This window comes from Lonchura striata, chromosome 26, assembly GCF_050655825.1.
Source record: "Lonchura striata isolate lonStrDom1 chromosome 26, ASM5065582v1, whole genome shotgun sequence".
Taxonomy (NCBI): Eukaryota; Metazoa; Chordata; class Aves; order Passeriformes; family Estrildidae; genus Lonchura; species Lonchura striata.
In genome coordinates this window covers 886,594-957,109 of record NC_140728.1, presented here as the reverse complement: position 1 = coordinate 957,109, position 70,516 = coordinate 886,594, and the positions used below count along the sequence as shown (strand labels likewise).

At 49.7% G+C, this 70,516-nt stretch overlaps 2 protein-coding genes across 10 annotated transcripts in view; one reads left to right on the top strand and one right to left on the bottom strand.

Annotated features, from left to right (window-relative positions):
* Positions 1-24,806: 24,806 nt before the first annotated feature.
* On the bottom strand, positions 24,807-40,807 carry SLC16A1 (solute carrier family 16 member 1). 7 transcript variants are annotated; one of them, XM_085561046.1, is made up of 6 exons: positions 39,868-39,924; positions 38,904-39,070; positions 31,219-31,476; positions 28,019-28,162; positions 26,711-27,574; positions 24,807-26,310 (listed from the first exon to the last, which is right to left on the bottom strand). In XM_085561046.1, exons 3-6 carry the CDS (start codon positions 31,433-31,435, stop codon positions 26,054-26,056), a joined length of 1,482 nt encoding a protein of 493 aa, XP_085417172.1. In that variant the 5' UTR covers positions 31,436-31,476; positions 38,904-39,070; positions 39,868-39,924; the 3' UTR covers positions 24,807-26,053. The 7 variants fall into 7 exon arrangements, with proteins under 7 accessions (XP_085417172.1, XP_085417171.1, XP_085417173.1 ...); XM_085561045.1 differs by having other exon boundaries at positions 38,943-39,070; XM_085561047.1 differs by having other exon boundaries at positions 39,032-39,070.
* An 18,594-nt stretch (positions 40,808-59,401) lies between these two features.
* The window catches only part of LRIG2 (leucine rich repeats and immunoglobulin like domains 2), a 24,462-nt gene continuing 13,347 nt past the window's right edge, over positions 59,402-70,516 (top strand). The window contains exons 1-9 of one of the 3 annotated variants that reach the window (XM_085561039.1): positions 59,619-59,634; positions 62,364-62,452; positions 64,688-64,759; positions 65,242-65,316; positions 65,812-65,946; positions 66,476-66,619; positions 66,750-66,893; positions 67,633-67,776; positions 68,010-68,153. In XM_085561039.1, the coding sequence (XP_085417165.1) occupies positions 65,246-65,316; positions 65,812-65,946; positions 66,476-66,619; positions 66,750-66,893; positions 67,633-67,776; positions 68,010-68,153 (782 nt within the window). In that variant the 5' untranslated portion in view covers positions 59,619-59,634; positions 62,364-62,452; positions 64,688-64,759; positions 65,242-65,245. Of the gene's footprint in view, positions 59,635-62,363; positions 62,453-64,687; positions 64,760-65,241; positions 65,317-65,811; positions 65,947-66,475; positions 66,620-66,749; positions 66,894-67,632; positions 67,777-68,009; positions 68,154-70,516 lie in introns of those variants that run through there. The other 2 variants (XM_021539516.4, XM_085561040.1) reach the window with 2 other exon arrangements.

Genomic DNA, 70,516 nt, shown 5'->3' with positions numbered 1-70,516 from the left:
CTGACCACACATGTGAGCGACCCTAACAGGTAATGGGTATGGACAGGCTCAGTAAAATTATGTAGCTGGGAAATTACTGTGTGAGTCCCTGGGATGATGACAGTGAGTTTTCTCTGTCCCTCAAGCAGATGAGGGCATCACTAGACTTGTACAGGCTTTAATGCCAAGGCTTCCCAAAACTGGAGGCTTTCACACAGTCTGTGTGCCAGGTGTGCACAGCAGTGCCGGGTGAGCTCCATGCACCAAGGTGCCAGTTCCTACCTGGCTGTGGCTCTTGCCAAGAGATTTTGGTTTTATTTATACCCCACCAGCTCCTGGGGGCACCCCTCTGCCATCCCTGCTCTGCCAAGGGAGTGAGCTCCTCACAAGTGTGGTACAGGTCTGTTATCACAGGAATCAGCTCTTCAAAGGACAGTTTTCAGTTCCTTAAAACTTCTGTTGAAACAAGATATATCATTTGCATCTGAATCTGATCCTTTATAATGCAAATGTACAGAACTTCAAACACCAGCTGGCTGCCACTTCACAGGGCTGAACACTCTAACCTTGTTCTGGAAGTAACATGTTTACCCATAAGGATAAAAAATTTGGTCCATCAGGATACTTTTAACCACCAGTGCATTATGACCATTCCTATTTCCCTCTTGTGCTGCATGGAGCAGGGATGCTGTCCCCTTTCCCTGGAGGAAATGCTTATTCTAGACCTTTTCTGAAGAATGTCACCTTTAAGCCTTTAATTCTTCACCTTTGCTGTTATGTGTTGCCAGGGGAGGCAGCTGCATTGCCAAGCCATAAAGGATGTGTAACAACTGAGGTGACAATGCACATTCCTAAGCCTAAATCAGCAATGAAATAAATTGGTACAAAAGCCCCTTCCTGAGATTTTCTGAGGAGCCTCAGGCAAGCGTCAGGCAGCCTGAACAGCAAGGGAAGAGCAGTCACAGATTCACAAAGTGGATTGGGTTGGAAGGGACCTTAAAGCTCATCTTGTTCCAGCCCATGCCATGGGCAGTGACGCCTTCCACTAGACTAGACAGGTTGCTCCAAATTCTATCCAGCCTGGCCTTGAACACTTCCAGGGATGGGGCATAAACGCTGAATATGCAAACGTGCTCCAAACACGTTGGAGAATTCAGGAAAAAAGGAACAAAAAGGAAAAAAATCAGGAAAATAATCCTCAGTGTTGTAGTGAGAACAACAGCTCACAGGGCAGAAGACTCTAAGGGAACTCTTGCTGAATGGAGCACACACCAACCTGCAGGATCAGGTCCCAAAGCCCTGCCAGAATGGGAAATCCAGGTCAGGGGAGGTGTGAACCCTGTTGCACTAATGGTGCTGAGTTAGAGCAGCAAGCCCATGAGCCAAGGAGGAGACTGTTTGTTCCACTGTCTGCTTTGTGTCACATTTCTAGGGAAATTTTTTCCAGGAATTTACTTCTGGTTTTACAGGATGCCAGAAGCCACAAAGTCTGTCTGAAGCTCTACTTTTCCCTTTCCCTCACTCAAGGAGAACCAAGGGTTAGGAAAAGCCTAGCCAGGCACATTTACACTGAACTGCCCCCTGCAGATCCCAAACAAAAGCCGCAGAAATGCCATGAATAAATTTCTTCCTGTTTGGCTCAGCAGGGAGAGAGCTCTAGGTCTGCCTCTGCTGTGCTGTTATTTCATTTTCACCATGACTAGCCTAAAGACCCAATAATCACAGATAAGCCTGAGTGAACTCTTGTTAAAGCCACCGGGCAAATAACCAGCCCAGCCCAGGGACCCCACGGAGTCTGGGAATTGCTTCTAACACTCCACTGCCTCCAGCCACATAGGACAAGCAGCTTTTGATCCGCCAGCACTCAAAACCAAACTGTCCAATCGGAAATTTCCAACAGGCTCATTTATTTTAAACAGAATAATTTGCAGTTTGCTCAGAGTTTTTCAGCCAAGCTCTTCCTCTGCTTATTTTTTGAATTTTCTATTTAGATGGAAGACCTGCCTCCTCAGCTCAACAGCAGCTCTGTACTTACTGCTGCAGCTTTCTTGATAGGAAGAATATCCAAAAATCAGAAAAATATCCTAAATGCCTCCAAAGGGTTCTGGTGGATGTGTGACTGCCACACAAGAACAGAGGAGAATGAAGCTCTTGGAATTAAAAGGAAATTGTTTGGGCTTACACTTACACTTCCAGAAGTCTTTCAATAGTTCTTTTAATATGACACTTGAGGGGATGGTTTGTGCAAGGAGTATCAGACTTCTCAAAGAGAATCAGCTTAAAGCCACAGACAGCAGGGAAGAGGAGGGCAGAACATGCCAGGGCTGGGCAACTGGGAATGCCCTGCCACAGGGTCCTGGACCATTGCCTCATCTCTGGGCCTGAGACCCCTGGACCATGCAAGGGAAATGAATATGCAGTGAAGGCAACACCTCAGATAGCATTTCCCATCAAGCATTTGACCATTTCTAGGTTATTTAGGAAGAAATTCTTCTATTTGAGAGTGGTGAGGCCCTGGCACAGGGTGCCCAGAGAAGCCGTAGCAGCCCCATCCCTGGAAGCATCCAAGGCCAGTTTGGGTGGGGCTTAAAGCAGCCTGGGATAGTGGAAGGTGTCCCTGCCCATGGCAGGGGTGGGATGAGATGAGCTTCAGGTCATCCTTCCAACACAAGCCATTCTGTGATTCTGTGATTCCATGATTATTGCTTTTGTGTGGAGCAGAGACAGGAAGGTAGGGAGCAACCGGCTCTTCAAGAAGGGTTAGGAGCTTAGTCATGAATCAGTTATCCCTCTGACTGGCAGAGAAATACTGCACACCTTGGTGTTTTATTCCCTTTGATCTGGCTGCCATGGTGCTTGCTGCCCCTGTCAAGCTTCTTGCTCAGGTCTCTATCTTTAATGTAGGTTAACAATAACCTCCTCAGTCCTTTGATGCTCCCCAGGACACTGCTTTTACATTTTCCAGTAGCAGTGTGCTGGGCAGGAGTGGGGCCAAGGCACTCTCACTGGCACCCGTGGCCAAATCCTGGAGCCCAGTTTGGACCAGCTGATGTTATGCACACACAGCTGGGGCACTGGTGAGGGCAGTGAGGGGAAAAGAACCCCATTACTGCCTGCAAGTCTGGAGTTGTACCAAGTGCAGCTTTGAAATCCCCACATCCCACCCTGCTTTGCTGGAGGGAACACTCTTTCCCAAACACCTCCCTTGGTGAAGCCCTTGGCTCTCCTCCCTCCATCCCAAGGTTTGGCTGCTCTTCCCTAAAGCACATGAGAAAATCTCCAGCTCCCAGGAGCAGCTGCCACAGGGTGACAACCAGTAACGACCACCTTGCATGATCTACACAGAGCTGCACCCCAGAACCCTGAGAACGGGACCTTCATCATCCTTGAAAAATAAAACTCAGTTTTTTTGCTGGGATGCTCAAGGGTAGCAGGACCAGGAGACTTTATTTGACATTAAAATTGTTCACACTGTGGTTTGGGTTGGATGGGACCTTCAAGACCATCTTGTTCAAACCCTCTGCCTTAAAGCTCAGCTTGTTCAACCTTCCACTATCCCAGGTCGCTCCAAGCCTTGTCCAACCTGGCCTTGAACACTTCCCGGCATGGGGCAACCACAGCTGCTCCACCCTTTTCCAGGGTCTCTCCTCTCTCTGAGTAAAGAATTTCTTCCTAATATCCAATCTAAACCTGCCCTCTTTTAGTTTCCAGACTTTCTTGTCCTCTGTACTGATGCCTGCTCTTTTCCAGGGTCTTGCCAAACTTTTTGCAGTCTCAGGTGATGAGTTCCTTAATCTAAGATAATGGTGAGTGAAAAAAGCACCATGGGAATGGGCAGAGGGGCAGAAAGGGGGCTCTCACAGAAGCGGGGCAGGAGCTGCACTATCCCAGTGGGATGTGCTCCAGTGCTTTGGGCTCCAGGTGTTCTTTGGGCTCTGGTGCAATTCCTCTGAGAAAGACGAAAGCACAGGAGTCTAGTAGATGATATTCGACATGATAACTTCACAAAACTGACTTCCTCTCAGTGGAGAAATAGCACCCAAGGAGGAGAACGGCAGAGGGGAGAAGATTTTAAGTTATCAGAGAAAACTCGTTTGAAGAAAAGTGTAAGTTTCCCCTCCAAAGGGCTAAAAGCATATTATGTTCTAACCCGATTAAGACAGGGTTCCTTACAAATGAAGCAGGAAAGAGTTTTGAACTTTTGTACAGAGCATTATCAGCATATGCTGTACCATGGAGGGGGACAGAAGATCACAGGCTGGTTGGCTGGGGAGTACTTAGACAGGAATTTAATTCCTCTGAGGAGAAGTTTAAGGCATTTCTCCCAGATGAAGGTTCGTTATCTGGCTCCTTTGCTGCCCCCTCCAGAGCTGACTAATACTGCCAGGGCATGAGAATCATTGAATCATGGAATGGGTTGGGTGGAAGGGACCTTAAAGATCATCTTGTTCCACCCCTGCCATGGGCAGGGACAACTTCCACTCTCCCAGGCTGCTCCAAGCCCAATCCAGCCCAGCCTTGGACACTGCCAGGGATCCAGGGGCAGCCACAGCTGCTCTGGGCACCTGTGCCAGGCCTCATCTCTCTCACAGGAAGAATTTCTTCCTAATATCCAATCTAAATCTGCTCTCTCTCAGTTTAGTCATTCCCCCTTGTCCCATCAAAGTGCTCCATAGCCAGGCTCCTCCTGTGATTTATGGTTTAAAAAGGAAGAAAGAAGCATACTGGAATCACTACAAGGAGCCAGAAGGGTCTGGAAGATCTCTGGCTGAAGACCCTGTGCTGCCTGAGAGCTGCCTGTACAGCCCTGCCTGCTTGGGGACGGGTGTCTCACCCAGCACTTCTGGACAGGGTACAACCATCCCACTGGAGCCAGGTGTGCCTGTGCTTAATCCAGGTGTGAGGCTGGGTGTTGGAATCAGAACCTCCTGGTCCCTGCAGCCTGTGAAGGCACACATGTTCCCTTTATCATTTTAACCATTAAAAGTAGAGGTTTTCTTCAAATACAGTCTTATAAACTATTCCTTTTCATTTGCTCCATCCTTGAAGGTGAGTTTAATACCATTCATACATTTTCATTTATAAATTTGTCAGTAATAAGAGAGTTGGAACATGGGAGAAAGTAACTGCATAATTGCAGCTTACACGCTTGTCTTACTGAAAAACTGCTGGCTCAGGCATCGGCCATGCTGGGCATCATGCATGAAATTGCAAATGGAATTTAATTTGCCCTTGTATCCTGTAGGATCAGCTTAAAATGATTAATGCAGGAGAAATGTTGTCAAGATTTTATTCCTTACAATTCCAAGGACTGCAATGCAAAGCCATCATGTATAACATGACAATGTGTAATATGCAGCTTTCTGAACTGCTTTCCTGTGGCAGACAATCACATTTCTGCTCCCTAATTCCAGTGCTGAGGTAAGCAGGATTCATCCCATGCATGTTGTTGTGATCTGCTGGACAGGTGGAAATGTAATTTGTTTAAATTTAGGACATATAGAGCTGATGCCTGAAGCAGTTCTGGAGCAGGAGGTAGCGCAGCCTCTGGAGGCTGTTGGACCTCCAGGAGGGTGATGTGACCTGCTGCATCACCAACTGGGAACAGATCAAGCTCTGAAACAGGGAGAGTCCAAAAATGTTGAGTTTAGGTGTCTCAGTCCTCTCTGAGCTCAGCTGTCTCTCACCCTTGCCCTTCCCTCCAGTGGGTGCAGAAACAGGAGCTGGCCAAGCCCGGTGTCATCATCAGCACGAAAGCACTGCTGAAGTGAAGGAAGGTGAAGCAGGAAAAACAGTGGAAAACCCCACAGCTAAATTGAAAAGCATAGCCGAGGCAGAACTAAGACACTGGAGAAATGGCTCAATCTTAAAAATAGGCCTCTGAAGAGGCAGATGCTCTTCTCCCGAAACTTCTCTTTCCATGGCTGATGAGTAGCCAGTAAGAAAAACCCCTTCTGCTCCGTAGCCACTGGCTAATTGGCTTAACATAGTGAGACAAATTATTGGATTGTTCTCTTTGTAGTAGTGGGTTTGTGAGGAGGTTATGACTTAGAAATTGTTCTCATCAGAATTCTAATTGAGGAATGAAATATGGGTTGTGATTATGATACTGAAATGGATAGTCTGGTAATTATATTAATACAACAGAATTACCATAGATCCCATGTAAACTGCAGCTGGGAGCATTCCTGTCTCAGAGGAGTAGTCCCTCCTGCCTCTGAGTTAATCACTGCTTTGTTAGAATGAGAAATGGCTCTCCCAGTCCCCTGAGTCAGAGACAAACATCATTTTCCCTTGGCCTGAAATCCATTTTACCTTTTGATTTCTTGTTGGTTGATCCACACCAGCTCTTGAAACAAAAGCAACAAGAACCCTGCCCTTTCCCCCTGCATTTGTCATTGCATGGGTGATCTCAGGTCCTTGCTGATCCACAGGGATATGCAGTGGACTCCCTGAAGCTGCCAGTTAGGGAATACTCTTGCAGCAGGTTGTGCTGCTGTAATTACAGAAGCTGTTTGTCTAATTAAGTATTCAGAGCATGGCGTGGACAACTCAGCTCAGATCTCCAGCCCACACTTTGCTGCCTGTGCTGTGGTAAGGACAGAGCAGGGCTGAGACTGGCAGAGGAGCACCAACTGCTCACACTGACTTCCCCTATCTCCAGAGCAGACAGTTCATCCTAAAATCACATTTTTAGTGGAAGAACAGGGTGTGCATCAGGGAGCTGAAATGATGGCAATCGGATGGTTGCAGTGAAAGTCAGTATAAGTGTAAGATCATCAGGATGTTGGGCACCCACTGATGGCTCCAAGGCGCAGGCTCCACACTCTCCAACTCTGTTGACCCACCTGAGTGTGAGGCCCTGGCACAGGTGCCCAGAGCAGCTGTGGCTGCCCCTGGATCCCCAGAAGTTTCCAAGGCCAGGTTGGACAGGGCTTGGAGCAGCCTGGGATAGTGGAAGTTGTCCCTGCCCATAATAGGGGAACTGGAAGGAGATGAGCCTTAAGGTTGTTTCCAACCCAAACTATTCTGGGATTCTGTGATGATTTGGCAAGGTGGATGCCCTTGTCCAGCCTGCACCTGCCAATGTGAGCACATTTAAAAGACATCTCAGTCTGACAGGTTCCACTTTTGCATTAATTTTGAAAAGGGCTGCAAGTAGTAATTGTGCCTAACCCCCTTTGCAAACATTATGCCAGATTTCTGTAATTAATTATTGGCAAAGAGAAACACGGCAGGCTTGAAGAAGCCGACTGGGCCTCCTGGTAGGAGCACATGGACTAATACCTTATTGGTTTAGCTGCCAGTTAAAATCAGACAAATCAATGTGAATTTCATCGTATTACAACAATATTGATTCCCTATTAAACAGCAGACAAAGCAGGTTATGGCTTTAGGAAAGCTATTAGGAGTTAAAGAATGTTTTTTCTTGAGAATAAATGGGAAAGTAGTGTTTAATACTGGAGAGTCAAAGAAGGAGGAAGGTGTATGGGAGGTTAAGGGGAGTGAAGGTGCACAGTCAAGCCAAGAAATGGCATAAATGTTTCTTAAGAGAAACCAGTGCAGTAATGGACACCCCCTGGATGGGGATGAGGGAATATCGGGTTTGGCAGGGGGATGCTCCAGTCCCTTCCATCTCCATTGAGTGGGATCAATGCTCACATCCCAGGTACCAGCAAGGTACAAGTCACTCTGACACTCATTTCACCTTCCAGGCAGTTATCAGGGGAGAGCACCTGGGTCAGCACAGCAGAAAATCCCTGTAAAGTTTCATCATGGAGAAACCCTCCCACAGCCTGGAAGCCAGGCAGATGCCTTCATACCATGCTTTCTCCAAAGGGTTAAACCAACAGCAGCTGCAGGCCTGGGATTAAGATAAATAATTTTTAACTGAATCAATACTGATAACACAACTGAAGCTGGGAGCTTATTGACTCCTGGAGTCACTTTTAATGGCTCTTTACACAGTGAGCTCCACACTGTCTCTCACCCATATGAGTGCATGGCACAGACGGCAAATTCCCTGATGCCACAGAAACTTGTCTGCACCACAGGACAATAAAATGAGGAATTAGAAGAGGTAATTTCCACTCTTAATTTTCAATGACAAACTAAAAATCAATGCAAACTCCTGTAAAGGAGCAAGCAAAGTAAAAACGTTTTGATTCCTCAATCAAATATTTAAGTCTGTGTACACTAAATACAGTATATGCCAACAAAATTACCTTTTGGATACTATCAACTGAGTGACACAGTGGCAAGATGAAAGCTGGGATGTTGACACAGTCCCATCTGGATCAGCCCCAGGATGGGGTTATCGCCAGTGTGGAAAATGGGAGGTGAGCTGACACAGCAGAACCAAGAACAACTCCACTCAGAAAGGGAAAATTAGTTTTAACCTAGTGACATTTTCTGTGCAAGTAAATTTGGAGTCGGGTTAAGAATATGACTTGGACATGCCCCAGCTCTGCAGCCCCATGGCTGGCTCAAAACCACATGAATTATAAGAGGAAGGAGGGAGATTCCTGTGGGGTGAAGAGGGCAGAGCACCCCCTAGAGCTTTAGCTCAATCTACTCTGCAAGGAAGTGGACGAAGATTACCCGTAACAGGGATCACAGCCAAAAATTCTGTGTTACACTGAGCTGCAGCCCAGCACTATGCCAGAGCAGTCTGCACCAGCCCAAAGGACCTCAGATTGAAATAATCCAATTTAGGGAAACCAGAAGTATGAATCACAAAACACCAGCTACAGCTACAGCATCCAGGTAGGAATGAATGGGAGCAGTGTTCACGGGGTGATAAAACCAGCCTGGCAGGAGCTGGAATAGGATGCTGATAAAGCTGTCATCTTTATCAATTTACAAAAATGTGGCTATAAAAGCTGGGCTTCAAGGCAATATGGGCAGTCCTTGGGACGTAGCTTGAACTGAGCCTTCTCTGTACAGCCAGAACGCTGGGGGGTCAGAGGATGGTGCTGCTCTCCTTCCCTTGCTCCAGAAGCACAGGTTACAGTGCAAAGTGTTCCAGCAAAGGTGGGAGACTGGTGGGTGGCAGCAGCATTCGCAGCCTCACTGATTGTTGTCAAGCTGAAATTACTTTTGGTCACACCTCACCAGTCTCTGCTGCTGCACGTCACAATGAGACATCCCTGTACATGCAGTACTGGGGAACTTAACTTGGGTCACATCACATTTTCCCATAGTTTTACAAAGGTCTGCAGAGTTTCATCCAGCTCCTCAGAAGAGCATGTAGCAGTCCAGAGCCACCAGCTTCAGGAAGCAGTGCTGAGCTTCTTCCTTTCCATCAGGTGCTCTAGACCTGGCCTTTGGCAAACCATATCTTGGGTACAGCATTTCTCATTCTGTTTCCGTCTCCTGCTGTAATTTCTTACCAAATTCTTACCTTTCCCTCAGCCTCAGTCAGTTGTTTTACATACGGTGCGTGGTCCTGTACACAGGTTCTGTAAATGAACATGGTGACACTCCAGTGTAGATGAAAGAGAAAAATTGATATAGTTTCATTTCACTGTGGCACAATTCATTGGTGCCATCTGTCTTAGTCCTTTTTAAATGGCAGCCCTTCTTGAGATGATTGACAAGTGAATAGATTTTCTGTCACAAAGTTTTGAGGTCAATCAATCATTTATGTGTATTAATTACAAGGATCTTGAAGCTGCAGTGGGCAATTTTTTTACTTCAATGAGCTACACATACAGAGTTGCTTAAACTTATTTTTAAAGAGCTTATTTTTCACTGTTGGTCAAAACTCTGAGCTGACAGATTAAAAACAAAAAAGGTTGGCAGCTCCCAAAAGCAAACTGATTTCAGCAGACAGCACTGCTGGGCTATATCAGTCTGAGGGCACAGAAAGACACATCTTCCTCCAGGTAAGGAAAAAACCTAGTTGCTTAGGCAATTAAAGGTTTTATAACCCTTTCAGCAAGATAAGGGATATATAGAATCCTGGAATGCTTTGGGTGGGAAGGGTCCTTAAAACTCATCTCATTCCAACCCCCTGCCACTAGATCAGGTTGCTCCAAGCCCCCTTCAGCTTGGCCTTGAACACTTCCAGGAATACTATGGAAGAAATTAATCCAATCCCTGCCCAAATTCTGCCATTTCACACAGAAAATTAGTACATCTGGCTGACAGGATGCTGCACAAACTCCACGGGAAATAGCAATGTAATAATGTTGCCTCATATTGTATGAATTTGTACTGCAGCTCTGCACAGTTAAACAGATAATGTTTCTCACCCAGAGACACCTCCAGCTTTACAGCCAGAGCAAAGATTCTTTATACACATAATATTTTTTCTATACAGAGTTGCTGACAGATAAAATAGAAAATGCAGGAGATAAGGTAGATTGTGTATGTATAGCTATACATACATAAATTCTAGTTTGTGCATCAGTTTATCTTTATAAAGGATTTGAACTTCTGAGCACACAAAGGAACAACTTAAGCAGGTGTATGTTCCATGAATGTTGAAATTTTCCTGAATTTCATACAGCAAAATTCTGTCAGTATTTCAGGCTACTTCAAATGCAGGTGGCTGGAGGAAGGAAAGTTTTTTTATAAGAACAGGCTTAAAAAGAAACTGGTTTTATATCCTCTATTATATGAATTGAATATGACTGCAATTGGATGGTGAGAAAACGTTTAAAAACCTGTTTGTTATAACAAGCACTAGAAAAGGAAGGAGCTGGTTATTTTGGGAGGTTCTGCACTGGCTTAGCTAATTGCAACCTCTGCAAATGCCGAATTGTGTGAAATTTTTACACACATTTTGGGGAACATTCAGAATGCTCAATTTTCTCCAGAACTGGGTATTAACAATTCTGTAAAATCCCCCAGCTGCAGCAGGGAAAGCATTGTAATACCCATTTTGGAAATGAGCACGGTGTAATTAGCACCCTCACCGAGCCTCAGATCCAATGGAAGCTTCCAGAGAAAGGGCTCGGAGAAGGAGGGAAAGGCTTTGCTGCAGCAGCTCCGGGCAAGGCGCAGCCCCGGAGCACCCGGGTGAAGGAAGGGCTGTCTGCGCCTCGGGACAGCCCCATCCACACCTGGGGCACGTCCCAGCCGGGCCGGGATGGGCGTATTTGGCCAAAGGCTGGGTTTGGTGATCTTGGAGATCCCTTCCAGCCTTACTGATAGGGATTCTGTGATTCCCCCTGCGGAGTGGAGAGCAGGTCTGGCCTTGCTGACCCGAGCCAGGCCCGGAGGATGCCCTGGAGAGAATTTCCTCCCCGCTCACCAGGCAGCGTCTCCGCTCCACTTCTGAACTAACTCTGGCAGCGCTTCTTCAGCTCCTGCCTCAGTGCTCAGAGGGACTGAGAGAGAAGTGTCCATTCCATGGGAGCTGTGAGGTGCTGGATGCTGTTTCTCCACCTCTGAGCACCATTTTAACCCACATGCAAAAGGAATTCTTGAGGCTTGAGCCCTATGCTGGTGGACGCGTGAAGGCTTTAGCGCATGAGAGGGATTTGTAAATGACGCAGTTGTAACGATTTGTATGTAAAAACAGCTTGTCCTTCACCTCCAATTTAATGCAGCCAATTGCAATTCCCAATCTCTTTTTAGGAGAATAACTTGAAGGAAAACCCGAGGCTGCAGCCCATCTGTGCTTGTGAGTTTCTATTTATTGCAAAATTATTTCCCATTGCTGTTTTCTAAACTGCTTTGACAGAAACAAAGCAGTACATTGGAGTGCTGGCTTCCCTCAGCAGTAGCTGTGTGGAATTGCAGGTTTGACCTCATTTCATCCTCTGAGTATTTAGAGATTGCTTTCATGCCCAGGAACCATAAGAGAAGAATATAGATTCCTTCCAGAGTGCATTGAACATGGAAACAGTAAGTAACCTCTGAAGCTGAATTCTATAGCCACAAAAATAAAAAAAATCTTTATTTAAGAATGAAAGAAACAGGGTTAAGATCAACATCAAGAGAACAGCTGCTCAACTAAAAATACCCAATAAAGTGGAAATAGAAAAGCTGTTTCCAAATTATATATTTTTGAAAAAACCCATTATTTCTTTGATTCCCTCCTGCTTTCCATATCTATGTTGCTATCCACCAGCAGAGGCTGCAGAAGTTAAAGGATATGAGTCTATCCTGGTGTCCCTTTGCAAACACACAGGCACAGGGAAGCTATGCCAGGACTGTTACTAGATTATATTCCAGGAAAAATGGGCAAATTTCCACTTAGATAATGTGATGCCCAAAGGGCATTTTCACAGAATGGCACGGAACGAACAGAGCAACTTCCAGCTGTTGGTCTGCTGGAACAGCTTTTTTAGAGGCCCATGTAGAGATTGCATCCCCTTAAGGGTGTTGTCACAGCTTTCCAGGAGGAATGGGAAATAGTCACAGCAATGGAAGTGCAACCAACACTTTGCTGCTTCTGTGGCACTCTGTGCCATCTTCAACCCACTCAGTGGGTTTCAAAGGGCTTTTCAAACACTTTACATCAGGCCATAAATGTGTATCCATTAGTTACCCACCCACAGCATCCAGGGGAGTGGAAGCAATTCCTGAGACTAACAGGGAAAAAATAAATCTCACCATTTGGAAGGTGATAGCATAGAAGTAACAACTGCACATGTCTAGATAAAAATAGATGAATACTGCAGAGGCCAGATTGTCTTTTTGACAGATGATATGAAGATAGGGTCATAAAAACCTTCTCTCCATAACTGCACCCCCCTTGATTTATATTAGGAATAGTGCCAGGAGTCATTATGGATTTAAACACAGCATTTTGCTGCCATGTGCTGTGATGTTTCCAGCCAGATTAGGAGACAGCAAATGAAAATGGCTCCTTATGCTGTCATTTCCCAGGATAGGCGTGAGGAGTTTGCACACCTTGGCATCAGCATCATAACCCTGTGGGAGTGATGGCCTCAGGAACTGTCACAGGTCAGGGACCAGTCTTCTGACTGCTGCCATGCCCTGTGTGAGGGCTTGGCACAAGCATGGTGCCTGGAAACGTTGGGAATGCTTTCTTCCTTCTCTTTGTCCCTTCCTCCTCCTTCTCCAGTGCACTGCATGATTGCAGGAACAGCTGTTGCAGTGATAATTGTCTCAGGTCTTTGATTCGAAGGAAGCATAAACTCCTCAAAGCTAATTTTAAGGCACAGGACAGGTGTTTATTCAGCCACAATCAGATACTCCAGAGCCAGCCAGCAGGAGGTCTTAGGAGAAACATTACCCAGTGGAGGGAAGAGTCCTGGTGTTTGTGCCCAACTCACCCCCACCCAGTGCCAGCAGGAGACACGGCTCGGTGGTGCTGCTGGATGCTCCTGCCTGGCCCTGTGCCCTGCCAGAGTGAGCTGTTCCTGGAAGTGAAATAATCCCACCGCTGATGGCTGATGGATGGTGAGTACCAGAGACCAGCAAAAGTTACTGCCACGTCCTGCCTCTGCTCAGAGGCCTTCCCCAAGGCAATGAGGCTGTGGGAAATGCTGACTCCCACAGATGGGATCCAGTGGAAAGACAATGACATGCTTTTCCCCAGGAGAAACTGTTAATACCCAGGAAAAATTGAATCTGCTCAGGTTCTGGAAGCTCAAGGTCACCTCTGATGCCACCGTCAGCAGCACTGTCCACAAGAGGTCACACATTCAAGGAGCACCGTGGTGGCTGTTCCAGTCACCTCCGCTCCCCAGCCCATCCCTGGGGATTATCCAGGGCCACCCCAGCTGCAGGTGGAGCCTGGAGGTAGGAGCAGGGCATGAGGCAGGATGGGCACAACATCCCAGCTGTGCAGAATGAGGCTCTTTTCCCTCCTCTGCAGAGGATAAACTCAGTTATAAAGCAGCCAAGACAATGCTGCTGGAAGTGAGCAGGTTGTTATACCTGGCACTTGATTTTCATAGCTTTTTTAATATGGTGCATTAACAGAGTAACAAACCCTGTTCCAGTTTCATAAACATGATTTCAGACTGAACACCCTTGTTTCAGGGCTGGCTCATGTTCAAAGAGCAGGACGGCCAGCTGAGCGCTGACTCAAGAAGCTGGGAATTAGTCTGAAAATAAAAAGAGAACCATAAATGAAGCAAAAAGCTCTTGCCTGGGTTTGGGCTTTCTCACAGCTCAATGTTCTAGTTAAATGCACCAGCCAAACACCTCGATTTTGGGGCACAGGGGAAGGTGGCTGCAGAGGCAGCTCCTCATGGGATAGCATGACCACCTGCTCACCATGACCTTCTGTGTCGCTTTTATTGGCAAAATGAATTTACCCTCCATATAATTAGAGAAAGAAAATAGTTTTGACCTCAGCTTCACACTTCTCAGCTTAATGTGTATAATTCCTTTGCCAGTCATTTATTACTGTCAACATTTCCAGTCGGGGCAGTGGGGAGCAGCAATGGGAGGGCAGGGGGGATGGGGAGGCTGGGCATGTGCAATAATAAAAAAGCTGTTTACAATTGCATTTTAATCATAGATACAGACCTGGGGTATAGAAAATCCCACGGTCCTCAGTCACAAAAGGTTCACAGGGATTTTGGAGGGGAAAAACATTGCTGCATCCCCTGCCTGCCCTTGGTCTGCCTGCTGCAAGCTTCTCTCCTTCCAGAGGTGCTCCAAGGCAGGTACATCCAAGACTAATGAATTATTGATCGGCAGATAATAGGAGTAGCTTTATTTCTAATGGCTGAATTGCTTATTGATCCGCTTCACACACAGAGAGTGGGAGGACTGAACATTCACCATGTGTTATTGCCACTGCACCCTTGTCTAATTAACACCCCCCTTATCTAATTAACACCCCTCTGGAGTGTGTGCTGGAAAGGAGCCTGTGCCCAGGACCAGGAAGGGGAGTCTGTAAATCCATCTGGGTTTAAGTAACATTAACAATGAAAGAAAACCCAGCAGCTTTACTTAATCATGGAGAGAAGAAAGGAAAAAGGGAAATCCCTGTGATGGACAGGCAAAGCCTGGTAATTCCCTGATACCACAGCATCTGGCATTCACTGTGAATCCCAGCAGGATAAAGTGAGAACCAGACACCGATTGGAACTCCATGCTATTTGCAAAGTACAAAGGAGTTCTTACTTTTGGATATATGGAAATGAGACAGGTAGAAAAAACAAGGGCTAAATGCTGCCTGATAGCACAAAGTGTTATGTGGAAATGGATTTTTTTTTAAGTTCTTAACTGGCCTTTGTCCTTCAACCCTGTGAGACTGAACAGGTATCTAAGCTGGCATTAGAATTTTCATTTCAAAGTAATATGTGCAAAAATAATCCTAGTTTTTAGCCTTCACAGTTTTAGCTGAATAAAACAGATTGACTCTGGGTCCTCAAATTCATTCCACATTTCACCTTCTCCACACCCCCTGCAAACCCTCATTGGGTTCCTCCTTCCTGCAAAGCCCCAGTAGCCACAGCACAGGGTTTTGTGCCTGACAGACTGGGCATCCCTTCCCAGCTCCACTACTGACACATCCCTGTGCCAGCACCTGGCAGTTCATGCCATGGTCCCCGGAAAAAGGAGTTAATTCAAAGTGCAAAGCATTAAAGAGCAAACACGAGCTGTGACTTTTTAAATGAGAAGGCAGGAACCTATCTGGTGGGAAGGGCAGAGCAGAGGAACTGAGGACACCTGGTTTCTAATCTTCAGCTTTCCCTCGATGTGTTGTGTAGCCTGGGGCAAGTCACTTAATTACCTCTTGTGTGGCATTTAACCTTGCACTGAGATAAACCAGCCACGTGCTCTACAGCATTTCTGAAGCTCGGGAATGTTTTGAGATCCCACCTCATCATGTTGGCACTGGAGAGCCACGTTCCCCAAACCCATTCATGGGCACATCCCAGTGTGGCCCTTGTCTCCAGAGCTGGAGCAACCAGGAGCCTCTACGTCCCTCTCCACTGGTTCCCTGCAGTGAAAAGCTTTGGATTCACTGAGACATCTGGTATTTCTGCACCTACTCTTGTCTTTTGTCACCAGCAGCTGATGTTTGACTCCAGGGGCTGATAGAATGTCCTGTAAAGCTGCAGACAGGCAGAGTGGAGCAAACCCAGGTGATGCTCAGTGTAGGCCCCTCAGTAGGATTTTAGGGAGATGTGCAATAATATTTATGGTTTAACCAAATCTGAGACCCACAGCTTGCAGTGAAGACAGCAAGAAGAAGATCAATACAGTATCTAATGGATACAGAAGGGCAGTTTAATTGCGTGTTGTGTTTGATAAATCATTTGGGAAGTTAAACACACAGTGAAAGTATTTCAGACCTGCTGGCACAGGAGGTGAGAAGCCAGATGGCACAAATGAAGCCCAGATGATTAATGGTTTTGAACACCAGTGTTTGCCAAACTGACAAGTCACCAAGAGTGAAAACAAAGCTGGAATCTTTGTAATTGAGTTTTATGTATGTCTCCTGTTTGCAAATTGTTTGGGGGCAGGTCTTTATTTGAGACAGGAAGTCAGCATGCCAGGCTGTGGCACAGGCATCCTCCCTGCAGCACATCCTGCACTGCCATGGAGCTGTCTATCCCAGGAGATGTGACAAAGCTTAACATGAAAGTAGTGTAACAGGCTGAGAGAGTGGGGGCTGCTCAGCCTGGAGAAGAAAGTGCTCCAGAGAGAATTTGGAGCCCTTTCCCATGCCTTAAGGGGGGGCGCTTATAAATAAGAGAGAGAGTGACTTTTTACACAGGCAGATAAGACAAGAGGGAACAATTTAAAACTAGATAAAGACAGATTTACATTAAATATATGGAAGAAATTCTTTCCTGTGATGGTGGTGAGGCCCTGGCACCAGTTTGCCCAGAGAAGCTGTGGCTGCCCCATCTCTGGTAGTATCTAATGCCAGGTTGGGTGAGGCTTGGAGCAATATGTTCTAGTGGAAGGTGCTCCTGCCCATGGTAGGGTGTAGGACAAGATGAGTTTCATTTCCTTTCCCACCCAAACTATTCTGGGATTCTATGATGATTGGGCAAATTATTCTTTGAAATGCATATATTCATTCTCAGTAAGGATTAGACATAATAGGACAAGAGCTGGAACCTTTCTCTACCTGGCTTTGCTTATGTCTTGAGCTACAACAGCAGATACTGGATGTGTTCAGCTTGGTCTTCCAAGCCTCATCTATGCAAATCCATCATGAGAAGACATGTGATGACAGTGGGGAAGTTGTGGGCAGAAGCACTGCAGCCAACTTTCCTTTCCTCCTTGGTTTCCTGCTGCAGCTGTGCGTCTCCAGCACCAACCCATAACCTGGAGCTGTTTCTGTCACTTCTCTTTCTTTTTCATCCTCCTCTTCTGTCCCTCCCCACACTGCTCTCGTCCTCACACCCACCATTGGGTCCTCCTCAGATGTGACTGTGCCTTTCCACATCCCCTGGCATAGCATCCAGGCTATTGTGCTCCTAATCCAATCTATTAGGGGCAGAAAAGCCATTCTGCAGCCCCTGGTAGGAAGCCAGCTCCTGCCCACTCTTTCCCCCTGTCTGGATCCACTAAGTACAGCCAAGGGCTTGGGAACTAATGAAAGGAGCAATGAAGACCCACAATGACCAAGTCCCAGTGGAGTAGGTTCTGGCACATTTTCAAACTGATTTAAATTAGGAACTCCCTTTAATCCTCCTCCCTTATCTCATTCCCCACCTCACTGATTCCTCATCAAACAGTTTCAATTAATTTGAGCCTGCTGTTCTCTACCCTGTTATCTTCCCCCCCCCCCCCCCGCCCAATTTATGAATTTTAAATCAACTTGTTAACAACCTATTTAGTTTCATAGTTTCCCTATAATAATCTCTGCCCCTGGCCGATTGAGATTTAATTCTGGAGACAGCACACTGAGCAGTCGATAGCACAGCTGTGCTCAGACTGCCAACAGTGGCTGCAGTGACAGGAAAATGACTTTATACAGACCAGTAGCCCAGAGGCCATTGGAATTTGGGCTACTGGTGCTTTGACTCCAGCTGGTGCTCAGTGTTCTCCAATCCAGACCATGCCACACCACTCTGGTGTAGGCAGGACCAGGGCACCTGTGGCTTGGTGCTGCGCAGGGACACGGGGGCACAGGACAGCTTCATTGCCAGGCAGGTAGCCCTGTTATCTCCTCTGGCCCTTCCCCACCATCTCTATCCAACCTCCCAGCCCAGAGGCTCTGGAGCCATTTATGATGCTGACAGGTACCATTTCCAAGATGGAAACTGAAGAAAAAAAAAAAATCTATAAATCATTTCCTAAGGGTTATAATAGTGGATTATGGATTAATAGGAGAGGGTAGAGAAAACATAGGAAGCACTGGAGGCCATAAATTCTGTAAATTAAGTAACTCTGTGTCAAATTATGGTGGCTGTGTGCTCAGGTCCTTGTGTGGCAGCAGATGGATTTTCTGGCTTGAGGAAGTTTTAATTCTCACCAGTATCAGGGCCAGGCACTTGCCTTCAGCTTCCCAGGAAAGGCTGAGAGGCAGAAATGCTGAATCCTGTGGGTTTCCTCTAGGCTTCACAGCTGAAGGTCATTTCAGTGATATGCTCAGAATTCCATCTTCATGAAGTTTAATTCCCCTCCCACGCTTTGCTTTCATTCCTTCTTTCTTGTTTCTCTGAAGCCATGGAGAGCAGCACTTCTTAATCCTGCTGTGCATTCATCCTACTTGTTCTACTTGCACAGAAACATTCTGAGAGTGCTGGTACTTATTTTTCCCACTTTTTCTTGTTTTGGTTAGTTTGTTTTTTTAACATTCAAGGCCAAAGAAAGCTGTCATAGAATAGAATTGTAGAATCATCAATGTTGGAGGAGAACTTTATGATCATCCAGTCCAACCATTAACCCAGCACTGCCACTCTAGCCCCAAAGCCACATTACCCAGTGCCAGATCCAGACATCTATTGAACACTTCCAGAGATGATGACTCAATGCCCTCTTGGGGCAATCTATTTCAGTGCCCAACCACTTTACCCATGCAAAAAAAATTAATGTCTAATCTGAATCTCCCCTGTCTTAGTTTAAGGCCATTTCCTCTGGACCTCTTACTCTACTCTTATAGTAGAAGAGTAGAAGAGACCAGCTCCCATGTCACTACAACCTCCTGTGGACAGTGATAAGGTGCCCCCGGAGCCTCCTCTTGTCTAGACAAAGTCCATTACCTCTACGAACCAAATAGCCAGAGGACCAGCACAGTACGGTGTATCAGCAGCGAGTGATTTACTTCAGCTGCAGAACATGCCCTCTTTTTCTAGCCTGAGAAGAGAAGGCTCCAGGAAGACCTGAGAGCCCCTTCCAGTGCCTGAAGGGGCACAAAGAGAGCTGGAGAGGGACTTTGGAGAACAGCATGGAGTGGCAGGACAAGAGGAAGTAGCACGGCACTGTCGGAGGGCGGTTGGATGGGATGCTGGGCTGGCTGGGGGGACTGGCCCAGGCCGGGATCGATCCCGCGAATTCTCATCCGGAATTATCCAAGGCCGCAGGGCGCCCTCTGGCGGCCGCGCCGCGAACGGCCGCAGGGCGAGCGGAGCGCTTTGACCTTTGACCTCGGCCCGCCTGGTCCCCCCCGAGCACCCCCACGGCAATGGGGCCCTTCCTGCCCACCCACTGGGGCCCTTCCTGCCCACCCACTGGAGACCTTCCTGCCCACCCACTGGGGACCTTCCTGCCCACCCACTGGGGCCCTTCCTGCCCACCCACTGGGCACCTTCCTGCCCACCCACTGGGGCCCTTCCTGCCCACCCACTGGGGACCTTCCTGCCCACCCACTGGGGACCTTCCTGCCCACCCACTGGGGGACCTTCCTGCCCACCCATTGGGGGACTTTTCTGCCCACCCACTGGGGGACTTTTCTGCCCACCCACTGGGGACCTTCCTGCCCACCCACTGGGGGACCTTCCTGCCCACCCACTGGAGGACCTTCCTGCTCACCCACTGGGGACCTTTCTGCCCACCCACTGGGGGCCCTTCCTGCCCACCCACTGGGGCACCTTCCTGCCCACCCACTGGGGCTCTTCCTGCCCACCCACTGGGGCACCTTCCTGCCCACCCACTGGGGACCTTCCTGCCCACCCACTGGGGGACCTTCCTGCCCACCCACTGGGGCCCTTCCTGCCCACCCACTGGGGCACCTTCCTGCCCACCCACTGGGCACCTTCCTGCCCACCCACTGGGGACCTTCCTGCCCACCCACTGGGGGACCTTCCTGCCCACCCACTGGGGATCCCCCCCACTGATGCATGGACGGTCTCTGGCATCAGTGTGGCCACGGCAGCAAAAAGCTGTTTTGGGGAATTGCGTGTCCGTTCCCTTCTGACCTCCAGCATCATGAAGTTGCTTCTCCGCCCCCCAGCCCAGAGTCCTCCCTGCTGGGGCAAGCAGGTCAGAGACCCCTCTGTGATTAGCATGCATCAGGGTCCTGAGGTCTGGGGTGATAAGCAGGAGATGCTCTGGTGACTAGGAGTTTAAGAGCCTACAATGGACACAGCAGTGTGGGCAGCATGTGGAGTGGGGAGGAGGAACAATGGCCACAACGGGCTCCATGCCATCCCCATATGCCCATGGCAGTGGCAGGAACACCAACAGGATGGTGGTTGGGGTGCATGAGAGGCTTGCCCAGAACTGCTGCAGCTCTTCCATGAACACACATGCTTCCCAAAAACCAACAGCTCCACAGCCCCTGGTACATGTATCCAGAGCGGACAGGACTGTCCTGTTCCACTTACCCTGTCCTTGGGAATGGGGGACACCTGACCATACCCTCTGGGAAGCTGTGGGTATGCAGCCAACACCCCAGTGTTATCACAAGGAGCCAAAGCAATTACTGCCAGGGTGGTGCTCTGGCAGAGTAGGAACATCTGATCCTGCTGGATTATAAACCAAGGCAGTTTTAACTCCCAGGAAAAACAGTGCCCGGCCGCCAGCTGTGGTGACTGCCACTGCCCTGTCCAGCAGATTATAATGTGCATTCAGAAATAATTATAAATAGTTAGTAAGATGGTATTCCAGGGCAATATGCCATAACTGAACATAATGATTTCTTGGTGTTTGGCTGAGTGAGAACCAGACATTTCCAGCTAATGTCTTGCTTCGCCTTTTATTTGGTGGCTATTAAATCACCCCATCTTACTGTTTTTTCCCTTTATGCAGGAAGAAACTTGAAAGAGAGCTCCTAAATTATTTTATAGACATGCTCAGGCTGCACCTGAGGAACACAGGGATGCCAAAATCTCTGCCTGAAGCAGAGCAAAGGTCCTGGGTCCGCCCAGGGAAAAAGCCTGAGCAAAGTGCAGCAGAGTTTGTCCTTGGCAGTGTTTGCAGTGAACATAGCCTGTGCCCCACAGAGTGACCCTGAGCATGTGCTGTGCCCCATCTCCACGTGGCACTGGGGCATCCCTCACCCCCTCTGGAATAGCTCCATGACAGGGGGGTATCCTTCACCACCCCCTCCCAGACTGGCTCTATGATAGTGGGGCATTGCTCAACCCCCCACCCTAACACAGCAAAGGGCTCTCATTAACAGAATATAATGTGCACTGAAATAATTTATGATCATCCTGCAGCCATTGATTCTCTGTCTCCTGTAATTCAGCTTTTCTCCTGTTAAGGGGCTGTTGTTTTTCCTCAGAGCCCAGCCCAGGCAGCAAAGGCTGAGCCGTGGCCCTCTCCATCTGCCCATTCCTGTACATCTATCCCCGTGCCATGTCGTGCCAGGCCACGGACAGGACTCTCCAACATCTGGGCTAAATCAGGCTGCTCATTGCACAAGGGTGTTCATCTGTGCCAGGGCACAAACCTGGACAGACCTCTGTCCCACAGGCAACCCAAGGTGGAGGAAGAGAAAGAGGAAGACTTCCCCACGGGCCAGGAGCTCCTCCTACAGGTTCCTCCTGCTCCTCAGCTGCAAGCAGGCTGTTTTGAGCGATGAAGAGTCTGCACAGCCATGGCTCATCTCAAAGCCTTTGTGGGAGTCAGGATGGTCACTGCATGGTCATCCCCATATACTCACCTGCAGCAGGAAGGTGGCAGCTAGCAGCAGCAATATGAGTGGCACTGATCACCCTGCCATTTCTTGGAAGTGTTCAAGGCCAGGCTGATGGGGCTTGTAGCAACCTGGTCTAGTGGAAAAAGTCTCTGCCCATGTCATGCAGTGGAATGAGATGAGCTTTAAGGTATCTACCCACCCAAACCATTCTATGATTCTGTAATTCTCTCTGCCCCTGGCACAGTCAGGGCAGACAGCCACAGCCAGAGGCAGTACTGGCCATAGGACCGACAGACCTTTGCCAGCAGCTGCCCACCCTGCTGGGCCCCACCTTGGCAGCGGCTGGGAACAGCAGCATTTGTTTGCAGAGCAGCAGCCCAGAGTGCTTGGACAGAGATGCACACTCAGCATAACCCAAATCTCCCAAAAGAACTGAATAAAGTCCCTGGGCAGAGTAGGAGCAGGCAGGGACCCAGATCCCCTCCTCATGCTTGTCACATGAATGAGCTCTGCAGCCAGGCTCCCCTCGCCCCAGGAGGGGGATTGTGTTGCCGGGAGGATTAGGCTGTTTTGGTAGGCTGGGAATGTTTGTGGGTGAAGGGCTGTAGGGCTGCCTGGCCTCTTACAGTACCCCAGGCACCACAGACCAGGGAAAATGGGCTCAAGGCAGCCATTTGGGCATCCCCCAGGGAGGCAGTGGAGGATGGCCCAACACCACAGCCGAGGCAGCAGCAGCTTCCCAAGCCCATAACTGCTGTATTCAGAAGGCTCACTGGTGAGCTGTCCCCACATTCCCTAAGGGAAGAAAGGAGAGGAGGGAGGACAGCTGGGGTCTATCTGCCTCATCCCAGCTCCCACCATCAACAGGCCTGGCTGCCACCAGCAGTCAGCAGTTCCCAGCCAGCAGCTGGAGCACACCTTGCTCCTCTAGGAGCTCCCAAACCCCCCAGCTGCTGCTGAGCATTCCTGGCTGGCAACTTCAGATGTTTGGGAAAACAAATTCCAGAGGAATTACCTCCCAAGTATTTCCTCAATTCTGCTCGCTATGAAGAGAATTTTATTTTGCTATCCCTGGAGGAAGGAAGGCAACGTGGCCAGGTGCATAGAGGAAACCAGCGGAAGAACGGCAGGAATCTGACAGCAATACTGCCACTACTCACAGCTCCTGGCCTGGGGAGAAAGGAAGCACATGTCCCCATTAACCTACTGTGGTCCTTTGCAAAGGGACCACATCCAGCAGATCTCCATCTCCTCCAATTAGGCAGTGTAATGGGTTCAGCCTGCAGGGCATCCCTGGCTGGTTTGAGCATCCACTGCCCACTCACACATCACCATGGGTAAAGCCAGGGCTCTCATCTGCTTTTGTGAGCCCTGTGCCTAATTTTAGCTCCTGTTTTACATACAGGTATGTAACACTGAGAGGCTCTGGGAGCCCAGGTCATGTACTTCCCAGCAGTGCAGATAACTTTGCTTGCAGAAATAACGTGACTAAATATAGCTCAGGCTGGGACAGCCCCTGCCTGGTGGGAGAGGCTGGCCCAGGACAGAGCCTGTGCCCTGAAAGGGTGCCACACCTGCCATAGCAAGGAGTGTGCTCCACCCCAGGGCACTTACTAGCTTTCAGCCTAACGAAGGGCAGGAGTAAGTTCTCCTCCCAGTCCAACAGACACCTTCCTCTCTCACCTGCATTTCCACAGCATTGTATCAGAGGAACTAATCCCACAGGAGTTCCTGGAACAAGGACAGGGCTGACACCCAGCTCCAGATGGGGCATAGAGGTCACCAGTAGAGAACCACCAGGATTTACTACTGAAGAGTTCCCAGTCAGCCATATCTAAGTAGCAGGAAATTATTCAAACACTTTTTTCCTTAGAAGCAAGTTGGCTTCCTGCCTTAGCTGTGTGAGCCTCTCCCAGTGGCTGTGGCTACAGGAACACCCATGTCAGCTGTGGACACAGTCCAGACAGGACCCCCAACGACCACAAGAGGTAGGGAGCAGCAGAGAAGGGCTGAACACATATTGCATTACACAGGACAGATGCTCAACAGGCATCACCAATGCTTGGCACAGCAGAAGAGCCCAGGCCCTCCTGCAGCCCTGAGTCCCACCAGAGACCATCCCACACACAGAGGGGACCTTGTCTGTAGCTCCAAAACTTGGATAACAGGGAAAGTTTCCCAGGGGTTGGTCATTGTGATGTGAGTCCATCCCTGTGGTTCAGCAGACACCCCAGCTATAAAAGTACAATTACTGGCTTTACAGTATCTCAGCTCAGTAACTGCACAACATCCACTTTTGCAAAATATTCCCCTGGCTTTAGAATCTAGTCTTAAAAAAACAAAAACCCCAACAATCCAGGCTGCTTTACAGAGGTATTTAGACCCAAAAAAGGGAAAAGGGGCCTTGCAGACAAGGGAGAGCAAGAAAAGCAGCTGCAATGCAGGTCTTGAACCTGCCACAGGTTCAGAGACCCCAGAACAATTCCCTCAAGACCACCTTCATTTAAACCCTCATTTAGTTTCAGCCCCATATAGATGTGGCCCCACTCAGCTCAGAAGGAAGCAGACAGCAAGAGCATCTGCATATCACTCACACTTTTAAGTGCGTGTCCTTCCCACACACAATCAAGGAAGCTCTCAAGGCTTCTTACAGGTTTCTAAAGTCAGAGCACATGAGGACACTACACTGTTGCCATCCTAACTGCCAACCAAAGCCTCCTCTTCCAGCTGAAAAGGGGCAGCTCACCCTCTCAGTATGTGTCCAGCTTCCACAGGGTGCTGGTGCAGCAAGTGGAGAGCCAGGCCCCGCCACAGCCCCTCTCACTCTATCCTCAAAATTGACCCTAAATCTATGTGATCTGGCACATAGAAATCTCACTTCTAAGAAAAAGGTTCAATATTTGATGGGTAAATTGTAAAAAAACAAGTTTATTTGAAAAAACTCAAGCCTCTTAACATGAATTCTGATCAACATTTACTAGAACTTGAGAGCCGTTAACTTGCTCCATGTACGTTGAGATATTTTCCAACACTAAAAAATAAAAAATAAATACATACAAATTCTTTCCTCCCCCTTAATGTGTCCTAGATGTGAGAGGTTCAGCATCCACTGCCTTAAGATCTCAGTTGAACAGAAGCAAGTAAAAGAGGTTTCTCTAAAAGGTAAAAGAGCAAAAGCAGAAAAAGTCTCAGGGATGTACCATCCCCACCCACCTCAGCACTCTGCCCAAGGTCAGGCACCCAAAACACCTGGCTGGATGGGATGCTCTGGTGGAAGCCCACCACACAGGCAGGATGGGGCAGCACAGCTAAAGCAGCATGAATGCCAGCACCACAACCTGAGCCCATTTCACATCACCCAGCACTGGGCTGATAAGAGGCACTATTGAGGCAGAGTGGGGAGGCAGGGGGGACCCCAACACTCCCCCAGGAAGGCTTGGGCAAGCAGGGCTGCCACAGCCCTGGAGTGGGTGATGTTGCCCAACAAGAACCGCAGGCATCTTTCTTTGACTTTAATATCCCATGAGGGAACAGCTACAAAAACAGGGATTTTAAAGAACTAGAGTAGCTAAAGTGTTTTTAAAACATACCTAAAGACCAACTAAAGAGCCAGGAGGCACTGGGCATGAGGGTTAAGGAGCACCTTGCCCCATGCCTGCATCTCCCCTGCAGAGGACCAGCAGTAAGAAGCGTGTGAAGCAGTATTCATCCAGGGCCGGCCCTGAAGCCCATTGTGCTTCAACAAATCCAGTATCCTGCTTTTTATGGCTTTTTAACAACAAAACTCCCCAAAGCACACACACCCCCCACCCCCCAAGCAGAATACAGAGCTAAAGCACAGTTTAGAGTTAAGGCTCATTCAGATTCAGCTAGATACAGAGACTGTAAGGCACATATTAGTACATTCATGTTACTGTTAAAAAGCCAGACTATAAAAGCCCCCCTGCCCCTGGAGACATGAGGATACTGCATGTGTAGTCCTGTGACCTTCGTTTAACACAGATGGAAAGACAATTCAGAGCCTGTTTAAAAATGAACACCCGGTTTAAACACTTCTTACAGCCCCCAGCGCCAGCAGAGCTCTGCCCTGGCCATCACACCAGGGCAGCAGCGCTTCCCCCACACTCCGGGATTAAGACCGGTCCCTCACATGCGGCTCTCCTCCTCTTTGACACCATCCTCCACATTCTTCTGAGATGAGGGGGCCACATCATTTTTTGCCCCTTTCTGCTTCTCAGCCTCATCAATGTTGGTCTCTTCATCCTTCCTTGCCTTCTCCTCCTTGGCCACCAGGCGATAGTTGATGCCCATCCCAATGAAGAGGTAGATCCCAGAGATGATCAGGACAACCCCACAGGCCCAGTAGGTGTACTTGTAGTCACCATAAATGTCATGGAGTTTCCCTAAAAGACGAGAGGGTACAGTTTAGCAAGAAGCTCCCAGAGCAGCTTAAAGTCACGGAGATGTTCCCAAGAGCAACCCAAGCCCATCACCCCAACATTCAGACACGGACCTGTCCCACATTCCTTTATTCCCTACTCCCCCACCCTGTGCCAGGGGTTTAGATCCCACTTCCTTGGCCATTCCTCACATGCTGGGGTGGTCTCCTGACCACTGCCCTATGGCTCAAGGGAACCCACCACCACTCACAGCAAGTCCAGACAGGACAGCCAGAGTCAAAGAATCATAGAATCATTAAGACTTGGGAAAGACCATTAAGATCATGAAGTTCGATCACCAACCCAGCACCCCCCCATTAAAACCATATCCTCAAGTGAGCTCTCCAGGCACAGCACACCCTACCTAGCATAGGGGGTCCCAGAAGAACAGGGCAGCACTCCACGATGGTCACCAGGCCAACAGCACTGGAGAACCGCTGAGCTCCCACCAGGTCCATCAGGGTCTCAAACAGGATCGAGCTCAGCCAGCCAAAAGCAAAGCCAAAGAAGCCAGCATAAATGCAAAAGCCAGCATAGCTGGTGGACATGGGGACCAAGAGGTGGCAAACCCCATTGTAAATAATAGAGATGGCAAAGAAATACTGGATGCGGGGTCTGACCCACTTTGTGTTTGCCACCAGTCCCATGGAAGGTCTGGCCACCATGTCCACAATGGCCAGTATGGAGAGCAGGAAGGCTGCAGAGTCACTAGCAATCTTCTTGCTCTTTGCATAATTGCTGAGGAAGACCAAGGGAGCGAACAACCCAAAGAACATGATTACATTGCCTGACAGATAGAGCAGGAAGCCCCTGTGTGTGAATAGAGACAGGTCCAAGAATTTGTTGATTGTCTGGAAGAATGAGCTCTTCTCCTTCTTAGCCTTTCCATCAATGAGATCCGTGCTGGTGTCACCATCATCCTTTTTCCCTGCTTTCCCAGCCTCCTGCTGCACTTCCTTATTGGCCTCTTTCTTCTGCTGATCCGGCTTGGGACCTATGGGCCGCATCAGGGATCCAGCCACACAGCAGTTCAGCAGGAGACCACCCAGGATGAGGAAGCTGCCACGCCAGCCAAATATGCCAAAGAAGAGCTGGTTGACGGGTGCCAGGGTAGAGAGGAAGACAGGACTGCCTGCCATTGCCAGCCCATTGGCCAGTGGACGCTTCTTAAAGAAGTACTTGCCAATCATGGTTAATGCAGGGTTCAAGTTGAAGGCAAGTCCAAGGCCTGTAGGAGAGAGATAAGGGCTCAAGGCTTGGATGCCTCCAGCAGCACTGGCAGAACAGCTGGCAGGACAAGTGGGGTTCCAGTTCTGGGGAGTTCACAGCTCAATTTCCAACTTAGAATAATGGAATCATTTAGGTTGGAAAAGCTAAGACCATGGAGTCCAACCATCGCCCCAGCACTGCCATGTCCCCAAGTGTGACATCCACACGCTTTTTGGAACACTTCCAGGCATGGTGATTCCACTAGTGCCCCAGACAGTCCATTTCAACAGCTGACCCACCCACTTTCCCACTGGCATGAGCAGGAGTCAGCCCCTGCTGCCAGCTAAAGAGACACCTAGGCAACAACAAGAACCAGAATTTATGCAAATTCAGACATCAACTACTAATCACCAGGCTGAAGTTGCTCCTTTCAGTGCCCCACCAGGGCAGAGCTATCACTTACCCCCTATGACCCCAACACAGAAGTAGAGCTCCTCCACAGTGTTGCAGAAGGAGGCTGCAATCAGCCCACAGCCGGAGAGGCAGCCGCCTGCGATCATGATGGGCCGGCTGCCATACTTGTTCACCAGGATGCTGCTGATGGGACCTGAGCAAACAGAGAGATGCAACCAGAGAGGAGGTATCTTTGCATGAGAGACCAAACACACACACTGCAACTTTACTGCCAGAGGATTCCAGCTTTCACACAGTGCTGCTTCTCCCAGTGAGGGAACTGGAGTAAGGGGAAAGGACAGGAGGTTCAGAGGCACACAGAGATAAGAGAATCACAAAATGATTTGGGTTGTAAGGGATCTTGGGTTGGAAGATCATCTTGTTCCAGCTCCTTGCCATGGGCAGGGACACGTTCTACTTGATCAGGTTGCTGCAAGCCCCATCCAAAGCAGTCTTGAACATTTCCAGGGATGGGGCAGACACAGCTTTTCTAAGCTTCTCTGTGCCAGGGCCTATTCACCCTCACAGAAGAATTTCTTCCTAAATATCTAATCTAAACCAACCATAAGAGATTGTTGAAGCACAGAAAGCTTTGACTTCTCTGAGCAGGTTGCCTTCTGTGGGCTGAAATAGGAGCTGCCCAGCCACCAGCTGCCCCCAGAGACAGGGTTCTGGGGCAGGCTGAAGCTACCTGCCTCATGTTGTGCTGTGGGCTCTGCCCTACTTGTGGCCACCCACCTGCCTTGGGCTGGGGTCTCAGCCACAAAGCAACTGCACATCTCCTGCCAGAGGTTTCTGATCAGGCTGATGAAGCTGTGAGGAAACACCTTCTCTTGGTGCAGATGAAACTCCCCAGGGCTTGGGGAGAAGCAGCACTGCCCCAGGAGAAGGGGTGCTCCTGTTTTCACTGCTACCTCTAATGAAGACAGGGCCCAATTGCCCTTTTAAGTGCTTCAGTATCAGGAGCTTTAATCCAAAGCAAACAGTGATTAGAGACTGCCAAGCATGCTCTACAGACACTAAAATGTATTTAAATACACTGAATGAACATCCATTGAATATTAACAGACCTTGCTTTGCCATTAACAGACAGAGAGGCTGTCAACATGTTATTCATGGGTCCTCAGATGGTACTTGACCTTTTTGCCCAGTTTAAACAAAGCCTGGAGCAGGTTACAGAAGCCTTGGTGCTGCAGAGGCTGCTCCCAGCCCCACAGCATTCTGCTCTCTGCTACCAGAGCTCCAACACAATGCCACCAGGGATGGGCCATGGCTCTGGTCCTGTGAGAGGCAGCAGCACCTGGAAGCTGCCACATCTCAAGTCCCACAGAGTACTCAGCACTTTGCAAAACCTGGACCTTAAACTCAGCAAATGTGATGCCCCTGAAGAGTCTAAAGGCAGCCAAAGCTTTTCTTCCAGGAAGTCCACCTGGAAATAGCAGGCTCCAAAGGGCAATCGGCAGGAAGCCACACAGCTGGACAGTGCTAGGGGCAATTTTGTCCATTCCCCCCCTCCTTTTTTTAAAGGAAAATAATTCACACCCATACCTATTTTCTAGATTCACTGGAAGCATTTTTGACTAAGCATTACCTGATCTAACTTGATTGCTCAAGTTGCCAAAAACATGTAAGTAATGCAATCCAGCCATAACATGGGACTGACAAAGGAACATTTGACACCATGACATCCATGCATCCCGATGGTAACTGCACAGGTTAGCTGAAGGGAAATGTGCTACTTCCTCACACCTAGCCCCATCCAGGACAGAAGCTGCCCCTGCTCTGTGAGATTCTGCTACTCCAGAGGATGAACTACTTTTCAGCCTCCAAGCAAGCAGGTGTCCTAGAAGACAGGGAAAATGGGATACACACTACGACTGCTCCAGTGCAATTCAGACTCTGTAAAGGGTCTGGTTTCAGGCAGGAATGAATGGGCCAGTAGAGATTCCTGTGCTGCTGGAATTTAATGGCAACAGTTTAATGAAAGCAGGAGAGACAGTATCACCAGGGAGGGAGGGGGACATGGGGACAACCACTACTCCAGTAGTGGAGGAGGGAGTTCTTACCCCTGCTGCCAGGCAGCTCCAGACAGGGCCTCCAGAAGAATCAGCTCAGAGCTATTGCAAGAGGAGGAATGTCCTAGATTGGGTCTCATTAAGGCAGCTACACAGTTTACAAGCTTGTTACAACATTGGAGCAGGGAAATGTGCTGGTCGCTTCACTAGCTGAGCGAGGACAAAGCAGAGCCTGTTCCCTGCAAAGGAAAAGCCTCGTGCTCAGCCGGGAGCTGACATCAGCTCCTTTGGATGCACAAATCCGACAAGGCTGCAGGCAACTCGCCAGCTGGGGACTGGCAGCAGGGACAAGCTCCCATTTGCCTCTGAAGTGGTCACAACAGCAAGCTCACAGTGTTTCTTTCAGCCCAGCACAACACTGTGTTTGCAGGCACATACAAGACTCCAGGGTCTGAGATCAGGAACACTCTGCATGCTCCTCACCCATTAAAAACATAAAGTACTCAGCTTGAAAGTTAAAAGCTTTCAAAAGGCAGCTTCTGAAGGACAGGGGAGGGAGGGGTTTAGTTTAGGTGGGTTTGCCTTATTCTGCTCTTGTCTCCCTACTTCCAGTGCACACTACCATCCTCAAACAGCACAAGCTGCCTACAGCACTGCTTGGCAGCAGCAAGCAGTAACACATGGCACAAGGCTTCAGCACACTCCAAGCACAACTGAGCTGACGAGAAACTGGGGACAGATCCCTACATATACCCACTATTCCCTGAATTGAGAAGAAAAACCCAATGTCTTATCTGAAAGTGCCCCTAAGAGGAGGGCTGCCACATGTAGCACAGCAGCTCCCTGGCCTTCAGGAGGATGCTGGGAGTACACACAGCATCTGCAACCCACTGTAATAAGGACAAGGGCAGAATTACACAAGTCATAATTCCCCGGAAAGATTTTACAGCTTTGCAGAAGAGGACAGATTAACCTGGTTTTTACATTCTGGGCATTAAATGGAACTTTCTGAGCAACCTCCTTTAAGAAAATTCATTAAGGGAGGTTTTGCTCTCAGACAGGAGAGAATTCAAAGTGTTAGTAGAATTTTGGTTGTTTTCACCACAGCCAGGTGGGAATCACCAGCCCCAGCAAAAGAGCAGTATCTTGTGCTGTGATGCGGGAGCACAAGTACCACTGCCTCCACCCCACTTACCTCCTGCATACATAACAGCCAGCATGATGGAGGAGATCCAGGAGACTTTGCTACTGGAGGCATTGAAGATGACCTCAATCTCTTTGAAGAACACTGTGATAGATTTGGGGAAGGCATAGGAAAAACCAATGGAAATGAAGGCTCCGACGACCACTGCCCATCCCCATCCTCCTTCAGGCGGAGTGTATCCTACGGGGCCTCCGATGGCCGGTGGCATCTTGAATCAAGTCAGTGATGATTCCGCTGGGGATCAAAGATCTGTAAAGGACAAAGCAGTGCCTCAGCTGAAAGCAGAATCTCTGCTTCTGGCAAACAACTGCACGGCTCAAGCTCTGTTTGCAAAGCTGGCACTGCACCAGTGCCCCCACCGCCATGAGGAAAGTTTATCCGTGAGGTAAGAGCACCCCAGGATCAACAGCACAGTGGGCCACTCCAAAGCACATGCTCAGATTGCAGCTGGCCTTTAAGAGCCCAGTCAGCACACATTTATAAGTGATGAATTTAAGACGTGACACCCTGACCTAAGCTGGAAAGGGCAGGCAGTGTCTGTGACAGCAGCCAGGACTCATCTGCACAGGCAGAGCTCCCACAGCATCTGCAGGAGTGCAACCCCAGCAAGCCCCACACCGCCTAGAGCAGGAGCTGCACACCAAGGTTATTAAATGCAGACACACTGAGGGGACATAAGTCCTCATGCATGACCTGAACAGGACACTCCTATTTCTGCTGAAAAAGGGCAGTTGGGTGTCACAGCACACCCACAATCCCCAAAGGTCAGGGGCTATGGCTAAACTTAGCCTGAGTGGTGACCAAGGAAGGCTTCCATATGCCACCAGAGAAGGGGGAGGTGGATCCACCCAGAGCAGTCCCAGCAGAGCCTGGTTCCCCTGCAGTTTGACCTCCAGACCCAACTGCATCCAAACCCTCCTCCTGGGTCAAAAGGGCTACGGCAGGTTTCACAAAGCACCCAAGTATAAAAACAATTCACCTAAAAAGTTCAAAACTAGAAGTGACTAGAAAACCGAATAAACAGGAAAATGTCATTCAGGTTTGCTGAAGTGTGGAATTCCCTTGGAAAGGCTCATTGAGAGCAATGCAGAGGCCATCAAGATCAGGCTGTTCACGCATGGGCCCACACAGCAGCAGAACTAGATCACACTCCAGAGCCACTGCTATTCCAAATGAAGGCTGGTCCAGGCAGCTGAGAGCAGCACAAAGCACCACAGCAAGGAACTGTAGCAAGGGCAGCTGCTCACAAACAAGGGTTATAACATGCAAAGCAACAGATATCATTACCAGCCCCAAAACTCCTGTGTACCCCCAGGGATTTCAGAAGGCACTTTCTGATGGACTGTAGCCCTCTCCAGCCTTAAAGCCAGAAATATCCCCACATCACTCACCCATATTAAGCACCACCAACCAAAGGTTAGGCTCCTTCACCAGAGCTCACCCCTCACTCCGCAGATCTCTGCTGCTCAGGTTTGCACTCGAGGAAAAAGCCACCTTTGAGCCAGGAGAGTCTTTTCCAGAGCTCCTGAGGTAATACCAGGCAGAGTGACAACTTCAAAGCAGTGTGATGCTGGCTCCTATTTATAGCCTGTATCCACCCCAGCTCACAGTGATTACCATCTCATCCACGGCTGCTGACATGTCAGTATCTACCTGGCACATCCCTATAGTACACACTACAGGACTACAGGCTCCTGCCTTTTCGCTCACTCTGTGTCACTTGGTGCACATCCAATGCTAAGATCCCGCTGTCCTGGTCGAAGCACAGCTGGTGATCCAGAGTCATGGGGAGATCCTGCTCCTTCCTACCTGGCACGGGAGGTACTGGCAGCAGTTATCTGATACAGCACCAGGTTTGCCAGAGCCACCTGACACCTGGCGGCAGTGCTGACCCAGACCCACACAGGGTGAGAGGAAGAAAAGCACAGGAGGTCGGATTCTAAGACTAGTCTAGTGTGGCCCAGACAATGATTTTTCCACTGGCAGGGTATTTTCCTGCATCCTGGCCAGTGCAACACATGACCACTATGAGCAGCTCCAAGCCACCCACCACTCCAACAAAGGAATCATTGACAAGACGTTGCCCTTGGCACGTCCACAGCTGAACTATGCCCAGGAGCCAGAGCCCATTTCTTCCGATTTCCTCTCTGGGACTCAAGAGGATGAGCCCATATCTCTGGTGTCTGGCTGCAGGCAGATCCCTGGGCCAACACTCACCTGTGGGCACCCACATGGGACCAGCCACTGAGGGAACGGCCAGACTCCATGGAGACTCCCAATGCAGTCTGGTCTCTTGGAACACAGAGCAGTCCACCCACCCACCATGAACACTGGGAATTGCTGAACATGCCCTCTGCACACAAGCTGCACACTGGAGCTTCTGCCACCTCTGGCTTTGAGTCACACTGAGCTTTCACAGCCTTCAGTGAACCCTAAAGCATCATCCAACCACACTGATTCATCCAAAATATTTTTGAAAGCTGAAACTACCAGGTGTTGGCTATAAAAGTTCCCAGCAAGGAATATAATCAACTTGTGAGCACTAATTAAAACTACAGGCAATAAAAGCTATCCAAGGCAAAGGCTGAGGAGGTTTTGATGAGGTGCTGGGGATTTTTTCCTTTTGTACCTGAGACATATACACTGGTTTAATTCTTTCACTGCTCCCAAGGAGCTCAACTGCTCTAAAACGACTGTGGCTTGGTTAATTTATTTTTTCTTCCCTACAAGCAGCATTTCTCCTCCTGTGGGTGCTGAGGTGGCATCTCTCTGTAAAATAAAAGGCTTCTGGCAGATTAGACATGACCTCTCTTGCATTGCTGAGGCACAATGAAAAATCTTGAGCTGAACAAGGTTTTGAGACCAAAGATTCCCAAGGTCTGACGCCAGAGAGTTTACACAAGGAGTTTTGCATGCCACAACACTCTTCCCTGACTCACTGAAAATCCGTATTAAGACCAGTTTTAGAAAGATCATATTTCAACTGCATTAGGCTTCTTGATGATTTACTCCTTGACCCCACACAGAAGTAGCTTCAAACAAGTGAGGAAAAAAAATAAAGCACATGTAAGGCAGCCAGCCCAACCTGAAAGATTCCCTCCCTTTTGCAAAAAGGGAAATAAAAAAATCCAAGAACAACCAGAACACATAGTTATGACATTTTCAGCAGAGCTGCAACATGTAAGACATCATTAGAAATCAAATTCACAGCTGCCAGGCAGCCAGCTACAGTTTTCCCTATTAGGAAATAAAATAACCATATTTGCAGTAATTAAGACTGATGAAACCACGTAATGACTGTGAGTATCACAACTGCTCCCTATAAAAGTCCTGACTAATCTGCAGGAATGGGTAGCCTACAGCCACCCTCCCCTGCACAGCAATAGTGAAAGCAGGAATTGAGACAATGAGGATGGCATCACCTCAAAACAGATCCCTCAGGAGACTAAAGCCCTGCCATCTCCTAGATCCCAAACACAAGCAGTTATCCTTTCTCCAAAGGGGCCTGGAACAGTAGGATTTCAAGACTTTTAGTTACATAATGCAGTAAATTGCTGCACTTTTGAAAGCTCAGACTGGCAGAACTCCAGCACAGAAAGACAGAGGCTCACATTTATACAACACTGCAAATGCCCCAAAGTATTTCTGTGGCAAAGCTTTTATTGAAGTGGTTCACATTGCTCCTTTTTGGGGTCAGAGGAAGAGGGACATTCCCCCATCCAAGCAGAGGCCCTGCCCAGGCACAACACACCTCTGCCTCTACTCACACATCCCTCCAGCTCAAGGCTTCCCCACACTTAGTGGCATCTGCTGCCCTTTGAACTCACAAAGCCTTTCCCCTGGAGCAGGGCTCTCAAAGTGCCTGGGAACTGGAGCAGGGCAGGCAGGGAGCCTCAACTCTTGCTCCATAGAGCAGGACAAGCTGAGAGACTCATATCTTTCCCCCACAAGCCACCATCACCCTAGTGCTGCTGCACAAGTTTGTGCTGCTGCCAGCAGAGGTTAATCTGGCATCTTAGCAGGTATGAAATCCAAAGTGGCTCATCCCAGCCCTGCTGTCTTTGCTTCCTGCTTTTTGTTCCTCCTGTGCTCCCCCAGCTTCTAAGATGGACATACCATTGTCCAGAGAAGGATCTCCACAGCAAAAAGATGTTCAGGGATGTCCCAGTTATCCAACAGCCATTTGGGTGCCTTATGCCCTTGTAAGCTGGACCCAGCCTTTGGTCTGGGAATGCCACCAGTGAAACACCTAGGCCAGGCAGGATGGGCACAAAGCTGCCCCTTGCTAGCAGCAGAGATTGCACTCCCTGAGACAGCCCTTCCCTCAAGCCCCCAGCAGAAAGAGGGATGCTGTTCCCCAGGAGCTCGTTCCCATCAGCCCAGCCCAAAGAATTAGCCACATACACCCCCCTCCCAAGCCCAGTTCACCACAAGAAGCTCTTCCAGTGCTCAGCACAGGGCCATAAACATCCATGGGACATTTGCTCAACATGGGGAGCTGGCAGGCCCCCAGCATCTCTCCTTCTGATCCCTGAACCTAAACTGAGATCTCTTGCTGGGGAAATGAAGGGGCTGGTAATCACTAGCTGGCCACAGCCAATAACACTCTTATAGCTTCAAATTTGGCCTTTTTCTGGCCTGAAGTGAGATAAAATAGGGATTGTCAGGAGTTGAGACACCACTTTCACCAGTTTCAAGCAGGTTTAGAGCATTATGCACAGAGCTCCAATTCCAGCGGGCACCCACAGCCAGGGCTTAACCTGGCAGCATACAGCCTACGTGACTCCCCAGCATTTCCAAGGGCTCTGCATCAGGACAATAGTCAATTGAGGCCCTGCTCAGCCCCAGCCTTTGCTGCCAGGGTGAGCCAAGGTCAGCAGCACAGGCAGGGCTCACTCAAGGCCAGCAGCCCGCACAGGCAAGCTCAAGGTTTTGGCCAGAAGCAGCCCAGCCCACTCAGTGCCTCTTCCCCCCAGAAATGGCCAACACACTCCCAGACATGCCCCGGTCTGCCGGCCCGGTGAGCCAACAGTGGCACGCAGACAGACAGACGCCATTGGGGCACAGCACTGGCAGCTGCCCTCCTCCAGCTCCCCCACTGGCAGCACAGGCCTCAACCCGCAGAGGCACAGATCATGCTGCTCACCCCACCGGGCACAGCCACGGTCTCTCCCTGGGCACTCACAATTGGTCTCTATGATGGACACGGCCGCTCAGTCCCCAAAACAGCCCCAGCACAGGGCAAGAAAGGCTGCAAGCTGCCCTGCAAAGTGAGATGTTGGGATAGTTAGTTGGCAGCTTTGAGGGAAGCCAACCAACCAGAGAGCAGAGCAGCTATTTGTGTCCACCACAGAAGCTCCCATCTGGGGCTGCTGTGCCTGGTTGTTAGTATCAGCAATTCTCAGTAAGGACCAACCATGTACTGATGTGAGAAAGCATGAAATCAAGCTTAAGCAAGCTACCAACAAGCCCAAGAGAGAAAGCCTGGCTTATTTCTACACCAGAACCTGGCTGTGGTCATGGGTCTTCTATAGCCCTCTAACCTAAAACCCTGCAGCCAGAGGGGTTTGCAAACCAGTTACAAGAATACGATGTGAAACAAGCAATTCTTGCATGTAGTCTGGGCTCAAATCAGCTTCAGTCCCCAGCACAGCACCTAGGGTCCCCTCATCCTTAAGGAAAGGAATTCTCATGGACCAGCAAGCCCCTGAACAGGGTTTCCCAGTCACACCCTGAGTACAAGTTGTGCTCTGCCAAGACAGAGTCGATCCTCCCCACACCAGCAGTGCTCAGGAACGCTCCCAGGACACCCTGTGCCCGCCCAGAAATCCTCAGAATGAGAAAAATGTAGTAAGGAATAGCATTGGCATTCTTGCATTAGAGACCTGCAGTGCCAGCCAGGGACAGCTCCAGGTGTCTTAGCAAAGCAGGGGGCTGCAAAATCACAAAGTCACAGTGGCTACCATCAAACTGAACTGGCTGTTCCTTCCCTAAGAGCAGAAGTCTGAATTTTGATCCCAGCCATTGCCCCATTATTGCTACCTTCAAGCCCTCAAACCACAGAGGAGTAAGCACCAGGACAGAGGTGGGACATGCCCCCTAAGGACTCAAAAGCACAAGGGGAGAGGAGGTCACGCCAAGGACCCAGGAGTACACGGAAGGAAGTGGGACACTCACACTGAGAACCCAGCCCTCAAGCCAGGACCAAGGCAGCATTGGCATAGCAGCAGGAGAGGAGGTCACACCAAGGGCCCAGTAGCACTCCAGTGATTGTGGTTTCGGTAATTAACTACAGCCCCACATGGATTTTCCTTAGCTACAGAACTACTCTGCAGCGGCTCTAAGGACATAGTGAGTCATACGGATAACACTAGTGAGAAGCTCCCTTTTTCTTAAGAGTCTGTTATAGGCCAATTCCAGAGGAGGAAATGGGAAAAGCCATTAAAGTGCAACAGCAGATTTGCACTACAGGGCTTAATGAGATGCACCTCCCAAGCCTATGTGCAGCTTTTCAACTCCTCATAAAGGAGATATAAAATGACAGCATGAAAGTCACCAGGGTCCTTTCCACTTTAACTGCCAGATAAATCAGGCCAACTGTGCCAAATAGGATCCAAGAGAAATCACACTTTTTCCAGGTAACACCTCCTGAAAGGGAACAATGTTTCACACCTTCCCAAGGAGGTAGGACAGCCATAGGCACCCCCACAGAGAGATCTGCCATACACTAGCAGAACTAGTTTGTAATTAGAAGATCCTTCACCCCAGAGGTTCATCTAAGACCAAGGAAGCTCCTTCCTAACAAAGGCTCTATCAGGAACTTGGGAGAGTTTCTTCACACCTAGCACAGCCCAGCTGCTCCTTGCCCTGGCCCATTTCTCAGCACTGCTGACACAGCCAAGGAAACCTCAGTGCAAAGACCCAGGAGAATCCCACAGCACTAAATTACCTCACTTAGCATGAAAATGGGATGACTATGCACCACAAAAAGACTTAAGGCTCAAAGAAAGGCACAAAACCAGAATCATTATACCTGCTTCCTTGTGATGCAACTAAAAAAAACATTTTCCTCAGAAAAAAACTTGAAGTTGGAGAACATAAGTGACCATTGTACAAAATCTCCACATTTAAGGAGCAGGGTGTGAACACTCCAGCCATTTACTGTTTCAGGACACAAATCCCATCTCTCCAGCCACAGATACAATTCACAATTTCTTTATGATCCTCCTGTTCACACTCATCCCCTTTGCCTGAGTCAACTTTCAAACCCTCTGGCACTGTTCACTTTGATGATGCATTTGTACACCCTTCAGCTGCAGGACTCCTGCCCGACCTGCAACACCCACCCTTAGAGAAACATTGCAGCAGCATGTCTGGAGTCCAGCCCTGCTAAGCCCACCCAACACCTCACCCTGGGGCCAGAAAACACCTGCCAGAGGCCACCAGACTTCAACCAGAGCAGACCCCAGGGCCAGAGCTGGTAGGTGCTGGTTCTGAGTGTTCTGACAGCTCCTTGCTTCCCAGCGAGTGTAAGCTACCACCAGCCACCCCTGAGTTCCAGCAGCCCCAGCTTCCTGCTGCTGGTCATTGCAACTCCTCGCCGGCTGACCGATTCACACACCAGAGGCGGATGCATGCCCCAAACACGCATGGGGCCATCGAGACCTTAATATCACCTTCTTCCTGAGCAAGGCAGAAACGAGCGGTAAAGGAACCTTTCCAGGAGCCGGAGCACGGTTCCGCAGTCTGTCCTGTACAGCCAGCAGAGGGTCACGGTGCTGAAGGACTTGGGTGACTCACCCACCTGAGCAGCCTCAAATGCACGAGGTCCAGCTCTGAGCACCTGCCAAGAGGAGTCACCTGAAGGCCGGTGTGAGCGATACGGTGCTCATCCAGATGCTGAGGGCGGCACGAGTGCTCCCCATGGGGACGGGGGAAGTACCCCCCTGCACCCCAATACCGCAGACCCACTCCCAGGACACGGCTCCCACGCAGCTTCCAGGCCTCCCCAGCCTTTATCAAGAGCCAAACACAAACAGTGATCATCTCCTCCCTGCGCCCCAGAGCTTATCGAGCGCCCTCAGACGGTGCGGAGATTCCCCCGCGCGGCCCCACAAACACGCCGGGGGAGCGGCCTGAGGGGCCGGGCAGGGGAAACGAGGAGCTCCCCAGGACAGGGAACCTCCACTTCGGGACCACTGGGCTGCCCGGGGCCACCACCATCCATCCTCACCGTTCGCCGGGAGAAGAAGGCCGGGGAAACCCCCACCCCAGGGCGCGACTGCCGGTGCGAGAAGGACGAGGGCGGTCGGGGCAGGGCACTGAGGGATCCACACCACGCGGCCATACCAGAGCGGGAACAAAACATGGCTCCCCCCTCAGCTCGGGGGAGACCGGAGCGGCGGCTCCAACACAGCCAGAAACGCCGCTGTGGAACCAACTAGCCAGTGGGCTGAGCGACCGGCCACGGGCCCACCCCAAGAACGGTCCAGGACCATCACCGGCTCCAGGACCTCACAGCCGGGCCGGGAGCTGCGGCCCCGGGGAGCGCGGAGCCGCCGGCGTGCGTGGGGCTCCCAGAGCCGGGGCCTCCCCGCGCTCGCCCGTCCCGCCGCTTCACGTGGGCTGCCCGCGCCCTACCTGCGGATGGAGCCGGTGCCGCCGCCGCCGCCGCCGAGTGCGGCCACCCCCGCCCCCGCCACTATAAGGGCGGAGGGGCGCGGGGGCGGGAGCGGGGCGTGTCCGCCCGCGGCCCGCCCCGCGCGCGCCACGTGCGCCTCACGGGCCCCCCCGACCCTGCGCGCCCGCGGCGGCGGCCCGGGCCGTGCGCCCCGGCACGTACCCACTGCCCCGGCACGGCCCGGCCCGGCACGGCCCGGCACGGCCCGGCCCGGTACGGCACGGCACGGACCGCCCCGGCACGTACCCACTGCCCCGGCACGGCCCGGCCCGGCACGGCCCGCCCCGGCCCGGAACGGCACGGCACGGACCGCCCCGGCACGTACCCACTGCCCCGGCACGGCCCGGCACGGCATGGCCCGGCCCGGAACGGACCGCCCCGGCACGGACCGCCCCGGCACGGCCCGGCCCGGCACGTACCCACTGGCCCGGCACGGCCCGGCCCGGCACGGCCCGGCCCGGCACGGCCCGGCACGTACCCACTGCCCCGGCACGGCCCGGCCCGGCACGTACCCACTGGCCCGGCCCGGCCCGGCCCGGCCCGGCCCGGCCCGGCCCGGCCCGGCACGTACCCACTGCCCCGGCACGGCCCGGCCCGGCACGGCCCGGCCCGGTACGGCACGGCCCGGCACGGCCCGGCCCGGCACGTACCCACTGCCCCGGCACGGCCCGGCATGGCCCGGCCCGGCCCGGCATGGCCCGGCACGGCACGGCCCGGAACGGACCGCCCCGGCACGGACCGCCCCGGCACGGCCCGGCCCGGCACGTACCCACTGCCCCGGCCCGGCACGGCCCGGCCCGGCACGTACCTACCGCCCCGGCACGGCCCGGCCCGGCAGGGACCGCCCGGCACGAACCGCCCAGCATAAACCGGACCGCTCGGTACGGACCGGACCGCCCCGGCGCGGCCCGCCCCGGCCCCGCGGGCCCCCGCTGGCGCTGGGATGGGTTTTGGGGGCCGAGTGCGCCGGGAGGCCGGCCCGGATGACACTGCCCGGCGCAGCGGCAGCGCGGGACTTCCCCGAACTTGTCCCACTGAGTGGCTCGGCGCAGGAGTTCCACTCTCTGGGCAGGAGCTGGTCCTCTCGCCCCTCACTGCCGGGCCCTCATCCCTCCCGGGGGTCCTGACCCCACTCGTGGGGTTCCTGGCCCTGCTCTTGGGGATCCTGGCCCGGCTCCTGGGGGGCCCTGACCCCACTCCCAGGAGTCCTGGCCCCATTCCTAGCACACCTGGCCCTGCCCCCGGTGGTCCTGGACCCTTTCTGGTGCAGAATGCTGCACAGTGCCTGTATTTAAACACATCAGCACCTTGAAATACATTAAAATTAAAATACATTGCCTGATGATTGTGCTTTTGTGTTCACCACATTTCTTAGCATTGCCAGCCCTTGCTGGCAGCTGTGCTCCCATGAAGGTAAGGACACACTGCTGGGGGGGATCATTTGTGGTGGATCACAGTTATTTCAGTTGGGCCTCTGTACCAGAGATGTGGAGAAGCTGGATGCCCTCACCATTTCACACACAGCTTGGCTCTGCAGGATAAAATGGTCCCAGGCTCTATGTGCCAAACGGTGCGTGGTGGAGGTGCATGGGAGAGGCCCTTGCTGGCAGCATGTTTCCATCCCAAGCAGAGCTCCTCATCTCTGGATGCAAACCAGCCTGTGGCAGCTGTGCATCCGATGTTCTTCACTCCCTGCATGTCCAAGTCTTGCACAAAGGGACTGTTACCTGTGCATGGTTTTTCTCTGGCTGCTGTCTCCCAAAGCCTAATGATGCTACTTGACTTCTGGGTTGCACGTGTAATGCTCTAATTTGTTTCACAGGCAAAAGAAGAGTGGTGTAGTTCAACTGTGAGTCAAGGAAGGGAAAGAAGGGAATAAACAGTGATGCTCCACAGATGGAGACAGAGCAGCTGTGGGGAGGTACCAGCTCTTCCATATCAAAGCAATCACTGCTCCTCCATCACAGCAAGCATGGTCATGGGCATACTCTGAGCGTGTCGAGGCACCGAATGGACCAGGTGCACTCAATAAAAGGCCAGGGACTACAACCAACTCTTTCACCCACTTCTGAGGTGAGACACCATAACCCAGAGTGAGTGGGTGGGAGAATCTCCTGATCCATCTGTTCCTGTGTGACTGAGCAGGGAGAGGCCTGTGCTCTGTTTTGCTTTAACAACAAGATAAATAACAATTCAAAGGGGCAATTTTGGATCAAACTCAAAGTGCCACTTGGCTCTTCTGTTAAGATCCAACCTAGGCTCAAGTGCTCTGCTCCGCTGGGGACAAGCAGCAAGAAGTGCTGTGGTGAATCCCAGGTGGGACATGGTCTTCCAGTTTCCTTTGAGAAGACGCAGTGCTGCTGGGATGAATGAAGCCAGAGAGCATGTCCTTCATCTAGCACTGATGTGCAATGGCCCCGTGTGTGGGTTTTAGAGCAATGTGCAAAACGGGGATGGCAGAGCTCAAGTGAGCAGGAAACTGCCAGAGCAGTGATGGACTAGAAGGGCAGGTGAGAAGCTGCAGGACATCTCTGTTGTTCCTGTTCCTGCTGCTCCTGCTGCTTCTCCATCTTATTGAAAATGGGAAGGAGTCCTTCCTGCTGTGTTGCTGCATTTTTGTCTCCTTTAAAAGACGGATTTAATAATAATCCTATTAGGAATTTTTTTTCTTGTGAGAAAAACAGGATATTGTTTCAGGATATTGGGCAACAAAGCTGTCCTTGAAAAGCAACACTAAGCAGCCTCACAGTCCTGTTTCTGATTGCATTTGTGGTGGACACTAATCAAGTTCAACATCCGGGACAGCCAAACCATTTCATTTCCAGAATGTGAGAGTGGCCTCAGCAGAGCAGTAAAAATTCAGGTTTTCTGTGTTCCACTGTAAACACTAATGACCTCTAGTAATCTCAGAACATAATCATTAGTTCTGATTTCTCTTCGAATTAATGTCTGTAGCAGATGTAGAAGTCTAGTTGTCATCTGTCATGAATACACATGTCCTGCTTGATAAGAGAAGTAACAAGAGTCCAAATCCAGGAATTCTTGGAAATCTCTTCGGAAAGTCTGTTCTATTGAGATATCCATCCTAGTTTCCTGACTAGGCTTTGGAAAAGGGTTTTCTGAGCTTTTGGATTGACGTTTCACTTCAACTGAGTTTCCAGGCTCTGAGTTTACCCCATGACAACAGAGGTGGAAGAGAAGGCATCAGATCACTGTCCTTACAGAATGTGCAAGTTCTCCTCCATGGATGATAGAGGTATGACATTGTTCAGGGGTGTATTGGTGTAACAGCTTCTGTCATTGTTTAGAAAATAATCTGCCTTAGAAAGAAAGGACCTGCTAAGATGTTCAAAATTATCAGCATGGAAGAGCTCTGTGGTTGTGTTCATTTTTATGCTCATGTAGATCAACACTTTCTACCTGTTGGGACTCCCATTGCTGCTCTGTTGCCACCTGTGTCAGGTCCACACACATGTCCCCCAGCGATGCAGCACTTAACAAGGTTGTGTCTCCCCAGAGATCCCCCTTAGATCCTGACACTTGTGGCCATGTCAGAGAGACCTGCATTTGCCAGCATGAAGAACTCCATACTTGTTACCTAGTGGCAGTGGAGGTAATTCCTTATCAAAATTAGCATTGGGGCACCATGTGACTGGTGAGTGGTGAGACAGACAGTGATTTGGCTCATAAGATGATGTGAGACCCGCAGAAAGAGAATGATCTCTTGTAGGCTTTCTCAGAAGCCCTGACCAAAATGGACTGCCACCTCCTTGTGAGCTCCAGGAGAAGGGGAGTGAGGAGGATGGTGTGGGGTGGTGGGAGTCAGAGGCAAGTGGCAGCAAGTCAGCTGGTCCTGCTGTTCCAGACTTGAAGAGGGTAACTGTGCCTTGTAGAGAGCTTTGCCTGCTGCATTTGCTTTCACCTGGCTTTGCTTCATCCTGCCTAAGAAAGAGAAGGCTGTGCTGGCTCCAGCTGCATCCTGGCAGCTGCCCCTCCTGCTCTTTGCTGCCAGGAGAAGCATCCTTTCCTTGGAAAGCTTGCCTAGAAATTCGTGAATCTTGACCACATGGAGAGCACATGGCAAAAGCTGAAATGTCACCATTGCTGTAGTCCTCCCTTGTCCCTTGCACTGTGCCTCTTCCTCATGCTTTGGGGTAAGAGCTCCTTGTTCTGTTCAATGGGCCCCTCATGCTGCAGCCCACACAAGCACATCACCTTTTTCAAGGAACTTACCTGGCACAAGAAATAGTATCTCTGTTCCTCCTGCCCCTCTGTTCCTGAACCAGAGGAAAGGGAGGCTGTTCAATGTCCTTTTTCCAATACTAATTCAACATTCTGTGAGTTCTGACTCATGAGGGTCTCTGCCCTCTCTTTAAGGAGTATGTGGGCTGTGTCCCTCCCTCGTTACTATCCCATATGCTCCCACTGCAGTGACTTGCTCTTTCCACATTCTCCTTCCTTGTTTCCCAAGTGTTGGCTGCCTGACTAGCATGTCTTGGCAACACCAGTCCTCACTCAAGCAGGTAACTCATCCTTTAGGGTCTATAGCTGGTTCTGCCTGTGCCTGCAGGAAGGCAGGGAAAGGGGCTAGTGTCTCCTCTGGCATGAGGGGCTTGGTGGGTGAATATCACCCCAGGGAGTGACAGCCCACTGTAATGGAGCATCACCACAGAGGATACACAGAGGTGAGGCTGCTGGATGAACACACAACTGCATCCCAGCTGCACAGTTGTTGTCTTCAAACCAGTCTGACCAGGACAAGATCCTGTTCTGCTACATACACCAGATGCTGGGATGATCTTTATCCAAAAGCCTTCTGACAGAGCTGTGGACCCCTGAGGCAAGAGGCAAGGGTACTCAGTCAGGCCACAGCAGTGGGTGTACTTCTTGCAGTGTCCAGTTCTCCCATGGGATCTCCACTGTCCCAGAACATGCTGTTTTAATGACTCTATTCCTGTTCTTGGGGTGGGGAGGAAAAGGTGGGGGCTTGGCAAACAATTTAACCATATCCTGCACCAAATAACTTCACATGTCAATAACACTAGCTCACCTGCATTTCATTCTCTGTTGTATCCCTGCTCAGAAAGGCTGTTTCCTCCTGGTTTCAGCCTGCCCTGCATGATCCCTGGCTGTCAAGAGGTTGATGGCATTCCTAGCCATATTTCTTCATCTTCAAACAGGCTTCAGCACCTCTCCTTCGACACACAATGCATCTTTAGGATCAGTTTCTACCGCTGATGGGTTTGTTGACTGGGCTGCTTCTGAGAGGATGCTACCTACCTTCAGTGAGCTCAGGGTGGTAGTATCACCATGGGAATGAGCTGGAGCTTGGGACTGTGCTTCAGTTCTGTTTCTCCTTTGCAGCATCTATAGCAGCTGTTTTCTTGGAATATTGCACAAAGCCAGGCTTCTCTCTGTAGTGCTTGACATTTTTCATCCTGCATCATCTCAGGAGAGTTTGAGGCACTCTTGTAGGTCTGAAGAGGAAGGGAAAGAACTGCAGACAGCCTGAGAGCCAAGAGGTTTGACCAGCTGACCCTGACACCTATGAAGATGTCTTTCAGTGAGTGCCACACACCTGGGCGTAAGACACCTGACTCACAAACATGCTATGGCCTGAGCTGCTCTCAGGCCACTCCCGCTTCTAAATAGGGCCTCACAGTCCTGCTGCACAGCACGCTGTGGTTGTCTGGCCTGACACTCCCCTCCCAAGTCACAACATGGTGTGGCCATCCCATCCAATGGGATGGCCATTGGGACATCCTGACCCCACAAGTCCCTGGGGAGGCAGCGAGTGCTGAGGCAAGTGCGTGCTGAGAACAGACAAAACCACAAACCCCCATATTTGTCCAGAAATCTGCTCACAATTGCTTTGGCCTTGATGAGCCTAGAGGATTATTTTCCTTAGGTATTTTTAGACTGGAGCCTGCCAAGTACCAGATGACTGGGATTTCCTGGCTTGAGCACCCAGCTGCTGGACAGCATGGAGCCTGCTCCTGCCACTCCACCTGGGAGCTCTGACTGTCAGTGCATCAGTGCACTGGGATGGCCAAGATGACAAGCACTTAGGAAGGAAGGCACTTGTGGAGAGGGCCATGAGGTCACCCCTGGGGCATGTGTACAGCTTCTCAGGGCTGAGCACCTCTCCATCCTTGGGGAAGGCACTGAGTCCTCTCCCTCTGCCAGACCAGCACCAGTGCAGATCTCCATGCTGCTCTGTATCCTGGGCTTCTCTGTATCTGGAAGACTGTCAGGGAATAAAGGCAAAAGCTGCAGTGAGGACGGCAGCGACATGCTCCCATTCTCCTCCACCAATAAGGGGAGTGCAGAGCCCTCAGCTGAGCTCCTGGTGGTTCAGATTGGATTTCTGAGGAGGACCACCTCTGGAGTCACACTTGTGCCTGTGCAGTGAACATGACCCCACTTGTGGGGCCAAGGGGAGGCAGACGAGACAATAGCCTGTGTGACTCTCCCCTGGCATCCCTACTTAGGTGCCCTGAACTCTTACCCTCATGGATGGCAGCAGCATGAGGACCCTTCAGCCCCATTCTCCCTGTCTGGGCTGGCTCAATACCTGAATGTTCCCCCAAAATAGCCCCCGCAGAGGCCATCAGTAATGAAAAGAGAGAGAAAGGTGGGACCTGCACCACACTGCCAGCAATGCCTCAGCCGGTGCAGCTGCCTGTCTCTTTAAAATGCCCAGCTCCCAGCCCTTCAGGCTGCAGGGAGGTGAGCAGGGGAGACACTAGAGCCAACACCGGCAGTTTCTTCGTGGCTGACTGTGTCACTGTTTCCATCTTCCCCTTGCTGGCAGGGCCCAGTGGCAGGACGGCCACGGTGGACTCACATCCCACACTGTGAGCACACAACCTATTGTGTGCATGTGTACATACATATTTGTGCTGCTTGTTTCCAAAACCCCTCTTGTTCTGTTCCCAAAGAGCCTGGACTGACAATGTCAGGAAAGCCTCTGTCCCCCTGGCTTTGTTTGACTGTGCTTGTTTGGAGGAAAGATCCCCGGAGAGGAGCTCACTGCTGCTGCGTGCCCTGACACAGGTTTGCTCCTGACAGGGAGTAGGCCCCAGTTCTGAGCAAGGACACCCTGCAGGCTCTGTTCCCTCCCAGGACCCAACCCAGCATAGTTTCTGACCCTGGGCAAAATGGAGCAAGAAGCAGTGCCTGTCGCTGGCTCGCTCGGAGATGGCTCTTTCTGAAGTGGGTCAGATGCCCTCCCTGCACAAATACAGGCCTAAGTCCAACACCACCAAAGTACACTAACAGTTGGAGGCAGCCCTTGCCCCAGAACAGGTTTTGGGGACTTTGCCTTTTGCTACCACGGAGATGGGATTTCATGTCCTTCCAGCAGTGAAGCTCAGGTCGGGATGCAGGTGGCTTGTCCTTGGGAAGCTGCTGCTTCACTGCTACATGCACCCTCCTCCCACCCCATCCCACTAGGATGGTCTCCCCACTCTGCCCACCCACCCTACTTGTTCTCCCATTCTGCAGGTCATCACAGAATCATAGAAATATTCAGGTTGGAAGGGATCTTATAAATCATTTCATTCCACCTCCCCACAACAGGCAGAGATGCCACACACTAGATCAGGTCCCACTCTTCTCTCTGAAATAGTGTTGTCCTTAGTGTGACCAGTAAGAAGGTTGTTTTGGGGAAGAAAATATATTTACAGAGCCCAAGTCCTACCTTCCAAGTCAATATTACTGGAGATAAGGTTTGGACACTGTGAAATGTCCATCAAAACTAGCTCTCACCAGCAAATTCAGTTCCACCTTCTCCATGTACTGTTGTGTTAGGTTTGCACACACTCTGGTGACTGAGCTCTATAGGCAGGAAGAGTTACATAAAGCAATTTAATTAGTCTTTTGTGCAAGCCAGAATTTCTCCAACTGGGCAGGTGCCCCATGAGCTGACTTTTGACCCATTGTGGCGGCACGATCACCTATGGCTCAACAGTTACATAGGCACAGGGTGGGTGCACCATGCTGGCTCCAAAAACTCTCAGCAGAAAATAGTTGCAACAGCCCCAGTTACAAATCTCTGATCTTCCATAATCAGAAAATAGGTTGTGCCTAATAAACTCATTCTAAATTGTCATTACTGCTGATAAACCAGTCTTTTGTGGGACAACAAACATTTCTGTTACTCCCCAAGCCCAGCTTGGGGATAGGATAAATAAAGCCAGCTCTTGTTTTAAAGCAGGAGATCATGCTTCTTCTTAGGATAAAGGCACTTCTACCCTTTCCCTGGTTTACAGGCTTAAAGAACAAAATTGAGTGATATAAAATGTCAAAGAAAATTAGATTTTAGAGCAGGAACAGCTAAAGACAAGTCAGACAGACTGGCACAGTCACCTCCACATGTATGTTTAGCAGATAATTTGTTATCATCCCAGTTCAAAGTTAACCTGCTGGAAAGCTGCTGCAGGAGAATTGGCTGATTTGCAGTGTTTCAGATTTCCATGTTTCAGTTGGGTGCAAACAAAAAAAAACTCAAAAATCTTGTTTTTGATTAAGCCTGTTGCTGCCGGGTACAAATACTTACTTTCTAGGTGGAAGTTCATTAGGGCACAAGCACCAAATGTGATTAATCACACAGTGCCCAGTGCCATGGGCTTGGGTGGTGGCAACTCTCTATGCTGCCCTGTCCTGAGCTGGAGGGACAAGGGACAAGGAGGAGGATGACAGAGTTTCCTTACATCCTCTGTCTTTGGGGATTCAGGCATTAGCTCAGGTGGCCCAAAGTCTCAGACCCCTGCACCAGCCATCCTCCTCTCCAAGCAGCACTGTGAGTCTCCCTGAGTCCCCAAAGGCCCAGTGCAGGGATACAGGGACTCCTTCAGCTCCATCTTGTTGAGTCTGTGGCAGGAAGCTGTGGTCAAGGCTGTTTGCCTGCGCCGGCTCATCTGCTATTCTTACACACCTTGAGGGAGTGAGCTGTGTTTTCACTGTCTCAGAGATGGAATTTGACTGTTATGCTTTGGAAAAGCAGCCAGCTGTGGTGCAGGGAGTGGGAGGGGAGGCACATGGTCTGGGCTCACAGCAGATATTTGTTGTAGGGCTAGCAACACCTACAGACCCTACTTCCAGGTCTCCTGCAGCATCCCAGCCCCCTTTGCCTTGTGGGGTGCCCTGACCATGCTCCCCTAGGATGCCAAGGCTCAGGTCTCCCAGGATGGAGAATTTCCCTCTAAGTGTCTGAGCTCTGTCAGAACCAGCCCAGCACCTCTGCTACATTCCAAGCTGCATGGCTGCCTCTTGCCTCTGCCCCAGGAGCCCATGCTGGGGGCAAGAACTTCAGCCCCAGTACCACCAGGGCAGGAATGGCCACGCTGCCACCTGCCAGCATTCCTCCTGCACCTGGGGACTCACCTCTCTGCCACAAAGCCATGGCACCCTGTCCCATCCTCTTGTGAGTCTTGGAAAATCCCAGGTCCCAGCTGCCACCAGCCACCCTTGACTAAATGACCCCTCCCCTGCTGTCTGGTCTCAGATCAAGCCTCAGCAAATGTACATGCCGGGCAGGTCCTCATGTGTCACCAGCCATGGGCCTAATAGGGCTGCATGTGCACATGGCTGTGTAATGCCATAATGAGATTACACTGTGACATGACCATTGTGAAATAATCCACAGTATCATTCAGAAAATCCCAGGATCCAATTACCCTTCCACATGACACCCCTTCCTGGGCATGGGAAGGCCAAGGGGCTGTAGCCTAGTGCCCTGCCTTTCCAACAGCCTCCTGCTCAGCTCCTCCATTCCCCTGCACCTCTCTGCCTCCTTGTCATTTAGGATTATCAAAGTTTGTGTTTCTCTTCAGGAGCCCCAACCCTCTGCCAGGCTCTGCTACATTTTCACAGCTGCCTGTTCACTCCCCAGCACCGCACAGACCCCCCTGCCCAGCCAGCCCCGGCTCCCTCACCACCCCAGCAGTCCCTCTCCTGGCTGAGCTGCTGCTCGGCTGGCTCAGGCAGTGACACCAGCCTGACCAGGGTGAGGCAAAGGGCCAATCTGGCTGGTCGTGGGCCCACTGTATGTGGGAGTGCTGAGCACACTGCGATGTTGAACCCAGAGAGCTCCAGCACGCACCCTGCTTTCCACAGCAGCAGTGTTGTTTGCAAACATTGTATTTCCAGGTCATTTTCCTTGTCCTGGCAGAGCTTCTCCTGGGAGTCAGAAGATCCCTTTCTGTGAGAATAAAGCCCGGGGCACAGGTACAGCCGCACTTGGCGGCCCAGCAGCAGTGCCAGGGCACGCACGATGCCCACGGCCGGCTCGGCGCGCTCTGCTGCGGGCGCCACAGTCGCTCCTGGCCCTGGCAGGTGTTCAGACACCAGCGCTGCTGCCAAGTTAGGCAGGGAGTGTGGCCAGCTGCAAATTTCAGCTTCGTTTTTGGAGCCTTTGAATCGCTGGCCAGCTGCCAGGGTTGTTATTTGTTAGTCTAAGTATTTTTTTCCCCAAGTGAATTTCAAGCTGGTCAGAGGAGCCAGGCTGAGGAACTTGGCAGAGGGGCCTTCAGTATCCTCAGTGCGGGGGGAGTGGGAGTGAAGGCAGGATACTGTGATCTGCCCTGCCCAAGAGACCCCAGGCAGCAGGACAGCGGGCTGCAGCAGTGCTGGCAGAGCCTTCACACTAGGATATCTTTCATTTCACTTCTCTCGTGGGGGAACTCAGATGAAACTCACGCTTACAAGGTGGAATCCATGGATCAGCCTTCTTGGTACAGAGTCTGCACCTCTGTACATCCTTAATGCTGCACAGATCTCGGTGAGGTTTCAGAAGCTGTGACCCTAGGCAGGGATCCCTGCAGTGAGCAGGGATTAATATCACCCATTTCTGCCTGAAGAAAACCAGAATCCCACCTGAGCCAGAGATGAGGCCATACTGAGGCTGGCCATCTGGATACCAGAGCACAGGAGCTCTAACTCTGGCCCTGCTCTCTACTGCTATGCTGTCCCACACACTCTCTGGTGTGGAGGGCTGCGCTGTGCTGCAGCTTTGTGCTTGGCCAGCTTGCACTTGCTGAGCACAGGTGCAGGCAGCTTGCTGGGAAAAGCACCTGGTTCCCACACCCATTCATGTGAAGGAGTTCACAAGGAGTTCACAAGGAGCTCACTCATACTTCCTGCGGTGGCCCTGGGTTCCAGGGAGAGCTGCCACAGCACCTGTGAGCTGCCCCAGTGGCAGCAGCCCTGGCTTCCAAGGCTGTGTGAGGAGAGACGAGAAGCAAATCAAAACAGGGGCAATTTGCAGGGGAAGAAATTGCTTTGCTACCTTGGAAAGCTGAACTTCTGTTTTCCAGAGATCGGGAAACAAAGACTTTGGGAGGGAAGGGCTGGCAGGTCCTTGGGAGAGCAGAGAGCCATGTGTCAGGAAACTGTGGGACAGGGAGCCATGGGGCCAGGGATGAGATTGCAGCCCGAGGGACGTGCCAGCAGGAGGGAGCTTGCTGGGATCTGGCAGGGACAGCGCACAGGCAATTGGAGCATGTCCTGTCATTCCCCCCACACTTCCCATCTTCCCATCACCTTTCCAGCCATTGTTCAGTGGCTCCGGGGCTGAGGCACAGCATGGAGAGAGGCTGTCTCTTCTCCCTTCCTGCCCCTCTGCCTCTCCTCCCACCCCACTGCCTTGCAGGTGATGTCTGAGCCCAACCACCAGGCCACATGCCACCAGCTCCTCGGGAATGTGGGTCTGGAGCACGCTGTGCTCTTGCCTGCCCCAACATCCCACCACTGTGGGGAACAGCAGCTGGCTTATCCCAGGACAGTGCGGCAGCAACCAGCACCTCCCCAGGAGCCAGTCCATGGCCAGGAGCAGGGCCAGGATCCAGCTCCACACAGCCAGAGACACCCGCAGCAGTTAGAGGGGCTCCGTGGGCCTCTCTGTTTAGATGGATAAATCTTCCATGATCCCATCTCCAGGCAAAGTCATTTCTGTCATGTTGACTCATTCTCCTGACATTACCATGATGGATTTTGTAAGAGACCTTTCTGCCAAATTGTCTGAGTGTCTTTTCTGTGGCTCAGCAGTGACCACTCACTGGCCACCACAGCCGCATCAACCTGTCTCTTCCAAAGGCAATCCCAGCCCACCTGATGGCAGATTGAAAGGCTGTTCCTGCCAATAGAGTGGGCAGTCCCCATCTAGTATATGGCACAGTGGTCTGCAGCTCTGTGCCGGGGGGACACTCCAGAGCCCTGGAGACCCCGCTGTGTGCAGGGACCCTGCTGACATCTCCCAGCACAGAGCTGGCAGCCCATGAAGCTTCATAGACAGCACAGGGGGCACGTGGGAGTCCCCAGCACCACAGCTGCAAGTCCCACACGAGTCTGAAAGATTAATGACCTTTTTCCAGTGTTTGCTTTAGGCGGACGCTCGTGCTCCAGGGCTTTGCTCAGATAACAGTCTGGTATGAGAATAAGCTCCCCTGGTGAGGCGCAATTTGGAGAACTTGAATGGGGGCTACAAAACTAGTTGCAAATAAAGAGATTAAGATCAGTATTTGTCCTTTTCTTTTCCTTTTTCCTTCCTAGTGGAGCAAAAATATTCCCGTTTATTGCTATAAACCCTTGGGGGTTGTGTGATAAACTCCCAGTGGGAATTAATGTCTCAAGAGATCAGAGATGCTGAGAACATCTCCTTGCCAAATTTACAGTTATCTCTAGTTTTAATTAGCCTTGTTTATCTCTCCCTGCAGTGGTATTTGGGGAACTAGCTCAGGTCAAACACGGGGCAGTTCCCTTATTGTTACCAGATATCCAAAATCTCCCTGCAGGCCACACCAAACTGTCACAATGTGGACACCTTCCTCAGGCCCCTCCTGGAGCCTGGATCTGGCCTCCTGCATGTCTGTGAGGAGGAGTAAATTGCTGATGGGAAAAGGCCGGGAGAGGAGGAGACCCTGTTATCCCACTCCCAGCAGAGCTCCTGCAGCCCCCAGCTACCCCAGCCACTCAGCTGTGACGCCTGTCCACTCACACCCTCCCTGCTCTATATTCTTCCTAAGAAAATAAAGCATCACTGTCCTATTAATTATGTGAGTTCTGAAGCAATATTTTTCCCAGAGTCACCTACTGGTTCACGTATTCGTTTTCCAGGCAGCTTAGTCAGTAGCCTGGCAACACGGTGACCTTATGCTCTGCTCAGCTTTGAGCATTTTATTAGCTACACTGGACTCTCTCCACTGCTCCATATTGCTGAGCCCCTCATTAGTACAATTAATAAGCTGCTGCTGTCAATTCAATCAAATACCAGGCTCAACAGCAGGAGAAAGCTTTGGCAGATCAAGTAGGGGAGATTCTGGGTAGCACTGGGAAATCGTAGGAAACCTTTCATCTCCCTCAAGGAGCCGAACAAGAAAGGAATTGTGGGACTGGGATTCTCTCAGGTCATGTTTATTTATCGCTGGCTCGTTAGTATAATAAATCAGGTCCCCTGTCACTTTGAATGAACTCATAAGTTTGCTGGAAGAAACTTGGCAGAACACCTTGATATTATTAGTGATGGTGTGGACAAAGCCCCCTGAAAGGCGATGCCCTGGCTGGGGTATACAGGCACCTCACACGCACCCACTCAACCCTGCACCCCACCAGGGACTGGCACGGTCATGGCAGGGGACTGGGATTGTCTTGGGACACCACCCAGCATGTCCCAGGTACTCAACAGTCACACGAATGGATGATTCTCCCTGCTCCTGTGCTTGCTTCAGGAGACGTGCATGGTGGGAGACATGCCCATCTTGGCCCGATGTGTGTTGCCAGTGCAGAGCACTGGGCAGACAGTGTGGTCAACGTTCTGCACTGGCCGTCACGTGCATCAGGCACATGTGACACTGCTTTGCCTTTCACACCTCTCTGTGTCCTGCCAGACTTTGTCCTGGCTCTGACGTCGGTGTGCTCTTTGGATCCCATGCTGGCTCCAGGAGCTCCTGCCACAGCAGTGCTGGGAGGTGCCGCAGCTGCAGGGCAGACCACTGGCAGGGGAAGGCCTTGTGCTCACACTGATGCTCACTTGCTGCACCAGTGTGGCTGTGGCTCCTGAGCCTGATGCCTGTGTCCTCTGAGTGGGACCTACCAGCAGCAAGGGATGAGGAGGTAGCCTTCACATTTCACCTCTTCCTGAAGTGAGCACACCCAATGGTCTACCAGAGATGCTGGAGAGGTCACAGTCTCCTTGCCTGGATCTGACACTTTTCCACACCAGAGAAGGGGATGTGTGGGTTGGTTCCTGCACTGGAAATAATGCTGAGTGACAAGGAAGAGTTGTGACTGGTGTCATAGTCTAAGTGCCCCAATAGAGCAGCATTACAAGTGTATGTCCCAAAACCCTTCCTCAAATAAATTCCCCAGGAACACCTTTGACCAGGTCTGATGGTAAGAACATAAATTTGAATATAGCTTAAAGGTTACAAAATAACCGTTCTGTTTTATTGTTTAATATAAAACAGTGTTTCTCTCTGATGTGATTAATATTAAACTGTTCCTAATTTTCTTTTCATAGACCTTGTCTATGAAGACCTTCACCTTTCACTTTCATTGCAAGTCAATTCTATCATCTTTGAACTGGACCTGCACCACCTTTGAAATGCAGGGATTCCCAAATCAGCTGTATGCTGTTGAAACATGCTCGGTTTCCATCCCACCCTGTTCCTAGTCCATAAGAGCCTGGGAAGTTCCTGGGGCCATGCTCCCAGTCATTAGCTCTCTTGACTTCAGCTGACCTATAAATGCTGAAGGAAACAAAACAAACTGCTGGGAGGGAGAGGAAAGGCTGTAGGTGTTGGCCACATGTCAGTGGAACCAAGCCACACTCCAGCTGAAGATGCTATTGTGTTGCAGTGATTTCCCTGGAAAAACAGGCCTGGAGATCTCCTTACTGTTCCTGGGAAGCACTTGATGATTAGGAGGGTGTGGATTCGGGGCACCTGGAAGGCTGTGGGGGTGTTGGGGCCTTTTGACAATGTTGTGAATGTGACCCTGATCAGACATGACTACAAACCTACAGGACTGGACAAGGCAGTAGTGCCCAGCTCCAGCACACATGGCTTGAAGTGCCAAGGCTCGGCTGTGGTTCCCAGACAGACAGTGGGTATCTGCAAAGATATGCAGGTGCTGCACTTGGAGAGGTCCAGGACACAGGCACAGCAGCTCCTTGGCTGTTGCCCACCAGCAGCTGCAGATTGGTGGTCCATTGGCCACCAAACCCATAGACTGGGAACCAGGAAGGAGATTGAGGCAATGGGGGTGCCTCCCGTGTGTGCTCCAAGCAAGACCTGTGAACCCTGGAGGCCCATGGCTACTGCTCTTTGGGCTTTGTCACCCCTTTCAAGGGCCAAGTTCAAAGTTCCCTCCTGGTTGTTGGCAGAGTGGATGTAAGAAGGTTAGTGTCCTGCTCCTGGAGCAGATGCACAGTGGACTGCTGCATCCTGGGGATGTCTGGGGAAGGCAGCAGTGCCACCAGCCCCCTGGCACTCATTGCTTCCTCCCAGGAAGTGCAGTAGCCTACTACTGTGCACTACTGGGGCTATGGGCAGACACAGCCAGGATCGCCAATTTGCATCCCATCTCTCAGGGTTTTGGGATGGTGCAGATACCCTGAGAATGGACTGGAAGAGACAGGAACATTCCAAAAACCCCAGCCAGCGCTCAGCCATCTGTGTGCCGTGAGGAGGGTCTGTGGGTGATGGAGTTCTGCCCATGGTGCCAGCCCTCCCCAAAGCTTCACAGGCAAATCACTTCAACGTTTTTAAACGTTTGGCTTAAACCACCACCCAAGCATCCCATGCTTCCCCAGTCACTGCCCACACTCAGCATGATACATGGAAAGCTATCTGGGGACACAATGCTGTCCCTCTTCTGCACCACAGGGGAACCTCCTGTATCCGCCACCCTTGGACAGTATATAAATTCCCCCTCCCTCCTTATCTTTCCCTGAGCAGCAGGGGTCTTGGCATCTCCTTAGCCCCTGTTTCCTCTTTCAGTTCCTGTTGACACAGTGGCCGTGGGAGAACAATGGGGCCAAGGGCAGCAGAGAGACAACCTGTCTGTTTCTCTGGCCGTCCGCTCACTTTCCTGGGCACAGCTGAGCCACAGGGACCTGCGGCACAACTGATGAGGTGCAGCACCAGAGAGAAGCTGGGGCAGGGTGATTCCACAGGAGAGCCACAGCCTGAGGAATCTGGCACTGCCCCATCCCAGCACTGCAGTACTGGGCATCCCACAGCATAAGGCCACCCTGCACAGCCTGGATGGTGGTGATGTCCCAGTGAGGAAAGGGATGCAGAGGTACCTCTGTGCTGCTGAGAACAGGGCTGAGAAGGCAACAGGGGCAGATAGAAAAGTGGCTGGTCACAGATTTGGGGGAGAGAAGAGTTTTTATTGTGAGTTATTGGCCAGGTTGGCATCCTCTGCCTTCCAGCAGTGGCATTGGCACACAGAATGGTATAAAGAGCTAATTACAGGCTGTGCTTGTCAAGGCCAGCAGGTTTAAAAACCTCCCTGAATTTCCAGCCTGCAAGGACCAGGGACGTAAGCTCAGCCTTATCTGGAGGGAGTGCTGGTCAGCAAGAAAATTGTATGCTCCTGAGGGGCGGCTGGATGCCCAGCCAGAGGTGCGGCAGATACTGTTCAGTCAAGGTCAGAGTCCTGCTCCGACCCAGCCACCGACAGTCCCGAGGGCAGCCTGGAATTAGCAGACGTGAGCAGGTGAGAGCCCAGCACCTCTGGCAGCCCCTGCAGCTCTCAGCACCCTCCAGCACCCCCAACCCGCAGCCGGCAGTGCTTGGCTCAGCACCCTAAGGCCACCCAGGCTCCTGTGCTGGGACTCGTGTGCCATCCAGTGGCGAAGGCTCAACTCCAGCACAGTCCAAGCCTTCCCACGCCGCTGCTCAGTGCCGCGAAGGAAAGAACCATGCTGAGCTGGGGCCTGGAAAGCATCTCGCCTTAGAAGCTGCAGACAGCAGTGGGATGTGCTAAGTCTCCATTGCCACCCAGCCGGGGAGGCATGCCCAGGCCAACGATGCTCCTGGCAGGGGCGGGGAGACTCCTGCTGCTGTAGCAGGATCCCAGGCTTCCCCTCAAATGCTCAGGGAAGCAGCCCAGGTGCTGGGGCAGGAAAGTGGCCCGATGGGGATGATCCGGGCTGGGCTGCAGCAAAGCCCCCTGCACCTACCCTAGAGATCCAGGATCGACCTGTGCTGGGGAGTGGGGAGACTCCTCATCTCAGGGAGACGTTCTTCCTTGGCAAGTCCCTAACCAATCCATCTGTCTTGTCCCAGCCAGGGACAGGAAAGGGATCAAGGGTCAAGTGCCTTCTCCATTTTAAACCACACTGACACTGGCTGGGCTGTGATTACCTCCAGCAGGGTTGTTTCAGCTATACTCTCAGATGTGCCACTGCTACCTGCTCTGCAAGGGCTTATGCCCACTTTAGCATGGTGAGCAGGACTAGGCTTTGAAACACCTGTGGGCAAACCTGAGCACACAGGAGGTGCTCTGTGTATAGCACTAGCCCTGCGTGGGCAAATGGATTCCAGAGGCATCGTCCCAGAGGACCCTCAGAGAGATGTCATATTGAAATGGATACTGTGGGCAGCTCCACAGATCTTGGAGCTGTGATGGACTGGCAGAGGGAGCAGGAGAGAGTTTTAAGGGAATTGCCTGAGAAGGCAGGGCCCCCAGTAGTGGCAGTTGTAGCTTAGTGAATCACAGCAGGCTCCTTTCTGCTCCAAGATGTTAGGAGCAGCTCAGCAATTAAGACTGGCTTCTATTAATATGCAAGTTTCTGCTGCCATGGCAATAATCTTATAAATTCAAATTGCACTGGCAACTATTGTTGGAAAGACCTGTGCTGGACCCTGGACTTTGTATAAGCCTAAACAGATTCTCCTAATTGAGCTCCTCTGAGCTTGTGGCCCTGGACAACCAGGGGCAGCACTGCCCTGATGCAGGCAGCAGATTCCCACTGGCATCTTCCCTGTCCTTGCTCAGCCCTTTTTTCACAGATCATAAAGACTATCCTGAGTTGGAAGGGACTCACAGGGTTCATCAAGTCCATTTCCTAGCCCTGAACAGGACACTCCAAAATCCCACCCTCTGCCTGAGAATGTTGTCCAAACACTCCTTGAGCTCTGGCAGCCTTGGGGCCATGATCATTCCCTAGAGAGCCTGTTCAATGCCTGACCACCCTCTGGAAGAACCTTTTCCTAATATCCATTTTAACTGTCCCCTGACAAAGCTCCAGACATTCCTTTGGGTCCTATCACTGGTTACAGAGAGCAGAGATCAGAGCTGCACCTCTGCTGGCCTTGGGAGGAAGCTGCAGCAGATGCTGATGAGGTCTGACTTCAGAGTCCTCTTCTCTGGGCTGAACAAGCCAAGTGATCTCAGCAATTCCTCATGGCCCATCCAGACCTTGCACCATCTTCATATCCCTCCTTTGGACACTCTGTAACAGAAGAAAAGGTGATTAGACATTGGAACAGGCTGCTCAAAGAGACACCTTCCATGGAGGTGTTTAAGGAAGAACTGGAAGTGTTACTTAGTGCCATGGTCTAGTTGATAAAGTGGTATTCAGTCACAAATTGGACTCGATGATCTTGGAAGTCTTTTCCAACCTAAATGATTCTGTGACCTTGGCCAACCTGGAGGCCATGGCCATGGCAGTGGGGTATGGGAGCAGCCTGAGAGCCCTGTCAGGATGTGAATGGCATGGAGGGGCTGCAGAGAGCAGACAGGACTGGGCACACAGCCAGTGGTTCGGTCTGTGCCCAGGTGTTGGTAGCCAGGCTGGGCGCTGGCAATGCCAGCATGATCCAGCGGAAGCCCTGCAGGTCTGTTTGCCCTCATGCTGGCTAATGGAGCACAGACCCAGGCTGCGGTGCCAGTGGAGCCACACAGCCTTGGGGACACCTGTGAGGTGTCTGTGAGAGGACACCTCAGCACAGGTGCGCTGCACCCACAGCCCAGGGAGAGGATGACACCCTCACGGCAGCACCTAGCTCGTGGGGAAGGAGAACGGGTCCGCTTGGAAGGGACAACAGTACGTCATCTGACCCCTCACTGCAGACACCGACACCCACTGACACAACAAGCTGACGTTTCAAACGGATGAAACGAAGCTGCTGACAACACCCACCCTCCCCGTCTGCACGCTGAGGTTGTTGCAGGGACTCTCCTGGCCCTTCCCGTTACAACCCCTAACGGAGGCGCTGCTGGGGACGCGCTTGTGGCAGCCTCGCCCCCGCCCTGCCCTCGGGGCCGCCCGGGCCGCGGCGGCGCCCCCGCGCCTGCGCGCCCTGCCGCGCGCTGGGCGGGGCTTGAGGCGGTGCCTCGCTCTGCCGGCCCCGCCCAGCGCGGGCCGGGAAATCGGCCGGAAGGCGGCGAGGGGCGGGGCTCGCTCTGGCCCCGCCCCTGGCCGCCTGCGCGCTGCGGTGGCTCCGGGCGGGGCGGCCGGGCCGGGCCGGGCCGGGCCGGGGGATGCGGGGAGCGGGGCCGGCCGTGCGGGCCGCCGGCGGGGCGCTGCCGCGGGGCCGGCCGCTGCTGCTGCTGCTAGCGGCGGCAGCAGCGCTGTGTGCGCGGGCGGGCGCCGTCGAACCGTGCGCCGCGCCCTGCTCATGCCGCCGCGGCCTGCTGGACTGCAGCCGGCAGCGCCTGCCCGGCGGGCCGGGCCCGCGGAGGATTCCGCCGCTGCCCGCCGGCACCACGGGGCTGTGAGTGAGCTGCGGGGCCGGGCGGGCGGTGGGCTGCGCGCAGGCCGCGGCCTGGCGGGGCGGGGGGCACGGTGCGAGGCCCGGGCTGGACGGCTGGCAGGGCTCGGGGCTCGGTGTCCTTCCTTGTCTCGGTCACTCACTGACGGGAGGGTGCAGCCAGGTGGGGGTCGGGCTCTCTTCCCAGGGAACAAGCGATAAGACAAGCCGGTATAGTCTTGAGCTATGCCAGGAGAGGTTCAGGTTCGGCGTCTGGAGGAATTTCTTCACAGAAAGGGTGATTGGGCATGGGAAGGGGCTGCCTAGGGAGGTGGTGGACTCCCTGGCGGCGTTCAAGGAACGACTGGACGTGGCACTCGGTGCTGTGGTGTGATTGACAAGGTTGTGTTTGGTCATAGGTTGGACTCAATGATCTTGGAGGGCTTTTACAACGCAGTTGATTCTGTGATTTTGTCCGCGGGATGTTCTCACGGAGCCCGGAGCGCTGCGGGCAGAGCGGCCCCGGCAGTGGTGCCCCAGGGTGGGAGGCAGCCCTGCAGGTGGGGTCTCACCTGAGCGGGGCAGAATCGCCCCCTCCTTTGCTGCTCATGCTGGGGGATCAGCCCAGGGCTCAGGGAGGTGTTCTGGGCTGCAGATGCACGTTTCTGTTGAGCTTCTCATCCAACAAAAGCCCTAAGTCCTCCAAGAGCTGCTCTCAATCCACTCTGTGTCTATCCTCTGTTGTGGCTTTTAGGATTTTGGCACATGAAGCATGGGTGATGTTTTTTCTTCACTAGGACTACTCTAGCAATTCTGAATTTAAATGAGCTATAATGTATTCCAGCTGTTTTAAATTAATCAAAGCCTAATTTTTTTCACATGATGAAGTCTCTGATGTGCTTTTCTCTATTAGTTCTGTCATACCATTTCAAATGGCACTGAGGACTAAAAAAATCTTATTTTTCCTAATTCTCAAATTACTTGCAGGTGGTGCTTCCAGTGTGTGTGTGTGTGAGGGGGGGGTTGGTTTTATTTTCACTTTTTGTTTTTAATAAAAGCCAACAGAGCAGAACTTGGCTTTCATTGTGGAAGTACTCAGGCTACTAACTTCATTTTTCCTCTGAAGTTATATATATTTTGTGCCTAACCTGGTGGGTGATGAAAAGCATTGTGAAGTTGGGGAGTTAGGACATTTTTTTTATATGTCTACCTCTTAAGGTTAGTTTCTTTAGAGCAAGGAATGCCAGCACTGTGCATAGGGGCAGAGAGAAGCACAATGCTAGTGGTCGCTGCCCCTAGTCCCATAGTGGTAGGTGTGTTTATATATCCTGGTAACCAGAGAGACGATGAACAGAAGTAGTTCAGGTATCAGTTAATTAGTTCAGCAAGTTGTGTTCACAGTAGATTTTTTGGGTGAGCTCAACTGGCTGCCTGCATTCTACATCAATACCTCTACAGTGCCACAGTATTCTCAGCTTGGCTGAATTAAGATCATTCTTTATCATCCATAATCCATTTGGTATGTGTTCTGTTTTATTTACTTAAGAAATGAGTACCACTTAAGCTCAGAATTAATGTTTGGATGATGTTATATACAATACCAGATGAATCTCTAAAATACAAATTTTTCATGTCTGCTCTGTATTCTGCACAGCTTGGACCTCCCAGTTACAAAGGCTGCTTAAAGGATAGGTTCTTTGGTTTTGGCTTTTCCAGAACAAGGGAATTGTGTCTGGTTCTCCAGAAGAACAGGAATCTTAGCTGTGTGATTGAACGATCCCTAAACACAGAAAATCAGCCAATGTGTTTCAATCTGTATTTTGTGATCAATTGGTCTGTTTGAACAAGAAAAGCATCAGTAACAGAACGTAGATATAAATAATGTCAAAGTCACTTTAAATATTAACTCTACCCACCTTCTTGAAAGAGGACTTACTGTAATGAAAACTTTGTTGTAGTCCAAATCTGAGTAAAAATACAAAAATACTTCTCTGTGTTTTCTGAATTAAAATCTTAATTTCTAACTCAGTAATTAGACAGTAGGCTTCTGGGAGGGATAGCTGGATGTTAGCCCATCCTCATCACCCAGGCCCCATGGCTGTCAGTGTTTAGGAGGAATTTGGAGGAATTCAGTGTCCTGAATAATTTTAACTTTTGGTCAGTCCTAAAGTAGTCAGGCAGGTAAACTAGAAGGTTGTTGAAGGCTCCCTACCCAGCTAACATATTCTATTATAGTCTTCCTGAAAGCCTTAGAAAAATCAAGTTTCAGTTTTCTATGTATATTAATCTTGCTTCCAAGATCTGTGTCAGTGCCCGCTAGCTGTGCCTGACACACAGGTTGGTCTGGTGGCCTGGTTTTGCTCATTAGTGGAGTATCTGCACACCTTGAGGGGTACATTGTTATCTTCCATGTCCATTGTCTCCTTCCTCCATCTGTTGTGCACCAGTTCTTTGGAAACAGCATGGCTTAGTACTTCCTGCTCTGGTTAAATACACTGCTCCAAGATTAGACTGCCAGCACTGGCTGGATGCCTGCATGTTTGAAAAATTCAGGAAAGTCTACTGCTGGGATTTGGGATCATATCTCCCTCCACCTGTCTGTGCCAGCCTCCTGTGGATGCCCAGAAGCTGGGGCTGAGCGGGGTTCAGGGGAATGTGGGCAGCTGGAGAGAGTGTCTTGAACAGTCAGCCCCCTGAGGTGGGAAGCCTGCTGAGAGGCAGCTCATGATTTGTTGTTTCTGTGTTTTTTCTAGTGTTTAGGGCTGGCTTAATTACCACAAGTACTGAGAAAGCAGAGCTGCAGAATAGTTCTGCACCTGGCTGCAGTTCTTCTCCTCTTCAGGTTCTCTTGATTTTTTTTTTTATTGTTTTCAAACACACACTGCTCTATCAGTATAATTTGCATCTTGGTGTAATTAAAAGAATACATTAACAAATGCCTGACTTGCCATGACACCCAGGATTTTAATAATTCAGCCGAATCTTTACACTGAACCTGAGTGAAAGTTAACAACTATAACTATACTGTAGTCTGTCAATTGTCAGTCCATATTGTCTTTTAGTAGATTGTGGTCTTACAGATCAAAAATAGTCTTCCAGAGCTCAGGGAGTTTTTGGACAGTGCTCCCAGGCATGTGTTGGAATTTTGGGGTTGACCTGTTCTGGGCCAGGAATTGGAGTTAATGATTTTTATAGGATCAAGTTTGGCCCTTGGTCTATTTGGAGTCAAGCACAGGCCCAAAGCTATTGCAGGAACAGAATGTGTTGATGCTGTGGCTTGTCCAAACCTGGTTGTCAATGGAAATACTTTGAATTATACTTATTTACATTTTAATATTCATTTTAACAGATAAATACAGTTCTGGTTGCAAAGTGTGATTTTGTCTCCTGCGTCAGCATAGCTGCTGCCTGCCTGATAATCTTAAAACTGTGATAAATGCATACAATGCTACTGCAGCAATGGTGAGAGGATCAGTGATACAGGACCTTACCAGAAGAGCTCATAGGGAGTGGAACAGCTGTGCTGAAAACAGCTTGTTCTAGATCTCTCTTTGTTATAGCTCTCTCTCAATTGGAAATGGGGAGGGAAGAATGATGCCTTGCTGCTATGCTAGAACAACTAGCTGGCATAGAACATTCTGAGCTAGAAGAAACCCAAAAGAATCATAGAGTCCAACTCCTGGCCCTGTGTAGGACACCCCAAAATCCCACCCTCTGCCCAAGAGCATTGTACAAATGCTCCTTGCACTCTGGCAGCCTTGGAGCCCTGACCACTACCCTGGGGAGCCTGTTCAGTGCCCAACCAGTCTCTGGGGGAAGAACCTTTTCCTGATAGCCAACCTAACCCTCCTCGGATACAGCTCCAGCTGTTCCCCTGGGTCTTGTCATGCTCAGAGAGAGGAGATATCGGAGCTGCACCTTAGGAGGAAGCTGTAGACCCTGGTGAGTCCTGACCTCAGTCTGTTCTTCTCCAGGCTAAAGAAACTGAGTGACCTCAGCCACTCCTTGTATGGCTCCTTTAGACCTTTCACCATCTTCATAGCTCAGAGACATAAGCTGTGTCCAGTTCTTCCGGCACTCACCAACAGATTTCCAACTGTGGTGAGGGCACCAGTCTTATTCTGCAAGCATAGTGGCAGTGTCAAGTCTGTTCAGACACAATGATTCAGCCTCTTGGTGTGAGCTTTGGGAGATTCACCTCTGTGCTGGACTTGTACCAGCAAAATGTCACATAGATGAGTTGGTTTCACCTTTTGGCCTGACATCTGCCTGTCCTTTCCGGTGTCAGAAAGGCTGGGACCGTGTTTCCATCACAAATCAGATATTTTTTGGTCCGCCTTTGACTCACATCATGACTAGAGGCAGCCTGTGCTCAGAAATGGATGTATCTGTTGCATTTATGCACCAAGTCCAAGGTGAAAGTAAAATACTGTGTAAAGTTACAGCAATGGGAATAGCACCAACACCCAGTGTGTACATTAAAGCTGTATTTAATTACTCTTGCCCATTGAAAGAGTCCAACTCCTGCATTTGATTCCTATAAGTAAAACCAACTGGTGCTAAAGCATCTGTCTGAAAGATTCCCAGCCTCAGGGTTCTCTCCGCTCCAGCTTGTTTGGAATTTTGTGTATGTTGTTCCTTTAAAATAAGCCTGGCTTGGCTAGTCAGCATATTTGGAAAGCTGAGAAAATGGGGATTGCGCTGCAGGAAGCAGTTCAATAACGGGTGTTTTGTAAGAAATTATTCACATGTCTCTGCAAAGTTTTTCCTTCTTACAGTGGACGAGTGTTGTTAATAAAGCTCTCGATTAAAGCCAGAATTATCTGGTCAGGTACAATCTTCCTATCAAGAAGCTTTAACAAAAGTTTTTTGATTCAAACAGAGAAATATAACTGTTTAGACTTTAATTGTGAGTGACTGCTAAAACAAGCTCTTTTCTTTAGTGAAGGAGCAGCTGTATAAAATACTTAAATGCAGTTTCAAACTTGAGATTGCATAACGTATAGATGTTTTGGCTGTGTTTAGGTTTTTAAATTATTATTCCAGGAACTAAATAACTTTTTGCTCTGTTCTCTAGGGATTTAAGTCATAATCATTTATTATCATCCAATTGGAGCATTGATTTGTCTGTTCCTACTCTCCAAGAAGTGTAAGTTGTTTTTTATGAGGATAAAGTCTTAAGATATCCTACCTAATTCTAATGTTTTATTGCATGTCAAGATACCTGGTCTGTCTTGCAGAAATATTCAGTGCAAGTTAATAAAAAATTGATGCTCCATGTTGGCAGTACATTTTACGTATAAAACTCTTGTGTTGTGAGCAGAAATCTTTCCCATGAAAGATCAGAAGACCAGTATTTTTAAAGAGAAATGAGTATTTGTTTTGGCTATAGCTGTTTTTAAATGAAAGAGAAGTAATAGTATCCATGAAAATGAGAAAAGCTAGCATGTTTTGCTGTTCAAATTGTTCAAATTATTAGTATTTAAGCTCTTGGGTGATCATTTTTTGTCAACTACTATGTATTATTAATACAGTAAAATTTTTAAATGCATTGATATGAATAATTTCTGCTGTGTACAGAGGATTTTTTCCCCTTTGAAGTGTTGGTAATTTTTTTGCCCTCTATTTAAGGAAAATGAATTACAATGAGCTGAGTGAAATTCCATATCTTGGAGAAACAACTTCCAATATAACTCTTCTCTCATTGTAAGTAATAGCTCATCTGCCTTCTTGTTTAACAAATGGTAGGACCATGTTAGAGTTCTGCTATCACATTGTAGAAAAAAATTGTCTTTTTTCTTGAAATACTGCTCATGTAAAGAGCATCAGGGAATATGTAAGCACTCTTTAAAGAAATACAAATTATTTGGACAATCAAGTCACCCTAAATTACCAATAAAATGCAGTCAACCAAGGCAGGCAGTTTGAAGGGGTGGGATTCAGTCCAGGAATGACACTTCCCACAAGGACCAGCTCATAAATAGGACTCAGAATTTGAATCTGTTCATATGCCATGGTGGCAAATAGCTCTTGGATTTGCAGTATTGCTTTAGGAATTAACACTTTTGGAAGCATCTTATGCATGTCCTATCCATCAAGCTCACTAGTGCTGTTGATATACAGAATCCTGTTGATATTTCAGCCGTGCATCTAGAAGGATGAGATGTTGTGATAATCATATTTATTGCTAATCTCTTTCAGGGTACACAATACCATTCCAGAAATAAATGCTGAGCAACTCCACGTCTACCTTTCATTGGAAAATCTAGATCTTAGTTCTAATCTTATCTCAGAAATTAAAGCATCTTCCTTTCCACGAATGCAACTGAAGTACCTGTAAGTATGAGTGATCTGCTGTCTCTGGGATTTGTGGCTCTACAATGATAATGTTGGAAACCTCGTTTACTCTTAAATTAGTGTCTTAAAGTTGGCATCCTTACACAGCTTTGAACTGGTAGCAGTGCTTAATGGAGCTACATATGTCCTTGAAATAAAATAGTTTTCATACCAATCAGTATTGTATTTTCCCAAATAACACGGAGAACAGCAATTGCTGTTGTCAGAATGCAGGTACATAAGCCATCAGCAACAGGGAGTAATTTCTGCCCTGTTTGAGTAGATCACTCATTGAGTGGACATTGTGTTAACCTCTTCTAACTGAAACATGGACTTGCAGTAAAAATCAGCTCCTCACACCAATTTCTTGGGGAAAAAAGATTTAGCTTGGTGATTTAGATTTTTCATGTGACTTCACAAGCAGCTTGGGTTCTTTTAATCAGTGGTTGCTCTGAGGTGCTTGTGCCATTGTGTTCATCAAATTCTTTGTGTTCTGAAAGACCTCCTTCCTTCTTCCTTCCTTCCTTAGGAATCTGAGTAACAACAGAATAACTACTCTAGAAGCAGGTTGCCTTGATAACTTATCTAGCTCATTAATGGTGATAAAACTGAACAGAAATAGGATTAGTATGATTCCACCAAAGATCTTCAGATTGCCTCATGTGCAGTTTCTGTAAGTAACAGTCTTGAAAACATCAAAACAACATTTACAGCTGACCTGTTAATCTCAGCATGTTCTTGACTGTCACACAGTGGTGCTTGTTGCAAGATGTCTTAATATTTGACTGTCATCTTTATGAAAGGGAACTGAAAAGGAACCGGATTAAAATAGTGGAAAGTCTTACATTCCAAGGATTGGAATCCTTAAAGTCCTTGAAAATGCAGCGCAATGGGATTAGCAGACTAATGGATGGAGCATTCTTTGGCCTGGGTAATATAGAGGAATTGTGAGTATGACTGATTGTGGAATTTCTTTAGCAAAAAGAAAATGGCTCTGGGGAGTTGTGTCCTGGTTTCCCTTACATCAAGGCTGTGCTGAGATACTGACGAAATCATAGGAAAAGAGTATTTTCCCATTATTTTTATGTCATGTCTGATTACTTCAGCAGTGGAAAGATACACTTCCCCATTCCTGGAAGTGTTCAAGGCCAGGTAGAATAGGGCTGAATAGAGCAACCTGGTCTAATGGAAGGTGTCCCAGTTGCAGTTGGAAGATCTTTGAGATCTGTTGCAACACAAACCAGTCTTGTGATTCCATTACATTGGTCCTCTTTCCAGCTTCTTCCTGCATGGTGATCAAGAATGTTTGCCTTGGTAGTTGCTTTTTGCTGTTTTCATTTGCAGTCCTCATAACATGGGGTTTTACTTTCCTCTGACTTTGACAGTGTGAACACAGCGATGTATGATGCAATGTTAGCAAAAGACTTCTTTTTTAAAAAATTACTTTTGAGAATATAGTTTTGTTTCTGCCACTCGATCCCTGAAGCTGGCGTTTAGTTACTCAGTTCTTCATATACTTTAGTTCATTTTTTTTAATTCAATGACATTGAAAGAATCATGCATTTTTTGTTGTCTAAGGCTTAAAGTTAGTAAATATAGTTTTGAGATCCACAAGGTGAAATTTTGTAAGTAGATGTTACATTCATTATCTATTTGGCAAATGTTTTTTTCCATCTAATTCTTTAGGGAACTGGAACATAATAACTTAACAGAAGTAAACAAGGGCTGGCTGTATGGGCTGCGGACATTGCAACAACTCTATGTTAGCCAGAATGCCATCACCAGGATCAGCCCAGATGCATGGGAATTCTGCCAAAGACTTGCTGAGCTGTAAGTCCTGGGCTGCTATTCATTGGGGATTTTTGAAATGTTGCAGTTATTGATTGGCAAGAATGAGTTACTGAAGGAAATACTCCATTTCCTTGCTAGGCCCATGGTAATGATGTATTTTAATTATAAGTATTCTGTTAGAGAAATTAGAACACAATAGTTAATCAAGTCAGATAGTATCTTAATAATTAATCCCCCTGCTTGCCTTTAAATTGTGTGTTGAATGTTTTCAGAGACTTGTCATACAATCAGCTCACTCGCCTCAAGGAATCCGCCTTTGTGGGACTTAGTTTATTGGAGAAGCTAAACCTGGGTGACAATCACATTAATCACATTGCTGATGGTGTCTTTAGAGGTCTGACAAATCTTCAAACCTTGTAAGTACAGAAAACTTCAAACAGAAGTTTCAGTTTAACGTAGTTGTAGTTTAAGTGGAGCTTTTGGAAGCAGAGACTATGGATATTGCACTGTGGGAGCCTGAGATCATTGTTGGTGCTGTCCTGCCTGCAGGTGTGGTAGGGCTGATAATATTTTGGCTTGCCAAGATGATAGCATTCCAGCCCAACTAAAACAAGCTGACCACTCAATTGTAGAGGTAGTAAGAAACAATTACTTGGTGACCTTGAGTGCTCAGATGTGTGTCTTCTGAGAAGTGTGGGTACCTTGTGAATGCAGTTGTGGAGCAAATAGCCTGGAGCTCTTTATTCTTGAGGGTTTCCTTAGGTTTGGAACCTCAGAAACCAAGGACTGAACCCTTTTGTTGTGTTGTAGAAGGGATAGTTTAGTCCATCTTGCTCATGTGCTGACTCACAAACGTTACAGAGGGTGTAGAGTTGGTTCTTGCTGTTAAAGGGACAGCTTTGCACTTGCCAGGACCTTTTTCTGGCAGATCTGGGATATTTCAAAAGAGACCAAATCCTTCCCATGTAGATCTGAACAGTTGTAATTATCCTAAACAACAGGTCTTGAGAAAAGAGTGAAAATCTATAACCCCTCTGTCACTTCATTAAATAAATGCTTAAATAAGCAAACTCACCAGAGATATTCATGTAAGCAGTCATACTCTGTTAACCTTATACAACTTTTTAATGAAATAATTAAACTTAATTTCTTAGATTTAGAGTAGCATGAAAAAGAACAAGAGCAGATTAATTAGTAGGTTGTCCTGGGCTCTCAGGGGTGTCAACAGTGAGGGCCTGGCCCTTTTCTTTTGGACTGGAATGTGCAGGATGGAGAGCAGTGGTGATTAACAAGGCTCCAAGCATTAGTGCCCAGCCAGGCATGAGGATCCAGCTCTTCTCTCACACAATGAAGGGCTTTTCTTTTGGGCTGCTCATTCATTTTGCTGAGTGGTCTGAGTAGTGGAGTGTGAAAATACCTCAAAAACCAGGAGATACTATGTAGTTTTAGTTCCGTTGTTGGTTGTATGCTGGTTGTTTGGTGCTACAGCTGGAGTACATATTTTCTGTATGTTCAGCTCCTGCCACTCTGCGGTACAGGAGAATAAACTGTAAAACTGTACATTAACTGCAAGTTAGGGTTACAGATATATCTAAGGACAGCACTGAAGTTTTGAAGTTTTATGCATTATCACACTATTTGCTTCATAATACTGTGAGCGGTTTGGCATTTGTATTCTCCAGCACTCACAATATAGCATTCTGAAGCAGATCTTGAGATAATTCTAGAAATGTTTTAAATCACAAGAATTAGCAACTTGGAAATAAATTTGGTATATTATTCTTATAGTCATTATTAGCTCAGCTCCATGTTGGAAGCATCGTAGCTTGAATAATTTTCAAAGAGGAAAAGATTTAATGTGAGCAAGTTTCAAGGCCTTATTTCTTCAGACCTTGTGATGCGTGAAATATGAAATTCTTTTCTTTTTCTCCTAAACCGGAAGTGTATAAATACAAGTTGTGAAAGTGACTGCTGTGTGTGGTTTTAACAAGACTTCTGTTAAGTAAGTGTTAAGTAGGTAACTTCTGTGAAGTAAGAAAAATAGGAAAATTATGTGTTACCACTGATGGTATCCTGGAGGTTGATCCCAGTCTCTTCCATGATGGTGTTCTACACAGTTACAGTCTGACATAATGGGAAACTAAGTAATTCATTTTCCCCTCATTAGCATAGGGAAAGAGGTGTTTATATAAGTGATATCTACAGTTGCCTGTGTATGCAACTAATTTTGTGTCAGTTGACTTGTTTGGAAGCTTCATCTAGCTGTTGCATAGAATATCAGGTAAAACACCGGCTGGACTATTTTTTATTAGTGTGATTTCCTTTAAATGCATTCCTCTCTGTGCATGGTGGTATCAAAACAGATGCTTTTGGCTCAGTCCATGCCATTCAGGCTAAAAATGCATGTGAATTTATTTCATTTTCTTTCTGAAGAGCATTTAATCCTCTCCAAACTGTATTGCTGTATTGCTTTTTTTGTTCAGACCTCTCTTCTCCATGAGGGGCTGAAGTGCTGTGCTGAGGTCAGTCAGAAATACCATTAGGTGATAACAAGATTTGTGAGCAGAATATCGACTTCATTTTGAGAAGCCACCAAGGTGTGCCTGGCAGGCCTACACAGTAGCCTGGATGTAATTCCTTAATATGCTAATGCTGATATAAGCCTGTTACTTGTGAAGATTAATGCTGCTAGTGCATTGCTTAATTCCCTTACATGAACCAACTTGCTTCAGGAGCCTTTCCCAGCTCCTGGCACATAGTCCATCACGTGAAAAGTGCT

What these genes read in the sequence shown, in the direction of transcription:
- SLC16A1 (XM_085561049.1), bottom strand. Translation starts at nt 31,435, where the DNA reads ATGCCACCGGCCATCGGAGGCCCCGTAGGATACACTCCGCCTGAAGGA. An exon ending in GGCTGTTATGTATGCAGGAG is followed by an intron (nt 28,163 to 31,218) that starts GTAAGTGGGGTG and finishes CTGTTTGCTCAG; the next exon opens with GTCCCATCAGCAGCATCCTG. An exon ending in CTGTGTTGGGGTCATAGGGG is followed by an intron (nt 27,575 to 28,018) that starts GTAAGTGATAGC and finishes TCTCTCCTACAG; the next exon opens with GCCTTGGACTTGCCTTCAAC.